This window comes from Panthera tigris, chromosome A3 (genome assembly GCF_018350195.1).
Source record: "Panthera tigris isolate Pti1 chromosome A3, P.tigris_Pti1_mat1.1, whole genome shotgun sequence".
NCBI classification, from domain to species: Eukaryota; Metazoa; Chordata; class Mammalia; order Carnivora; family Felidae; genus Panthera; species Panthera tigris.
Genome location: NC_056662.1, coordinates 15,097,893 through 15,158,133, shown reverse-complemented (window position 1 = coordinate 15,158,133; position 60,241 = coordinate 15,097,893). Strand labels below are relative to the sequence as shown.

Below are 60,241 nucleotides of genomic sequence, written 5' to 3'. Positions count from 1 at the left end.
ACCTTTGTTCTTAGTGCCTTTCCTGGTGACTTCCCATAACTGGTCTTCCCCTTCCTTTCCACATCTTTTGTCTTCAGCTGAAGCAGGTTTTGAGGAGATCATTTGGGCCACTTGGGGAAGTTACTCAGTTTTCCTGGTCTCTCCCATGTATATTGGAGGTATACATGTTAGGAAAATTCAGTTTGTTTTTCTCCTGCTAATCTGTCTTTTACTGCGGGGGGGGGGGTTCAAACAAGAACCCAGAAGGGTAGAGGAAAAATTGCTTTCCTCCCCTGTAATATCCTGGATATCCAAGAGGAAAATGCTTTCCTTCCCTGATCCTTCCTTTGAGGGTCCCTAACCTTTTGTTCTTCTCTACCTCTTTTGTCATGAAGGAATAACCACCCTCACTCAATCCAGTTCCAGTTCCAAGTCCTTCTTATCCCTAAGGGTCAAAACAAAGCCCAGCCCTGAGCCCCTGAGTCTTTGTGCTTTGGATAACTCTGAGCTCTAAGGCACTATAATTAAAGTAGAAAATAATTGTTTGCAAGGGAGGGGTTTAGTCACGTGAGAGGAGGACTTGTCTGCAGAAGCCCAAGTCCCAGAGAACAGGCCATGGTCAGGTACAGGCATAGGGGATGGGGGAAAAGGCCCCTTGAGCAGCCAGTGGAAGCAGGAAGGGCCCAGGATAACCACCCAGCTCTCCAGAGAAGCCTGTGGCAGACTGAGAACTCTCCTCTCTGGCCAGAGTCATGCCAACCCAGGCTCTGCTGCCCATCCTTCTCCTCTCTGTGCTGCTGCTACAGGCCCAGGGAGGGCACCATAAACTGAACAGGATGCAGAATAGGTGATGGACTAAGGGGGTGGGGAGGGAAGGGAGCCAGGAGGGGCTGTGTCCCTTCTGAGGGAGACCTGGGAATTGGACCCTTTCAGCACATTCTGCTTTTTTTTTTTTTTTAGCGTTTATTTATTTTTGAGACAGAGAGAGACAAAGCATGAATGGGGGAGGGTCAGAGAGAGGGAGACACAGAATCTGAAACAGGCTCCAGGCTCTGAGCTGTCAGCACAGAGCCCGACGCGGGGCTCGAACTCACGGACCGCGAGATCATGACCTGGGCGAAGCCGGCCGCTTAACCGACTGAGCCACCCAGGCGCCCCTAGCACATTCTGCTCTTGATGAGGTTTTGGGGTGATGGTGGGGTTCGTGGGGTCTGGAGCTGACAGCCAAGAAAGAATTCTTGAAGATGTCTTTGGTGCAAAAAGGTGATTTTATTAAAGCACGGGAACAGGACCAGTGGGCAGGAAGAGCTTCACTGGGGTTGTGTAGAACCATGGACTTGGGGGAGGTAAAGTCAAAAGGGAAGTTTCCAAAGAGACTTTCATAAGCTAAAGACTCACAGATTACTGGAAGCCTAGCTATTGTCAAGCTAAGGTTGTTTTTCCCTCTAGCAAAGCATTAAGGCGGTAGGGCCCTCTAGGACAAATGTTCCTGGAGAAATGTACTACTCTATATTTGCCTCAAGTACTTGTCGATGGGCTGCAGGTTATAAAGAAATTTAATTTTACCTGCCATTTCCTTCTTGCCTTTAATCCTTCCCCACATCACTATGGAGGGAAGGGTGATAGTAGGGACTCCAGGAAACTGAGTCCATAGGTTTCTAGAGACTAGGCTATTGATAAATTTGCTAAATTTTTAAAATTTATTTAAATTTTAATTTACTAAGATATTTGTAAACTGATGGAGACTCATGTCCTGTATGACTGTGATCTCTATCAGTTAGTCATTTGTTTTCTGTCCTTTCCTTTGTACTTGTGCAGTTAGGAGTGTCTGAGGAATATCTCATATCCCACCTGGGGGTGGGGGGTGATGCTAGCTTGTGCTTGGCCCTCAGCCTGCCTTATGGTCCCTCATCACTCTGACCACAGCACTATGAAGATTCTGGGTCTTCCCAAACGATAGCCCTCTGGCCCCTTTACGCAGCACCAGGAACACTGATGGGAGTGGAGGGGGAAACTATGTCTTTTGACTCTCCATCCCAAGTACCCAGACACTAAACAGTACACTCAGTAGTGAAAGGTACATCAGGGCTGAGAATCACTTGGGGAAACCAAACAACTATTCTTGGATTTCTGTACTTCTGTGACCTGTAAACATCCAGTAATATTGATGGGAATGGGTACAGAAAGAAAGGGCCCTGGGAAAGTAAGTTTTGGGGTGTCAAGTCGAAGTTCTCATCAGAGGGACCAGGATGGTGGCAGCGGAAGGGAAATAGTGCAAGTGGTATTTTCTGGGAAGGGGCAGGGGTCCTGGACACAGTGACAGGCACAGGAGAGAGGGGGACAAGTGACAGGTCATCTTCTTCTCTGGACCCTGCAAATCCTGGGGAGTGAGAGGGTCTGCGGGATGTCTCAGACTTTGCTGAGTTCTCAGAGTGTAGATTCTATGGGGGGTAGCTTCACCCAAGCCATGACTTACAAGGGATACAGGTTCCTGGCTGCAGACAATGGAGAGGGCCCAGGGAGGCCAGGCATTGAGATCTGTTGGGGCGGTGGGCTAAATGGGTAAGGGGCATTAAGGAATCTACTCCTGAAATCATTGCTTCACTATATGCTAACTAATTTGGATGTAAATTTTTAAAAATAAAAAATAAAGTTAAAAAAAAAAGTAGTGAAATGGAGTTGAAAAAGCTAAAAGCCACTGTTGATAAATGAGTTTATTTGTCAAGGATTTGCTCCTGCCCAGCCCTCAGTGAGAACAGACTGGTGTCCAGCTGGGAGATTAGGGTTTTAGACGTCTTTCAAAGATTTCCTGTAAGACAGAAAGGTTATATACTCAGAGGTTAGGGAACTCTGAGGAACAATCATTCATTCCCAAGCTTAATATTACCCATCTATGGCAGACCCTGGGACAGGAGTACTTTTTGTAACAAGAAAAAGTCCACTTCTGAGGTGGGGAGGTGGGTTTGGTTCATTGAACAGAGAAACATAGAGATTTGGGGCCTGGCTGAGCCAAAAGGGCTCATAGAAAGGTCTGACTCTAGAGACAATGGTTAGAAATTTGGACAAAAATCAGGAAAAGAGCAAACCATTGAGCAATATAATGAGAACAACATAGGCATTGATTATATAATGAACAATATGCCCCAGCCTGGTATCTTGGTTTATTTGCCGGTGAACTGCTGTCCAGGTTTAGGGTACATTGTCTTCCACTATTTTTGTGCCTAGGATTTAGGGTGCTTCGGCCTTCTGTTTATGAATAACAGCATCTGAGAATCAGTGAAGATCCATGCCCAAACACACCTCCCAACTCACTTTATTTTTCCAGCAGATGTTTCCACAATAGGTCCAGCAGCATGTGTGATTTTTGTTTATACATTTAAAGGTTCCAGAACACTTCTTGGTGCATTCAAGGACATTTGGCTGTCCCCAGCACTCCTCAAGTAACATTTCAGCCCCTGTAATTGAGATGAGATGGGAAGAGGCTCACAGGGGCTACATAGCCAAGGTGGGAAGAGAAGTCCTTCATGAGCTTAACGGCCCCTCCTAGAATCAAAGCCCCACCAAGCCCCACCTGACTATCCATCTGCCTTATGAGAAAATCCCCCTGCTGAGCTTCCTCATTGTGTCTTCACAGATCTCTGCCTTCTCTGCTCCCACAGACCTCTGGGCCCTCATCAAGCATCCTGGAGACAGGACTCCTCATACTCCCCATGTTCATGTGTCATCCTATAAAATCTACATTTCTGTAATAGGAGGGGCCCAAGGTAGCCTCTAGCCTTATTACCATACTTAATTCCTAGTGTGGGAAGCCAGACCAGGGAGAGTAGGGAACAGATTCTTTCTCTTTTTCTTCTCTTCCTTGCTGACTCCACCTTTAAGAACAGCTTCTCACCAAATTCTCTCTCTCACTCAATTTTCTTGGTACCCTCGACTGATTCCATTTTCTCATCACATGGCCCCCAACTTTGCCCCACTAGGGCCCCATCTCATGTCTCTTCTCTATCTTTTCATATTCAGAAAGATCCTGCCACTGAAACTAAGTGTATATATTAAGAAAGCCCCATATGGGACTCATTAAAGTACACACAAGCTAAGACACAGAGCTTCTGGAAGTACAAAAAGTTGTGGTAGCCTGACATGGGAAAATATTATATCCTCATAACATATGGAATGTACATAAAAGGTGACAGGTACCCATTGCCAGGTTCAAGGTTGGAGAGGAAGCATCAAAGGACCTCAACTTGGACACTTCTTGGACTCTGTGCGTAAGAAAGTCTCTGAATCTCCACTAGGTGTTCCAGGGAAGGTCCTGAGTCCTGAGTCAGATGTGCCAGACACAATACCCCTTCACTTATCCAGGAACAAGCAGAGTACCCCCCGCCCCTTTGACTCCCCAGCCCGGCCTAGTCACCTACAGTTGTGTTTTTCTTTTATCACTCCCAGCACAGACGGTAGCACCATACAGAGGAATGTCATGGGTTGAGGCGTCCAGAGCTTCATGATGCTGACCGTATGTGTCTGAATATATACTGTCAGGATGTTTTTCCCCTTTCCAGTTGCTGCTGGAGACCAAGAAGTATAAACAGAGTTGTGAAGCAAGAAGACGTGCTCATAGAATTTCTTTATTCTTTGTCTACTCATTCCTCCTTGCCTCTACCCACTCGGCAAAAGGCACACTGAACATTGGCTTTGCTAAAAGGTTTCTCTCCATCTCACATTTCATGCCTTCCTTTTGCAAAAAAAAAAAATTATTTTGAAAATGTGTTTTTAAAAATGTGCTGCCTTCCCCTGATTAGAAGATAATTTAGATCCAGCTTACAAAATTCTTAAAACATAAAAAAATGCAAAGAAGACAATGAAATATTTCTAGTAACCCCACTATATTGGTGTATGTTATTCCTTTATATGTGCACATAAAGCTGAAATCAGGCTATCTGGCTTGACTTTTTATTTATATATATATGATATATGATATATATGATATATATGTATATGTTATTTATTTATATATCTTGGTATTAAAATTAAAGTTTTGGCCAAGACCTTCAGAGAGACCCTAAAGTGAGCATGTGAGACCAATCAACTTGTACTTTCAAGAAGATGTGCTCAAAAATCACCTGCAAAAAAATATGTCAAATTCCTAGTCATTTTCTACCTTTAAAAAAGTCAGAGTTTTAAGAGTCACCAACCACTCTTGGGCCATTTTTCTCTCTCATTTTTAAAGAATGCTGTGCTCTTTTATTTTCTTTTTTAAAGTTGATTTACCTTGAGAGAAAGAGAGAGAGAGATGAGGGGGCAGAGAGAGAAAGGGAAGGAGAGAGAATCTTAAGCAGGCTTCGCACTGTCAGCACAGAGCCCAATGCAGGGCTCAAAATCAAGAACCGTGAGGGGCGCCTGGGTGGCGCAGTCGGTTAAGCGTCCGACTTCAGCCAGGTCACGATCTCGCGGTCCGTGAGTTCGAGCCCCGCGTCAGGCTCTGGGCTGATGGCTCGGAGCCTGGAGCCTGTTTCCGATTCTGTGTCTCCCTCTCTCTCTGCCCCTCCCCCGTTCATGCTCTGTCTCTCTCTGTCCCAAAAATAAATTAAAAACGTTGAAAAAAAAAATTAAAAAAAAAAAAAAAAAAAAAAAAAAAAAGAACCGTGAGATCATGACCTGATCTGAAATCAAGAGTCAGACACTTAACTGAGGGAGTCACCCAGGTGCCCCAACTGCTGTGCTGTTTTAATTCCAAGTCACCAGAAAGGCTTTGAGAATACCTCCCATAGAGCTTTTTATGCACCCCCAAGGTTTTGTGGAGACACAGTAGCAGGTGTCTGAGTCACAACAGAGAAACAAAGGGTAGGACACTGGCTGAAATGACCTATGGCCACAAGCAAGAGACTACAGCTTGTGCTATGGCATTTGATAAGGCAACATATGGAAGAAAGCCAGTGTAGGTTTGCACTAGCTTCATGTCAGGCGGGCTGCCTGGGAAGGCCAGGGGACCTCAGCATAAAGAAGTAGAAAGTGAGTAGCCAGATGCCTAGGGCCTGGGAAAGGTATCAGAAAGGAGGTAGATTCCGCCATATCAAGAGAACCACAGGTGAGAAACTTGCATCAGTTGGGGTGGGGGGAAAACTCAAAGAACCCTTGAAACCACCCACAATAGAGTAAACTTTAAGCAATACTAAGCCCAGAAAGCACAAAGCACAAAGGTACAATCCTCCCTGCCAGAAAGAACCATCCTGACCCCCTCTCCTCCTCTCCCTCCTCCCATCTCCAAAATGGCACTTAGCCAGCTGCAGGAGAAGAGGAAACTGTCCACTCTCTTCCCCAGTTGCAGGTTTCTTGGTGTGGGGGAAGCCACAATTTCAATTTTAGTATTTTGACTATTGCATGGGCTCAGACTCTTTTTATATATTCTAAAGTCTAGAAAAGTCAAGTTCTACACCCAGGGTCTCACAGGGAGGTAGGGAAAAAAAAGTAGCTTTTATAAATAAATTTAAATGAGACAAAAGACAAGCTTTTCACCATACTATCAATAACACTCTCTGTGAATATTTTCCCAATATTCTAGTTACATATAGCATTCATACTTCCCCATTGATCATAAGGTATCTGAAAATTTGTAATATCTGAAAATTTCTCTGCATTAGGAAAAAGTGTCAGTAGGAATATTGCAACTGAAATTCAGTTAAATCCAGTATTAGCTTCAGAGCACAAATGTCTAGCTCCAGAAGTCCTGAGTAAAGGGTACTGCCTATTACGAACCCTACATAGTTGTTGCCAGTTTTCTTCTCCATTAAAATTGGTTTATTCTGCAAATAGGATGCTCATCTTGTCTCACCATAAAAGGGAAATTCCCTCCCACTTGTTACCACACTGAAGACTGTCAATATCATATAAGACAGAGAACAAAACATGCGCATTGGAATCAGAGAGACCTGGGCTTGAAACCTGACCCCAACGCATTGAGCTTAATTGAAACTTTGAAATTGGCCTACCACCTAACTTCTCAGAGCCTCAGTTTCCCTACCTGTAACATGGAGGTGATATTATAATCCACACTGCAAATGTTGAGTATAGAAAGTACCACGCATAGGGTCTGGCACATGGAATGCACAAAATAAATGGCCGCTATTGTGATTATTAAGCTCAGACTCTCTTTTCTTCTCCAGAAGAGTAAACATTGATCTCATTGACTTTATTGTGGTCTTTTTTTTTTTTTAACTATTTGACCTATTTGGAATTAGTTCTGGTGAGTGATCATAGTACAATTATCAATTTCATTAAATTTAACATTGACAAAATATACTTTTATACACTTATCTAAGCTACTATCAGTATTCCATTTTACAAATTCACCCAGTAATGTCCTTTGTCTTATACAACACTGAAATTTTTGAATAACAGAGCCAAACTTTTCTTTTAGTTGAACATTCCTCATTTTGGGCTTTGTCTGAAATTTCTTATGATTAGACTCAGGTTATACATGCTCAGTGGGAATATTACATAATCAATACATAGTATCCTTGTCAGGGTAGCATGCATGAAGGGACACAGTGTCTATCCACGTCATCTTTCTCTCTCTTAGTTTCTCCATTTGAACAAAAAGGACAATAATTTCTTCCATATAGGGATAGGGTTGGCGTGATCTGGAGGCATGATTTAGACAGGGAACTCATCCAACCAAACCACAAACAAAAGTGTTTGCAAGTTCCCAATTCTAGCCCCAAGACTCTGACCTCTACCTACCTCTGAAGATGTTCGAGTTGGAAGCTGGTAGCTATTTGACTGGTGGCTCTTCCTCCTGGTCTCTGGGAATGCCAGAGCCCCTGCACAGGGCAACGATGAGCAGAATAGATTTCAAACACTCAGAATGTAATTATCGTTCTGGCTGTGACAGATCTGGGAGTTCTGCCCCAAGCCATAAGTTGGGTACATTTAGAACATTATGACTGAATTCCTATTCAAGTGGTACTTTCTTTTTTCCTTTCTTTTTGCTGCAGGTAGCATAGACAGAAGCAGATCACTGTGGAATTGCAGGAGCCTCCTGCACTCCACCAACACACACATTTCTGGAAGGCTGGGTGATTGTGGAGGTGGGAGAGGATCTATGTATCTAATTTTCTGTAGCATCTATGTGAAGATTTTTATAAAGCCCCATCCATCTTTGATATTAATTTCTCCATTGCTAGGATCAGCCTACATTACTTTATCACCAATGTCTTGTGACTTTTGTGCTGATGAGAAGAGAGAGGTCTGCCAAGAGAGCTTGCAAAAGTCCACATAACATAGAAATTTAAAACACAGACTTAAGCCCCTCTTTGGGTGAGCTCCACTTCTCTCTCTCTCTCTCTCTCTCTCTCCCTCGCTTACTTGTGCCCACTCTCATAAATACATACATTTGTACACACACACACACACACACACACACACACACAGACTTTATCTGGATCCAAATCCTAGCTTCCACTTACTTGGGCAAGTCACTAATCTTCTCTGCACACTAATTTCCTCATTTGCTAATGGGGATAATAATAGCACTTTCCAACCAATAAGGTTGTTGTGAAGGCTCCAGGAGTGATTATGTGTTAAGCACTTAGAGCCAAAGTCTGGCATAGAGTCTATGTTTGTTTGTTAAATAAACAAATGAAACACTCGCCCAATGAAGTGTTGAGAATCATTCAGTTTAAGAGCAAATTTACTATGTGTCAGATATGTAACATGTATTAATTAATACATACTTTCAATGACACTATGAGTTTAGTACTACTATTATTCTTATTTTACAGATACAGAAACTGAGGCACAGAAGAGTTAAGCAACTTGCCCAAGGCCACACAGCTAGTAAGTGCCAGGTACAAGATTTAAAAGGAAGTGAGTCTAGAGCCATGTATGCCAGATGGTCAAGTCCCCAGTTTCTCTTGAGAGAGAGAGACTGAGCACGAGTGAGGGAGGGGCAGAGAGAGAGGGAGACACAGAATCCAAAGCAGGCTCCAGGCTCTGAGCTGTCAGCACGGAGCCCAACACAGGGCTCAAATTCACGAACCTCAAGATCATGACCTGAGCCGAAGTCATATGCTCAACCGACTGAGCCACCCAGGTCCCTTACCTATAACTAATTTGAAAAACTGAATCAAAAATCTCAGCAAAAACCTCCACCAAAGAGAAGTTCTGGACCTCAACAAAATAATATCAGACTGAATTAAGCAGTGTACTAAAAGGATTATACATCACTCACGATCAAGTTAAATTTATTCCTGAAATGCAAGAATACTTTAATATATGAAAAATGATCGACATAATATACCACATTAAAAGAATGGAAGGGAAAAAAACACATGATCATCTCAACTGATGCAGAAAAATCACTCAACAAATCTCAACAGCCTTTCATAATAAAAACAAACTAGGAATAGAACACCACCTCAACATAATTAAAGCCATATATAAAAAACCTGGGAACACCATGGAAGGTTTTTTGTGTGTCTCGCATCCATGAAATACAACCAGATCAACACTAAACCATTCTGCACACCTAGAAAACTGAATTGAGGATTAACACAACAATCTGCACAACCTGAACCACAGAACTCAGCAGGTATGCGGCGCAGAGGGATGAACTGGGGGAGAGAGAAGCCGCTGAGGGCAGGGAGCTGTTTTTTGCTTGTGGAGAGAGGATGGAGATGGGGGGCGGGGAGAATGTGGGAAAGCACCCCCCCCAAAAGCAGCTGGAGAGAAAGTGGAAAAGTGGAAACAGCTGCAGGGACTGAACTAATTTTTTTTTTCAACGTTTTTTATTTATTTTTGGGACAGAGAGAGACAGAGCATGAACGGGGGAGGGGCAGAGAGAGAGAGGGAGACACAGAATCGGAAACAGGCTCCAGGCTCCGAGCCATCAGCCCAGAGCCTGACACGGGGCCCGAACTCACAGACCACGAGATCGTGACCTGGTTGAAGTCGGACGCTCAACCAACTGCGCCACCCAGGCGCCCCTGCAGGGACTGAACTAAAAAGGAAGAAAAGAGAAAGGAGAGGGTTTAAATTCCATTAAGACTATAAACGGGGGGAGCGCGGGCACAGAGTCTGAAACTCTGCAGCTCGATACCTGGCGGTGCTCTGGTGAGAAGGGTGAATCCCCAGGAGCAGAGCAAAGTCCGGGGGTCTTCGGGCCACAGGGGAGAGTCGGTTTCCCTCTCTGGAGGACATCTGGTAGAGGCTGTGTGCCCCAGTGGACCCGGGGGGAACAACCACATTCGCTGGTGCTGGAACAAGGTGGCTGGGGGTGAAGCCTGGTGCCAGACGCGTGTTGTGATTTTCCATAATCCCTGAAGCGCTGCTGCTACACGATCGCGTGAACTCTTTCTGGGGCGGGCTGGCACCCGGCCGCGGTCTCTGGGCTTCGGCAGCAGCACGGTCCCGCCAACGTTCCTGGGTGCCGCCGGCACCCGGCCACTGCTCGGTGAGACCCTTTCGCAGAGGGGCAGGATGGGTCAAAGCCGCAGCCCTTCAGAAGTAAGGGGTCGGGAAACACGGCCACATCTGAGAGAAAACTCAGGAGAGAGGTGCTGCCTGGGACTTGGTCAGGACTGTGTAAAAGCGGGGAGTGGATGGAAGCTGGAGACAAAGGACCGGTGTGCAATTGGGGGTCCGGCAGAACAGAGTTACAACACTAGAGACTGGGTAGCTGGGTGACGCCATTTTCACTGCTCCCGCGCATGCGTGTACACACCTACAGGCGCCACAACAATTCACACCAGTAAGCTGAGCAGCGCCATCTAGTGGAGAACGGAGCCATTACGCTAAGCCCCACCCACTGGGCCAACCTCGCTCTTCAGGAACACAAATCTCTCCACCTGCTTAGCTTACAGACAATAAAGCGCTTCATTGTTTGACTTCTAGGGGAAAACGAAGTAATTTCAATCGTATTTCAGTCTGCTCGCAGGTCCATCTATTCACTTTTTTTTCCCCTTTGTCGTTTCATTTCTTTTTCTTGAATACAGAAAGGGAAAAAAATTTATTTTTATTTTCAATTTCTATTAAAAATATTTTTCTTTAATTTTTTCTACACTGAAGACTATAGAAAGCTTATGAAAGAAATTGAAGAAGACACAAAAAAATGGAAAAAGATTCCATGCTTCTGGATAGGAAGAACAAATATTGTTAAAATGTCAATACTAACCAAAACAATCTACATATTCAATGCAATACCTTTCAAAATAACACCAGCATTCTTCACAGGGCTGGAACAAACGATCCTAAAATTTGTATGGAACCAGAAAAGACCCCAAATAGCCAAAGCAATCTTGAAAAAGAAAACCAAAGCAGTAGGCATCACAATCCCAGACTTCAAGCTGTATCACAAAGCTGTAATCATCAAGACAGTATGGTACTGGCACAAAAACAGACACTCAGATCAATGGAACAGAATAGAGAACCCAGAAATGGACCCACAGATGTATGGCCAACTAATCTTTGACAAAGCAGGAAAGAATATCCAATGGAATAAAGACAGTCTCTTCAGCAAGTGGTGCTGGGAAAACTGGGCAGCAACATGCAGAAAAATGAACCTGGACCACTTTTCTTACAGCATACACAAAAATAAATTCAAAATGGATGAAAGACCTAAATGTAAGACAGGAATCCATCAAAATCCTCGAGGAGAAAGCAGGCAAAAACCTCTTTGATCTTGGCCGCAGCAACATCTTACTCAACGCATCTCCAGAGGCAAGGGAAACAAAAGCAAAAATGAACTACTGAGACCTCATCAAAATAAAAAACTTCTGCACAGCAAAGGAAACAAGCAGCAAAACTAAAAGGCAACCAACGGAATGGGAAAAAATATTTGCAAATGACATATCAGATAAAGGGTTAGTATTCAAAATCTTTAAAGAAATTCTCAAACTCAACACCCAAAAAACAAATAATCCAGTGAAAAAAATGGGCAAAAGACATGAATAGACACTTCTCCAAGAAGACATCCAGATGGCCAACCGACACATGAAAAAATGCTCAACTTCACTCCTCACCAGGGAAATACAAATCAAAACCACAATGAGATACCACCTTACACCTGTCAGAATGGCTAACATTAACAACTCAGGCAATAACAGATGTTGGTGAGGATGCAGAGAAAGAGGATCTCTTTTGCATTGTTGGTGGGAATGCAAGCTGGTGCAGCCACTCTGGAAAATAGTATGGAGGTTCCCCAAAAAGTTAAAAATATAACTACCCTACAACCCAGCAATAGCACTACTAGGTATTTATCCAAGGGATACAGGTGTGCTGTTTCGAAGGGGCGCATGCACCCCAATGTTTATAGCAGCGCTATCAACAATAGCCAAAGTATGGAAAGAGCCAAAATGTCCATCAACTGATGAATGGATAAAGAAGATGTGGTATATGTATACGATGGAGTATTACTCGGCAATCAAAAAGAATGAAATCTTGCCATTTGCAACTACATGGATGGAACTAGAGGGTATTATGCTAAGTGAAATTAGTCAGAGAAAGACAAGTATCATATGACTTCACTCATATGAGGACGTTAAGACACAGAACAGATGAACACAAGGGAAGGGAAGTAAAAATAATGTAAAAACAGTGAGGGGGACAAACATAACAGACTCTTAAATATGGATAACAAACAGAGGGTTACTGGATGGGTTGTGGGAGGGGGATGGGCTAAATGGGTAAGGGGCACTAAGGAATCTACTCCTGAAATCATTGTTGCCCTATATGCTAATTTGGATGTAAATTTTAAAAAAATAAAAAAGAAAATTAAAAAAAAGAAAAATGGTTAGATTTATGTGTATTTTATCACAATAAAAGTAGAAAAATTATAGTGGAAAATCCTGTGACTATTTTAAAATTTAACATTTATAATGAATATTTTCCCATAGTCTTAAATATTTTCTACAACTTCATTGATTAAGGGATTGGTCTGCCAATTAATCACCAGTTATTGACATCTTGGTTGTTCCATTTTTTCCCTATTTTAAGCAATCATTTCACTATTATTAGTTACATTCTTATAACTAAATCCTTGAGCATTTCTTTATTCCTTGGGAAAGCCAATGTGAGAAGAAATGAAAATACACACAATTTAATCTGTGCATAAATGTTGCCAATTCTCCCTTCATAATGTTTGGGTTATACTTGCACCAACAGAATATGGGTCAACCCATTTTCCCTCATCCTGACCCTGAACCATAGATGATCCAGAATGTCATTCAGAGGAGCCAATGTATTATTGATTGGAAGTTCACAGTTGTATAGTGTCATACTCACAGACCTTAGGTTCATCAGACAGATTTGAAACTCACCTCCACCACTTGCTGACTGAAAAACTTTAGGTAAGTCGTCTCATTTCTCTGAAACTTCATTTACTCACATGTAAGAATGGGAAGAATAGAGTTCATCCCATCAGGTGTTATAAGATCTTTTTCCTAAAAACAAAACAAAACAAAAAAAAAAATACAGCTCAACAAGGAAAGCAAATAAATCAATCTATAACCCATAGCCACAGCCTAATGAGGAAATAGAGAATGCTACAAATTTCAAACAATCTGTGAGCAGAGAAATAAAACACTCATATCCAGCAGATTTGGATTAGTAGTGTTGGCATCCACATAGATGCAATGTGAAAATTAATAAAGGGAAACCTCACTGAAATGGAGTTGGGAGGCCACCAGGGGGAGTGCTCCTACCACACTACTTGTTATCAATTGCTGACCCAACAGGAAATGTTCCCAGAAAGTGGATAGTACCTTAGCTTTGTTGTCACAGCAAGACGAAAGGTTTTCCTCCTCCCCTGGCAATAGCCCACCCAATAAGAGACTATCACAACCAATGAAAAGCCATTCTAGTTGGAACTCCCTGTTAATTCCCACTTTCCTCTATAAAAGAACCTTCCTCTCCTTTCTTCTCTGGACTTTCCTATTCTTCTGTTGAAGCTTGTTAGCCCTGATTTGCAATTCTCTGCTATTCCCAAGTTAACCTATTCTTGCTGGTAAAGAATAACTGACAGTTTTATATTTTAGGTTAATGGCAAAGACATACACAGATGGTATGGAAATGAGATATGAGCAGGGGGCTTAGCCTAGAACACAAGGCTGATATCTGGTAGATCAGGTCTCTCTGGTTCCTAAGAAACCATAAGGAAGGGATTTGAAAGTACAAGGGACCCAAATAGGCAGATATTAAAAGACACCACTTCTTAGGGAATGCATGTGTGGAAAGGGGAGCCCCTGTCGGAGACTTAGTGGCAGCAGGCAAGAATGAAGCAAGAGGAGATATCAGTGGGTCTTTGGAGCCCAAATACCTGATTACATAGGTTGCTCATTTCCAGAAGAAATTATCTGATCAAGCCCAGTCTCATTTATACCATTTCTATTTGACAATGGACTGCCTCTATACACATCCCATTTTAAGACTTCATAGGTCAGATAGCTCCCAATTTGTGATGGATAATTCCAGTTTCAAAGTGACTCAATGTCCCATGGTCAGGCATTCAGTTTTTTTACTGGGGTCCACTAGCAAGTAAAGAGATGCTTCTCAAATGGAAAGCACTTGTCAACAGAAGAGGACAAGGCTTCACCTCAATACTCCAAGTATGTGTTCTGTGATTCTCCTAGTTGAGTATGCAAATGTTCTATCCAGCATCTTAATCCACCAGAGACACATTTAGTAAAATGCATAGGCTAGGTGCTAAGACCCAACTGGCAGGCAACTTTCAACATACGCTGATCATGCTGCAGAATCTTTTCTTAATCTGGGTCTTGTTCAAAACTAGCAGCCTTAAAAGGCATGAATAGACACTTTTCCAAAGAAGACATCCAGATGGCTAACGGACACACAAAAAGATGCTCAACATCACTCTTCATCAGGGAAATACAAATCAAAACCACAATGAGATACCACCTCACACCAGTCAGAATGGCAAACATTAACAACTCAGGCAACAACAGATGTTGGCGAGGATGTGGAGAAAGGGGAATCCTCTTGCACTGTTGGTGGGAATGCAAACTGGTGCGGCCACTCTGGAAAACAGTATGGAGGTTCCTCAAAAAATTAAAAATAGAATTACCCCATGACCCAGCAATTGAACTACTAGGTATTTATCCAAAGGATACAAAAATGCTGTTTCGAAGGGGCACCTGCACCCCAATGTTTACAGCAGCACTATCGACAACAGCCAAAGTATGGAAAGAGCCCAAATGCCCACCGACTGGTGAATGGATAAAGAAGATGTAACGTACATATAAATGGAATATTGCTCGCCCATCAAAAAGAATGAAATCTTGCCATTTGTAACAATGTGGATAGAACTAGAGCGTATTATGCTAAGCAAAATAAGTCAGTCAGAGAAAGACCAGTATCATATGATTTCACTCATATGTGGAATTTCAGAAACAAAACAGATGAACACAGGGGAAGGGAAGCAAAAATAAGACAAAAACAGAGAGACAAACCATAAGAGACTTTTATTTTTTTTTCAACGTTTATTTATTTTTGGGACAGAGAGAGACAGAGCATGAACGGGGGAGGGACAGAGAGAGAGGGAGACACAGAATCGGAAACAGGCTCCAGGCTCTGAGCCATCAGCCCAGAGCCTGACACGGGGCTCGAACTCACGGACCGTGAGATCATGACCTGGCTAAAGTCGGACGCTCAACCGACTGCGCCACCCAGGCGCCCCCATAAAAGACTTTTAAATACAGAGAACAAACTGAAGGTTGTTGGCGGGGTGTTGGGTGGGGGGATGGGCTAAACGGGCAATGGGCATTAAGGAGGCATTGGTTGGGATGAGCACTGGGTGTTAAATGTAAGTGATGAATCACTAAGTTCTATTCTTGAAATTACTATTATACTATATGTTGACTAACTTGGACTTAAAAAAGAAAAAAACTCTGGGGGCGCCTGGGTGGCTCAGTTGGTTAAGCGGCCGACTTCGGCTCAGGTCATGATCTCGCGGTCCGTGAGTTCGAGCCCCGCGTCGGGGTCTGTGCTGACAGCTCAGAGCCTGGAGCCTGTTTCAGATTCTGTGTCTCCCTCTCTCTGACCCTCCCCTGTGCATGCTCTGTCTCTCCCTGTCTCAAAAATAAATAAAACGTTAAAAATAAATAAATAAATAAATAAATAAATAAGAAAAAAACTCTGAAAAAATAAAAAAATTTAAAAAACTAGCAGCCTTATATTTCCCAAAGAAATAGAGAATGCCCAAAAGTGACATTTGTCATCTCCAAAATCCAGAGGCCCACCATGCATTTTCTCTTGCTTCATGGTGAACAATACAAGGTGCCGGAAGTTGTCTCCTGTCTCAAGAGAATGTCTCCATATGACCTAGACCAGTGGATCTCTGAAAATACACCAGATAGAAAGTCTTATCCTCTGGCATGCACGTAATAAAGCATGTAGGCTACCTACTATTTCCCCATGGTCAGTTAGCACAATGTAAGTGACCTGAGAGACCAGCATGATGTCCTGTGGGATATCAAGTAATCAAAGTCTCTTCAACCTCTATCATGTCACAGGGCCAAGGAGATGACTTAGTCCTGACTAAGATAGTGAAGGCATGTGGCTGAGTCCCTGCATATGAGAAAGCTACTTCTTATTACCGTGATGAGAACTTGCGAAGAAAAAATTTGCTAAAGCATGTCTGGGGCATGAGAAGAGAACGGTGCAGAAGCCAGGGCAACTGCAAGGCCATTGTTTCTCACAGACAGACCAGCCTGATCAACAATTCTCCTCAGCTGGGACTTGGCTTTCTGGAGACCCAAGCCATGGCACAATTTACATTCGCTTCCTCCTCTGCCTCCATGAGATTCAGGGTCTTGCAGGGGTCCCCACTCCTCCACTTGATCTACCACAGGGGCTCACAGTTGTCCCATACCACAGAACTTGCAGTGCTGGCCAGGCAAGCACTCCTCCCAGCCAAAGCAGTCTAGGTATGGCCTCTCGGTCCAGTGAGGCAATGTGGAGTGTCCAGAGAGCTCTGGGGAACACAGGCCAAGACACGAGTTATCACAATGGAGAAAACCAGATCCTTCCAGTAGATTTCATGGTCTGGGGTGTTCACACTGGTGGCAAGGAATAGGTCAGCTGGCAGCATGGTGAACCCACATAGTGGGGAACACTGGTCATGGACGTGGAGGTCATTCTCTATGTGGGCCCTGGCAGGTAGCTTTGCCTCTCTTAATAGTCTCTCCCAGGGTGTTCGGGGGCATGGCCAAGCACTGGGAAGATGCTTGCAGAGTCAGGTTGTCTGAGGAAGCACCCGCTAAGATCTGCTGCAGGGTATGCCCTTACCATCCACCTACATCTGATGATGTCTGTGCTGCTAATGGATCATGATCTCTTTCCTACAGTCTCCTAGTCCCAGCTCCCAGGATAGGTGGAGAAGCTCCTCCAATACCAGGAGCCCTGGGATGCTTCTGAGGTGGGCCGTAGACTCTGGCCTGAGAGATGCTGGTTTCTTCTGTGGGCAATCCTCACTGATGCCCACAGGAAGCACTGCCCTGGAGTTTAACACTGCACACCTGCCTCCAGCAAGCCCTGCCTACCTGCCTGAGTTCTTCACACTTGACTCCGAGTCCCCTTTGGGCACATGTGACCTAGTCCCTGGATTTAGTCCCAAGACAACCTCAGAGGAGCTCTGCTTGCACAGAATTCCACTGATTCACCATGAGACCATGGGCAACACTCATACTGACCCCTTAGTGGCCAATTAATCCTTAGTAGTATCACCGTGAACCACCTGTTCCCTACCACCTGGCTTCTTTCTGGGTTAAAAGAGAGAGAGAGAGAATGAGACCATAAGGAGGAGGATTGGGGAAAGGTGGGGACCATTCATTTGATGGAAGACATTGGAGTCTCAGGTCCTGGGACCCCATTCCATGCCCCATCACAAAAGGGGCCATATTGATGGAGGGTGGGGTGGGAGACGATAGTGTAGGCACTCACTTCCACACCCATGTTCTCACAATAATGGAGGAGCAGTGAGCAAACAGGGAGTCCAGACGAACATCGTCCTCTAGCCACAACATGACCTCTCACTGTCTTTTGGCCTCAAGCATGTCACTTAACTCCCTGCGATTGGTTTTCTATATTGTAAACATATGGTAATCTGAACCTCACAAGGAGAATGGGTAGAACAGGATGGAGGTGGATTAAATTTAAGAAGAAGCCTCCTTGGGGACCTCCTACTTTGTGCCCCAGAGTGTAGCCCCACCCCACCTCATGTTTAACTTGGCCCTTCTGACTCCAGGCTGAGGAGTGTTCTGGTTAGCATTGGGAGGTACCACACATGAGCAGTTTCTTCCCTGGCGTCACTGGTTCAATGAGCAGATCAACAATGAGGCTGGGCCTCGGGGCCCTGGTGGGGGAGCAGGGGCCAATGGGAGAGAAAATAAAGAAACATCACAAGGGGGGAGAGATCAGAGCCCTGGACGCAGAGAAGGGAGCGCTCTGGGGTCTGCACTGGGTCCTCAATGACTATAAGCCCTGGGAGTAAGATAGGCAGGTCTGTGGACATTTGTTCTGGTTTATTTGACAGGAACAAACAGTTCAGACAGGGTAAAGGTGTACTCCCGTTGACATCCTGGTGCCCAGGATCTGAGGTCCTTGTGCTTTGGTCTGAATAGAAGTTTGGGGGAGCAGAATGCAAAGTCCAGCGCCCTCACCCACTCACTGGAGGCTCATGCAAACGTTCCCACAGAAGGTTGAACAACATACAGTATTTGCTTTTGGACACTTTAGAAAATATGAACAGTGATTGCTGCAAAGATACACGCTGGGCTTCTTCTCACAGGCCTTTAGACCTAAAAAGAGCAGAATCAGAGTCAGTGGAACCAGATCCCTCAAGAGCACTCCTCTCAAGCTTAAATCCTCTCCCAAAAACCCTAAAACCCAAGTCCTACTCATGATGCTCTTGAACTTTTCAGGGAACGCAGTTTCTTCCCTTTACCCAAACCTGGTGATTGTAGTATCTTAAATCCTATATCCCCCCACCCACACACCTTCTGCCCCAACAGATCTCAATGCCTGGCCTCCCTGGGCCCTCTCCTTTCTCTGCAGACAGGAACCTGTCTCCCATGTTAGTCATGGCCTTGGTGAAGTCACCCCCATAGAATCTACACTCTGAGAACTCAGCAGAGTCTGAGACACCCCGCAGACCCTCTCACTCCCCAGGATTTGCAGGGTCCAGAGAGGAAGATGACCTGTCACCCTCCCCCCTCTCTCCTGTGCCTGTCACTGTGTCCAGGACCCCTGCCCTTTCCCAGAAAATACCACTTGCACTATTTCCCTTCTGCTGCCACCATCCTGGTCCTCTGATGAGAACTTCAACTTGACCCTGGACACCCCAAAGCTTATTTTCCCAGGGCCCTTTCATTCTGTACCCACTCCCAACAATATCTCCAGATCTTTAGAGATCACATACGTGCAGAAATCCAAGAATAGTGGTTGGGTGTCCCCAAGTGATTTTCAGCCCTGATGTACCTTTCACCACACTATGTACCATTTGTGTCCTGGTATTTGGAATGGAGAGTCAAAAGACATAGGTTCCCCCCGTACCCCCATTATTGTTCCCAGTGCGGGGTAAAGGGGCCAGAGGGCCTTGACTTTGGACGACCCAGAGTCTTCATAGTGCTGTAATCAGAGCAGGATGTGCTGAAAGGTTCCAGTTTCCAGGTCCTCCCCAGAAGTGACACAGCACCTCTTGCCCCCTTCCCTCCCCACCCCCTTAGTCCATCACCTACCCTGCATCCTGTTCAGTTTACGGTGCCCTCCCTGGGCCTGTAGCAGCAGCACAGAGAGGAGAAGCATGGGCAGGAGAGCCTGGGTTGGCATGACTCTGGCCAGAGAGGAGAGCTCTCAGTCTGGCACAGGCTTCCCTGGAGAGCTGGGTGGTTATCCCAGGCTCCTCCCTGCTTCCACTGGCCAAAAACATTTCCTCTCCTTTGCCTGCCTCTACCATGGCCTTTTCTCTGTGGCACTAGGGCTTCTGCAGACAACTCTCCTTTCACACGTCTAAACCCCTCTTTTGCACACAAAATTTTTTTCCCTGAAAGAAATAATATTTCTATATTCTAATTATAAAATGATTTACAGAAAAGAAGAAAACATTATTTTTGCAGGAAGATATAAAAACAACCTCAGTCCATCGATGGTTGAATAGATGAAGAAGATGTGGTATATATATATTATATATTATATTATATATAAATATATTATTATATATTATATATTTATATAATATACAATATGTTATATAGAATATATATACAGTATTTAGCCCTGAGAAGGAAGGAAATCCTGCCATTTTTGACAACGTGGATAAAACTTGAGGCATTGTGTTAAGTAAAATGTCAGACAGAAAAAGATAAATATTGTATGATAACACCTCTATATGGAATCTAAAAATGTTGAACTGTTAGAAACAGAGAGTAGAATGATTGGCTGGAGACTGGAGAATGGGTAAATGTTGGCAAAGGGTATAAACTTCTAGTTATAAGATGAATAGATCTGGGGATCTAACATACAGCATAGTGATTATAGAAAACAAGACCATATTACCTACTTGAAAGTTGCTAAGAGAGTAGATCTTATGTGTTCTCACTACAAATAAGAAATGATAAGTGAGTGATGTGATGGACTGGTAGATCATTTTACAATATATAAGCATATCAAATCCACACATTGTACACCTTAAACTTCTACAATGTTATATCAATTATATCTTAATAAGGCTGGAAAACAATATATTACATATATAATTTCATATATTACACACATGTATTTTTTCCTGCTTGAAAAAATTTTGAAATAGATCAATTATATCTTAATAAAGCTTAAAATATATATTAACACACATTTTCCAGATTTATTAATATATATTAATTCTAAGTAATTAATATAATAAAAAAATGTTATATACAGAGAGACTAGAAGAGGACATGGGAAGAATAGGAGCACACAGTAAGTATCTTAGAGCTCAGACAGAAGAGGAGATCTGTCAGCCAAGAGCCCAGGGCAGGTTCTCCAGGAGAAGGTGGTTATTGAGTGTAAATATTGTGGAGAAATATTAAATGCTCTCAGAAATAAAGAAGTTGACTTTCCCCTAAGAGGAGAAAAAGGGGAAACCTGTGGACACTGGGCTCCCAATAGGCTGGGAAGCTGGGAAGAAGCTGGATAGCAGTGAAGATTTGAACCTTGTTTTGATATTCTAAACTCCAAATACAGTCTCCTTCAGTACACAGATATAGCTTATTTTTAAAAACTATGAAACTTTTATCTATTTCAGTGATATGTAATCAAATGCATTAATATAAAGAAGGGGGGGGAAATTACATGATACTCTCAACTGAAACAGAAGAGACATTTTACAAATGCACCACATTCATGAAACTAGCAACAGAGAGAACTTCCTCAACATGATTAAGGATATCTATGAAAAATACACCACTATCATCATATTCAGTGGTGAAAGAGTGAAAGCTTTCCTCCCAAGATCAGGAATAAGACAAAAATGCAACTGTCATTATTGCTGGTTGACGTTGCACTGGAAGTTTTAGCCAAAGCGATTAAGCAAGAAAAAGCCATCTAAATTGGAAAGAAAGAAATAAAATTCTGTCTTTTTGCAAATGACATGATCCCATGTAGAGAAATTCCCCAAGAATCCACACAAAAAAATTAGTAGAGCTAATAAACAAATTCACCAAAGTTGCAAAGTATAAAAATAACACACAAAAATCAACTGTGTTTCTACACATCAACAGTTAGCAATCCAAAAGCAAAATTAAGAAAACAATTCAATTTATAATAAGATACAAAATGATAAAATATCTAGGAATAAGTGTAACCATGAAGGTGAAAAACTTGTGCACCAAAAAATACAAAACATTGCTGAAAGAGATTAAGGAAGACCTAAATAAATTAAAAGACATCCCATATGTGTGGATTGGAAGATCCAGGGTGTTAAAATGGTGATGCAATGGAATCCCACATAAAATTCCAATGGCTTTTTTTTTTTTGCAGAAATGAGGAAGCCAAACCTCAAATTCACATGGAATTTCAAGGGGCATGCCATATACACAAAAACATATTGATAAAGTACTACAAATTGGAGAACTCACATTTCTCAATTTCAAAACTTACTACAAAGCTACAATAATCAAGAGTGTGGTACTTGCATGAGGACAGACATATAGATTAACAAATAAAATTGAGGGGTGCCTGGGTGGCTCAGTTGTTGAGCGTCCAACTTCGACTCAGGTCATGATCTTATGGTCCGTGAGTCCGAGCCCCACATTAGGCTCTGTGTTGACAGCTCAGAACCAGGAACTTGCTTCAGATTCTGTGTCTCCCTTTCTCTCTGCCCCTCCCTTGCTCACACTCTGTCTCTCTCTCAAAAATAATAAACATTAAAAGCAAAAACAAATAGAATCGAGAGTCCAGAAATAAACCCACACATCTATGGCCAATGATTTTCAACAAGGGCATCAAGACCAAGAATAGTCACATCAACAAATGGTATTGAGACGATTTGCAAAAGATATCTAAATGCAAAAGAATGAAACTGGACCCCTATATCACACCATATACAAAAATTAATTCAAGGTTGATCAATGATTTAAATATAAGAGCTATAAAATTCTAAGATGAAAGTGTAGAGGTAAATCATCATGACCTCGTATTAGGCAAGAAATGGCATCAAAAGCATAGCAACAACATCAACAAAATAGGTGAGTTGGACTTCATCAAAGTTAAGAACACTTGTGCACCAAATGACTATCAAAAAGGTGAAAAGGCAACACGTAAAGCGGTAAAATATATTTGAAAAACATATGTTTGATAAAAGTCTAATATCTGGAATATAAAAATAACTCTTCCAATTCAAAGAAGATAAACAACCCAGTGACAAAGTTGCAAAGGACTTGAATAGACATTTCTCCAAGGAAGAAACAGAAATGGTCAGCAAGCACATGAAAAGATGCTCAACATCATTAGTTATTAGGGGAATGCAAGTCAAAACCACAAGTAAATACCACTTCACACTCTCAGGGATGACTATAAACAAAGGAGGAGGAGGAGGAGGAGGAGGAGGAGGAGGAGGAGGAGGAGAGGAAGAAGAAGAAGAAGAAGAAGAAGAAGAAGAAGAAGAAGAAGAAGGAGGAGGAGGAGGAGGGGGAGGAGGAGGAGGAGGAGGAGGAGGAGGAGGAGGAGGAGGAGGAAGAGGAGGAGGAAGAGAGGAAGAAGAAGAAGAAGAAGAAGAAGAAGAAGAAGAAGAAGAAGAGGGAAGAGAATAAGAGTTGGCAAAGATGTGGAGAAATTGGAACTCCTATGCATTAGTGATAAAAAATGTATGTTAAATAGTTCAACAACTGTAGAAGCAGCCTGAAATTTCCTCAAAAGTTAAACATATAACCCATCAATTCCACTGCTAGCTATTATACCCAAAAGAATATGTATATATACATATATACGTATATATGTATATCTATATATACTAAAAAGAAGTGAAAATAGGTGCTAAAAAAATTACTTGTACACAAACATTTGTGTAGTGCACTATTTGCAATCACCAAAGGATGGAAACAACCCAAATGTCCATCAACAGATGAATGGATAAGCAAGTTGTGGCATATACATGCAATGGAATATTATTCAGATATAAAATGAATAAAGTACTGATACATACTACAATGTGAATGAACCACAACAACCACAGAGATAACACTCCTCACTTATTTTGGCAAAAATTCAAAAACACCACCATACAGTCTGTTACGGGAAACACCCATGCTCACATGGTTGGTGGCAGTACAAAATAGTATAAACTTTACGGAGTAGAATTTAGTGATATCTAACAAAAGTACGTATAAATTTACCCTTTTAGGCAACAAAAATACCTACAAACACTTACCCTGATGTTACACCTTCAACAATACAGAAAATATGCATATGGTTGTTCACTGAAGCATATTTGTAATAGCAAAATCTTGGAAAATACATAAATGCCCATTTAAAGGAGATTGGCCAAATGACTAAGTTTGTGTGTACACAGTAGTGTACAACACAGCTGTAAAAAAGGAGAAATTGCTATGAGCTGCCTTAGGGTAATTTTCAGGATATATTGTTAAATGAAAACAACAAAGTGCAAATGAGTATATTTGTGCGAGGAAAAAAAAGGAAATTAAAGGTTCGAGTAACTAATTATCTTTATCTTACACAAAATTTCCCACATATTTGATAAAGTCTGCTCTTCAGCACATTCTATGAGGTTAGTGCAAACTTACTACAAAACCAAGCAAGGACGGTATGAGAAAGGAAAGTTACAGGCACAGTTCTCTTGTGAATATAGATATAAAATCCCTTAAAAATTGAAAACTGGGGGCGCCTGGGTGGCTCAGTCGGTTAAGCGGCCGACTTCAGCTCAGGTCACGATCTTGCGGTCCGTGAGTTCGAGCCCCGCGTCGGGCTCTGGGCTGACAGCTCAGAGCCTGGAGCCTGCTTCCGATTCTGTGTCTCCCTCTCTCTCTGTCCCTCCCCCGTTCATGCTCTGTCTCTCTCTGTCTCAAAAATAAATAAAACGTTAAAAAAAATTTAAAAAAAAAATTGGAAACTGAACCAAATGATATGAAAAATGATAATATAAAATGATCACATTAGATGACTGGAGAAATGCAAGAATGGTTTAATGTTAGAAAATCTGAAATGTAATTCAACACATTAACAGAAAAAAAAGCAAAAATATAACTTCACATAAATTAAGGAAAATTTTCTTGTCAGGAATGAAAGAGAACTTTCTGGACCTGATAAAGATGTTTATGAGAAACCTAAAACAGATACTACCCTAAAAGGGGAAATTCAAGAAGCTTTTATTTTTACTTACTTACTTACTTACTTACTTACTTATTTTAGAGAGAGAGAGTAAGTGCATAAGTGGGGGAGCGGGGGAGTGGGGCAGAGAGAGAGAGAGAGAGAGAGAGAGAGAGAATCTTAAGCAGGCTCCATGCACAGCATGGAGCCCCACACAGGGCTTGATCCCACAACCCTGGGATCATGACCTTAGCCAAAATCAAGAGTTGGACACTCAACTGACAGAGCCACCCAGATGCCCCAAAAAGCTTTCGTTTTAAATCAGGTGTCAGACAAGAATATGCACATCCTCACTTCTATACAATAATGTATAGAGGCCCTAGTCTGCACAAGAAGGCATTAAGAATGGCATAAAGTTTATTTTTTAAAAAAATTTTTTAATGTTTATTTATTTTTGAGAGAGACAGAGACAGAATGTGAGTGGGTTAGGGGCAGAGACAGAGGGAGACACAGAATCTGGAGCAGGCTCCAGGCTCCGAGCTGTCAGCACAGAGCCTGATGCGGGGCTCGAACTCACGAGCTGCGAGATCATGACCTGAGCTGAAGTCTGTCGCCTAACCGACTGAGCTGCACAGGCACCCCAAGAATGGCATAAAGTTTAAAGAGAAAAATACAATTGTCATCATTTGCAGATGATGACCACCCAGAACACTGCAAGGAACACACCAAGAAATTAAGATGAACAGGGGGAGAATTTAGCAAGATAGCTAGTAACAGATCAATACATGAAAGTCATTTCTCTACATTAGCAACAAACAGAAACAAATAACCAAAAAGTTGCCATACTGCTTACAATTTTATTTTAAAAGTCCAAGTCTCGGGGCGCCTGGGTGGCGCAGTCGGTTAAGCGTCCGACTTCAGCCAGGTCACGATCTCGCGGTCCGTGAGTTCGAGCCCCGCGTCGGGCTCTGGGCTGATGGCTCGGAGCCTGGAGCCTGTTTCCGATTCTGTGTCTCCCTCTCTCTCTGCCCCTCCCCCGTTCATGCTCTGTCTCTCTCTGTCCCAAAAATAAATAAAAAAAACGTTAAAAAAAAATAAAATAAAATAAAAGTCCAAGTCTCTAGGAATAAATATAACAAAGACATGCCAGAACGCTACATGGGAAGAATTGTTAAAATTTTGCGAAAGGACAGCAACAAGATGGATGAGAGACATAACAAGTCCAAGATTAGGGGATAAAATGGGTGTGAATTTGAAAACACTGCCTGTCCCTGGGGTGGGTGTGGTTGGGAGGCACTTGGATGTGTCACTGGAATACACAATGAATGACCATGCCTCTAATTTGCCCTCTCTTCCTCTCTTCTCGTTTGAGCTGTGCCTGGTCAAACCCAGCAGCCCTCAGCCAGGACTTACCAACCCATCCTGCCAGCAGCATGAAGCCTGTGCTGTTTCTTCAACTTCTGCTGTTGATTCACTTAGCACCTCAGCGGGTGCCTGGGAGTCCCAAGCAACATTTTATGAGTACGTGTTGGGTCTGGGCTCCAGGGAGGGAAGCGGCATTTGTAGAGATGAGAGGATCTGAGGGCTGAGGATACACATTGTGAAAAAAATATAGTATCATGTTCAAAGGTCCAAGTTTTATTGTCAGTAAGATCCAGGTTTGAATCCCTGCTGTGTGCTTACTGAGTGGTCTTGGACAAAAGTATCTGGGACTCAGATTTTATCTTTGCAATTGATATAATGATCTTGGGACAGTTGGGAGGAGAAACTGAGATAATGCATGCACACAGAGTGCACTCTTACTGGACCATGGTAAATGCTCAATAAGAATTAACTACCGCAAATGTTATCAGCCTCATCATCCAGGTTATTCTTGCTGCCTAAGTTCCTTCACGGATGCATGCGCCAACTTGTCAAGCATTAAAACAGAGAGGAAAATTACATTGGTAGAACTCGAGCTGTCACCTACATAATCTCTGCCTTGGAGAATGTTTTGGGAGGGAAGGAGAGAAAGCCTTACATTTTATTCCACATTTTTTTAAGTTTATTTCTTTGAGCACAGGTGGGAGAAGGGCAGAGAGAGAGAGGGAGAGAGAGAAAGAGAGAGACAGACAGAGAGAGAGAGAGAGAATCCCAAGCAGGCTCTGCTCTTGACAGCACAGAGCCCAACACAGGGCTCAAACTCATGAACGGTGAGATCATGACCTGAGCCAAAATCAAGAGTCAGACACTCAACAACTGAGCCACCCAGGTACCCCTATTCCACATTTTAAATATTCAGAGGGACCTGCACAATTGCCACTGACTGTCATCAGTGGCAAAGTACAGAGTCCATCTCAGCAGCCACCATTGCCCAGCTCAACCTAACAAGAGTGCTGACCATGTTATGTTGACTTTGACCAATGCCAAATGGGAAATGAACTATTATCCATCATACCTGCACCCTTCTATGCGGAGAGCATCCTCAGAATACTGAGGCTCAGAAGAGGGATGTGAGTACTATCTCAGGTGTACAGGGAGGGAAGATCCTGTTTTAGGGGTCTCAGAGAGGGCACGCAGATTTGTAAGACTGAGGGAGGCTAAACTAGATGCAAGAGAATGGGGGAATCCAGGGTAGAGTTAATTGGAGAATAAAGGACTAAAATTTTTTTAATTTTCTTATGTGTATTTATTTGTGAGAGTGAGAGAGACAGAGCACGAGCTGGGGAGGGGCAGAGAGAGAGGGAGACACAGAATGCGAAGTAGATTCCAGGCTCTGGGCTGTCAGCACAGAGCCCCACGCAGGGCTTGAACTCACAGGCCACAAGACCATGACCTGAGCTAAAGTTGGACGCTTAACAGACTGAGACACCCAGGGGCCCCTCAAGGACTAAAATTGGAAAGGAAATACAAAGAGGGGTCCTGAAAGACTAGTAAGTCTTTGTGAGTAAAATTGGGACCAGATACCCAGAAAAGGAGGCAAAACTTGAGAAGATCTGCCTCTCTGAGATCCCTGGCTCACAGACTCCTTCCCCACACTGTTCCATTGATTCCCCAAGCTCCCCCAAAGTGGGGGCCAGTTCCAATTTCTTGCACCGAACTAATGAGCCATGGGATGACTTGGAGACCCAGGGTGAGCTTCATACTGGTCTCTGCCAAGTTGTCAATAGCTTGGGCCTTGGCTTTTTTCTCTGGTGCCATTTGCTGTTACAATTATAGCCCCCAACTTCATCATCATTTGTTCCTTCCAGGTCGGTATGATATCCTATGGATCCCCTTCTAATTGCAAATACTTGCAAAGGAATAAGTCAACAGGGGTTTATAGAATGCTCCACCTATGACATTTGCCCCGAGAAAGGGCAAGTCACAAGGTACAAAAACTAAGGCCTGGCCTGGCTTCGATAAAGGGGTTTATGGTGTCTATTCTTAACGCCATGGAGTTCAAGAACAGAAAGAAGATTGTGAATTGGAGCCCTGCAGTAGGATCTCCTGGTGTAGGTGGTCTGGACTTTGACCCAAGAACTAAGAGATGGGAGAAATGGGATGTTAGCATGAAGATTCTTATTCTTTTCTAATAGTACAAAGTGGGGGCATCCTGGTTCTCTGGCTTCCTTATCAGAAGAGACCTGGGAGGAAAGAAAAGCCAATCTTTGCACCCCATTCTGAAATGCCCACCCTCAACTCCATGAAATAAGTCACCCTCAGAACTCATTTGTGATTTGGGTTCTAGCATTCTGATGCCAGTATCTTCAGTTTACTGTGTGGTCTTCGCCCTTTCCCAAAATCTTCCTTCCCACTCATTCTTCCTACACACAAATAATACATGTTAGGTCAACCCTGAGATAAACTATGTTGTTAATGAAAGTTCGTACAACTTGTTTGGGACTATGCAATGAGTCAGTGCAAATGCACCTACACACCCCTCTCTTGCTCACCACACACTGTTCATTCCCTTGAACCGGACCCAGCCAGGGTCTATAAGATATCTGATCTGCAAGGAGGTGAATCACCAGTGGGTGTAGGGTTCTGCCTACCTCTGTCTTCAATCAGATACCCAGAGTTCTTGGTTTTCCCTGCTGAGAACTCAGAGAAAGGCAGGAGCTACAGACAAAATCTGATTCCACTTCCCTATAACCACAGGAGAAAGATCAGGGTGGCTGATTGCCTGGAAGTTCCTTAGGCTTTTGGAGTTCTGAATGTTACTCCAGCCTACTTTAAGCCCTTCTCTTTCCTGTTCTGTGTTCCAGGGAGTATCTTGGAACCGCCACCCTGCAAATCAGACCCTGAAAACTGTACTCATTTCTGTACATTGCAGGAAGATTGCCATAAAGGATTTCAGTGCTGTTCTGCCTTCTGTGGGATAGTCTGTACTCTAAACATAAATATAAAGCATGACAGGTAAGGGGATTCTCATTCCCAGTTCTGATCCAGCTGCCATTTGGGAATTCAACAGAAGAGTCTCTTACCAGCCCCTACAGTGGAACTATTTTTTGAACATTCACCTTCTCTTTACCAACAATAATTTCCTTAAATGTCCTGGCAAAAAGAGCCTTCCTCCACTCCCAAACTTGTCTCCTCATCACCACATCTGTGAATCTCTGAATATGTCTCTCTGAACTCACCCAAACACCCATCCACAGACCCTGCTTGTCCCAGAATCCACTTTTATCCAGAAGCCTGGGACATTATATCTTCAAGTCTCACCCAAATCTCAAAGTCAATCTGTTTTTTCTGGTTTTGCTTTCCCTCTTTCATCCAACACCAACCTTTGGCTCCCAGTGTTCCTGGGCACTGCACATCCTCCAGCCTGAGCAAAACTTTGGTTATTTGCTGAGGCATTAACGCTGGCCCCAAGTCTGCTGAATGGAAGTGCTTCCAGAGCAGAGAAAGGGCATTAAAGAGCTATGAGACATCTGGTTTTCTAATTCTATCTTCCAACTATGTCTTTCTATGACCTTGAGCAAGACATGTTTGCCTTTTCTGTTTGTTTTTCTCATGCATAAGATAAGGACTCTTTAATTCAGCCTTACAAGATTGCTATAAAGACCCACAAGGCAAGAGACTCAACCAGCGACCTTCTAAACTGTCTTGTTTACTGCTGTATTCCCTGCCCTGAGCACAATACCCAACATAGGACACAAGGAACAGAGTGGTGAAGTAGGGGCCCAGAGCCAGATACCCAGACCCAAATCCTGGCTCTATCACCTCTTAGCTGAGTGATCTCAGACAACTTAATCAACCTCTCTCCGGGCATCAGCTTCCTCATCTTTAAGACTGGAACAAGACTGAGATTAAATTAGATAACCCATGCAAGCTCTAAAAACGTTACTCACGACAGATTAATTACTCAGTAAATTTTGCAATTAGGCAACCACTTCTTTCTTAAGAGGTGGGCCTTTGCAGTGAAACTTCACATGTTTCCAGGCTCTGAAGTGGAATGCAGAAGCATAAGTAAGACTTTTTGTTGTCACTTGGTTCTTTGAGGTTCTGCTTTCTCTATGGCAGGAAAATTAAGCTTTATGGTCTAGTTTTAATGATGGAAGTAATGGAAAAATTAAATAACTATATATTTTTTAATTTTTTTAAAGTTCATTTATTTATTTTGAGAGAGAGAGAGAGAAGCAGAGAGAAAAGGAGAGAGAGAATCCCAAGCTGAGTCCACTGCCAGCATGGAGCCCAACCCAGGGTTCGAACTCAGGAACCAGGAGATCATGACCTGAGCTAAAACCAAGAGTCAGACATGTAACTGGCTGAGCCACCAAGGCACCCCTAAATACCTACATTTCTAAGAACAAAACTTAACCAGAGAATATTTGAAAATATTTTTCTTCTACAGAACCAAACATAAGAAACATCATGGCTGGTAACTGAGGCATGTTTCTCAGAGCATTTTGTAAGTATGGGGGTTTGGCCTGAGATTCCCAGCATAGCCTTTTCCAGTTTTCCTCCTCTAACCTCTCCAATATTCCTGCAATGTCAGAATAGCCTTTTGTCATCCCAGTTTCACCCTTCTCCATTACTCCCCGCACACACACCGCCACCGTTTATGCTCTCATTCCCTGGAGCGGGATGTGGTCCAGGGTGAGTTCTACCTCACAGAGCAACATAAGGAGGCAGAGTCATGGCCCCAGGGGAACACAGGGCCCTCACATCTGAGCCATTGCCAAGGATCAGGTTCTGCCAGCCTGAGTGTTAATGATGTCCTAGGCAGGAAGTCAAGCTGAGCCCTTCACACTCTGTGTGGCTTAGTTTCCTCGCACCTCTGAGACCATCAGCTTCCTCGTGTGAGAGATGAGGAGAACATCCATGTGTCAGGTTTTTTGAGGATTACATGAAGCCACGTGGAATGGAAGAACTTGATCGTTGCAAAGGGCCTGCAAAGGTTAGAAGCTGCCAGCAACCCACTCTTTATGGGTTTCAGATTTTGCCTCTTAAAAAAGGGGGGATCATCTTTATTATTTTACAATGTTACAAGAAAGCTGAGCAAAATAGAGTCCTCTGTAACTCCACCACCAAAACAAAGCTACAATTTATAATTTGGTGGATTTTGTTTTAGACTGGAAAAAGAGGAGGACCTTAGGGTCTTCTAACAGTCCTTCGGAAGTCACCAGAGTTTCCAAGGGTTATTTCAGTTTATGCAGTCCTTTCATTAACCCTGTACAAAGGAGTTTGATAAATGGTGAGAAGTGGAGTCCAGTGGAGGAATTTACGTGCATGAATACCACCTTGCTCAGACCCTGGTGAGTCAGCCATGCTAACTCCTCTGCACCTTGTAGGTGATTAGGCACTCTGACCACACCCTGGCTCTCCTTCAGTGCATCCGCATTGTCACATAATCCACGGCCTGCACAGTGGGAAGATACTGAGCCTGTAATAAGAACCCAGGGGTTCTATCCAGGTGAGAGGTAACAGAAGGTGGCTGGTGCAACTATATAGAGTATTTTTATCGCAGTTTCAGGGATGTGTGGCTACAGGTATATGAGCCGTAGCAAGCCTCATCTTAAGCATTGCCCAGAGAGACAAGACTTCATCTTCGACAAGCAGAAAAACACTGCCATAGACCTGACTGTGTCTTCTATAGAAATAGACATCCCCATCCTGTCATCTTCTGGTAGGCTCAGCTAAGACTGTGCCCTTTGATGCATTGCATTAACTGTGGTATCTGTTAGATCCCCATGTCAGAATGTTTGCTCTCCCCAGTCCTGCAGCCTGTCCTCTGGAGAACCGTTCCCCTCGACTGGCCACTACTGCTCTGGAGGAGCTGGTGTTGGCTGGGAAGCTCAAGTGAGGAAGGAGATAGCAGTGCCAGTGAGGACCTGAGAAAAATGCTCATCTTATTCCCAGAAAGTGCTGTGTTCAGCTGCCTATGGTGGTAAAGTGGGTAGAACAGCCCCGGCATACCTTGCCAGTGTCTTCCATATAATCTGGGCTCTGGTGGGCGTTGCCAAGGGCTTCCAACTTTTTAAATGTGAGCTAATGTGTTAGCCATGCTTCACTTCCTTTGGTCCCCATAGCAGCCATTACACCCAGTTTACAGGCAAGGAAACTGAGGATCATAAAGTCACATGCACAGCATTAACCAACGGGTCAGTGGTGGAACTAGTATATAGGAATGTAAGTGCTTTAGGTCCTAGCTGCTCTGGGACTCAGTCCAGCTTTGTCCCTGCTGGCCTGGGGGAGCTGGGCATTTCCAACTCCTTGGGGCCTCAGTCTCTTCATTTATAAATGGAGCTGAATAACACCTACCTTCAGGAGTGTCATGAGACCAAATGAGATGAGGCAGGTAAAGCATGTACCACAGCACCTGATAGAGGGTCTGAGGAGAAGGTTACCATCATTGTTCACGTCTTCTCAATCCTTCTTTTATCCAAAAGTCTTGTTTTAGAAAAGAATCCAAGTGTATCTTCCATCTGAAACTCTATGTTTTTAAAAAATTTCTCTAGGTTCCAAATAAATTAGCTCCCAGAGAAGATAGCGGCATGTCTCTGACCTTGGAAACATCTAAGACCGAATCAACCATAGTTGTGGAAAGTACTCCATCCCTGAGAGATAATATAATTAAACCACGTGATGAAGAACCAGATAATTCAACAATGATCTTGATTCCTCTACCAAGCCTCCAGCAACTAGGGAAGATGTTTCTTCCCCTGCAAATCCCATGGGAATGTGCCAACTTGGAAATTTGTGGTCACCTAGTCCCACGATACCACTCCCGCAACCACATCCCATCCAAATGAACTTATTCCGAGATAAATTTATCACAATTCCATGTTGCACTCTTCTCTTCTATTTCCCCCTTTCTAATCCAGCTGATCTCTGGTGACCCCTGACCCTGAGCTGGAAACATTGTTCAAAAACTCTACAGGGTCCTTCACTGCCATGAGCTGACCTGATGTGGTTCAAGGTGACCTCTCACACTAAGAGTGGCCGGTTCAAACTATAGCTACCACTGTTTGAATCACCTGAGTTTGTTCTGTCCCTTACAAGAACACTGATCACAGGAGGCGATTTAAAGGTGAATTTATATTGGGGCGCCTCGGTGGCTCAGTCGGTTGAGCATCCAACTTTGGCTCAGGTCATGATCTTGAAGTTCACGAGTTCAAGCCCCACACTGGGCTTTGTGCTGACAGCTCAGAGCCTCGAACCTGCGTTAGATTCTGTGTTTTCCTCTCTCTCTGCCTCTCTCCCTCCCTCTCTCTCTCTCTCAAAAATGAATTTAAAAATTTAAAATATATATATATAAATTTATATTAATTACAACTCAGTAAAATGAAATATTCCATCAGCTCCCTAGTCTCACTAATCACATTTCAAGTGCTCAATAACCGTCCTTCGCTTGTAGCTACTGTATTGAACAATGCAAACAGAACATTTCCAACATGGTGGAAAGTTCTATTGGAAACATTGCTTTGAGTTATATGGAGCTAATGTCTAAATAATAACGGGAAAATAAAGATCATGATGTCAGAGAATTTTACAAGGGTTTACTATTATAGGAGTTTTTATTTTACATTTAATGTATTAGCATTTAGTTCCAATTATTTGTAAGGAAATAAAATTTGAGGATATGTGCTGTCGAAGCATGTATTTGAACTTTTTACTCTGCTATAGTATAACAGTGTAATATGAAAAGAACCTGAGGTAGGGACAGGCAGTGAAGGCATTGGGAAAATGAAGGTCTTCTATCTCATAGCCACCCACACTGCGGATTTTCCAACTGAAGGAATTGGGAGTGATACAGGAATGGGCCCATGTTTTTGGAGGATTAGATGAGTGTTGGACTGGAAGGCCCACATCCATCAAACCAAGTGAAACCTGTTACTCAAAGTGGTATGGATAGATAGTCATCAATATTACCTATAAATGTAAAATATTTGAATCAACTTTAATTTTCAACAATAGGAGACTAGTTATGTAGATTATGATAGATCCCTGGTGTGAAACAAATGTACTTATGACAGGCTGTGAAATGGAACTTTGTCCTTTGTCTCATAGATTTTAGCTGAGACTTTGTAGCTACAGACAATTATCGACGAGTGCCCACCCATTCTAAAGAGAAGTGTGAAATGCCTGAAGATGAAAGTATTCACAAGTGGCCACAGTGGGTCCAATGGCCACCCTTAACCTCTAGCCATCCAAGAGAAGGTTAGATCTTTAATATAGAGAGGGATCATGAACATGCTTTTGGAAGAGGTGTCATAGAACTAAGGAATGCTGTGCTCCCCTCCACCCTGCCTAATGAGAGGCTTTAGAGGAATCAACCATTCACAGGTGAGTTGAATCTTCTGCCCAAAGAGACATTGACATTCCAGCCCCAAGCTGGGTGCAGATGAACTTCAGAAAGAGGAGATCCCCTGCCCTGCTGCTGTCCAAGCAGAGCATATAAGAGTGCTTAGAAGGGATTGAGGTGTGTCCTCTGAGGTTGAAAGGCATAGAGACTATTGTCTAGATGATGAGAGGTGATGGGAGATGTCTTCCCATCCAGAGTCTGAAAAAGCTAGGAAGCCTGAGGCTTTTTGTGAGCCAAGGAAATAACAGAAGTATCCAGGCTTGGGACATCTAGGAAAAACTTCAGCAAGAAGACTACAAGCTGTGGATACCTTGAGTGTGTGTTGCCAGGGGCAGTTATAGAAGAAGTTAGCATAAAGTGCTTCACCTCATCAGGGAATGCTGCAGTCTGGAACTGAAAATGCCCCTCGGACTGAGGGGGATGGGTATGGACATGCCTTAAGAAAGGCTAGATTAGAAATCTTCCAAAGGCTCATCAACCCAAGATTCCCAGTTCCCCTTCTGTCTTACCACAGATCTTTCTTCTAAGGCTCCATGAATGTCCCCAACAATGGCAATTGTGTTCTACCAGTTTGGGGTTTTTTTGTTTTTGTTTTGTGTAGTTTTTTTGGTTTTTAGTATCCCAGGGCAGAATTCCTCTACCAAATGTCAAAAAACCATACCTGGTTTATGGAATAAGACTGCCAAGTGGCCACTTTGTGCTTCTTATCTCACTGAACAAATCAAAAGAAGTTGCCCTGTTGGCTGTAGTGATCAGTCACCATTACAAAGGAGAAATAAGACTGCTACTCAACAGTGGGACAGGAATTAGAGCTAGAACACAGAAACTTTCTAGGTCTGGCATAGTAGAAGATAACAGCAACCAATACAGACAGAGCCATGAAGAGCTCACACGCTTCAGAAATGAGGATTTGGGGGGTGCCTAAGGGGCTCAGTCGGTTAAGCGTCTGACTTTGGCTTAGGTCATGATCTCACGGTTGTTGAGTTCGAGACCCGCATCGAGCTCTGGGCTGACAGCTTGGAGCCTGTAACCCGCTTTGGATTCTGTCTGTGTCTCCCTCTGTCTGCCCCTCTGCTGCTTGCACTCTGTCTGTTGCATTGTCTCAAAAATAAATAAAAACATTTAAAAAATTGTTTTTAAAGAAATGAGGATTTGGAACATTCTACCAGGTGAGAAAAACAACAACATTAATCAGCTGATGCATTGCTGGCTGAAAGCAAGGGAATGTGGATGAATAGTGTGAGGAAGAAGTCAAAAATATCAGCCATGACTTTCTGATCAGAAAAGAGGACCATAATTTTCTCTTCCTTGCTATACTATGGATGTTTATAAATATAAATGTCATTAATATTGTATGTGTGTGTTTATTTTAGTTATTTTCCATCTCCCATGTTCTTCTACTATTTTATATTATGTGAGCAGGTAATATTTACATTAGAATTTTTTGCATGAGTGTTTTAGTCAGCATTGTTCCATAACAATCCCTCACCAGTAAATCTCAGTGACAGCAACAACAAAAGTTTATTTCTCTCTCACACATAAGCAGGAAAACAGATGTCTAACTAGTCTAAACTGGATTTGACTGAGCTTAGATCCAGGCCAAGGGTAGAGTCCACTTTTGATCCTTGTGTCTCTCATTCTTCTTGGACAATTGTTTCTCAAGAAACACTCTTCTTGTAGCAAAATGCAGAGCTCAAAAGAGGAAATCCAACCTGCAAGCATATTTCAACCCTGATATTATTCTTTGACTAAAGCATACAAAAGGATCAAGTCCAAAGTCAAAGACCTAGAAAATACAGAGGGAGTACAGTCTGTCCACCTGGAGGCCATTGGAAGAGGGTAGATCTATAATAATGGATTGGAGGGGCACCTGGGTGGCTCAGTCGGTTAAGTGCCTGATTTCGGCTCAGGTCATGATCCCACGGTTTGTGGATTTGAGCCCCACATTGGGCTCTGTGCTGACAGCTCAGAGCCTGGAGTCTGCTTCGGATTCTGTGTCTCTCTCTCCATCCCTCCCCTGCTTGTGTTCTGTGTCTCTCTTTCTCAAAAATAAATAAACATTAAAATTTTTAAAATAATAATAATAATAATGGATTTGATAAGGTTAACAAGAAAGAGGTTAACTTAATTACTATAAATGCATATGCATCCAGTGTATTCACACTTTGCATTTCAAAATAGAGAAAAGTCCCTTCTGAATGACTCTGAAATTTTTAGAAAACTATGATAGTATAAAGAGTGTGAGCATTATACTGGAAGCAATGGACAGGATGGAGGGGAGCTAGGAAGATAGAAGCAGGAGGATAAGGAATAAGGAATAAGGAATAAGGAATAAGGAATAAGGAATAAGGAATAAGGAATAAGGAATAAGGAATAAGACTGTCTGTACCTCCACCATTTAAGCAATGTGAAAGAAGCAAAGCCCTAATGAGGTATTCTCTGTAGAGATGGTGAATAAGTGAAAAAAAAATTGTAGTCCAAAAGAGCAAAAGGAAGAGTAAAGGGAAGGTGGTGAAGCCAAAAATAGGGATCAGAGATTTCGCCTTTGTTGGAATCTGGGACTCTCCTGATGGGAACTTTTACTAAGTCCTTTTGTGTCCCATCTACACATCCTTATTGGAACAAACTTTTTCAATTCAACCAGAACTAAGTGAGTGTCTGGATAAGTACAAGGAATTATTTCAGTGAAGGGTCTTAAATGGGAGTTTGACTGCAGCACAAGAATGCTACATAATAGAGGTATAAAGGAACTTGAAGGCCTTAGGAAAACTGTGTATTGATTCAAGATACAAATGATAAATATAGTAGTGTACGCGTATGGCTGAGTTGCTTAAGAAAACTTTAATGCAGCGATCAATCAGAGAAGCTGGTCCTGGAAGTTGGACACCCAAGAAGGGAGTTCAGGGCAGAAACTTTCCATTAGACAAATCCAGGGAATCTTTTGGAGCAGTGGTGGGAAGGGCTGTTTAAGCAAGTAGTATTAGGCTAATAAATAAAATATCTTGCATCGGCATTGACCAACAGAGCGGAAAGTAGTCACAGTGACATTGGGACAAAATTATTCCTGTGGAGCTATGACTTTAGATCTTTTCCCAGTTAGCCTTGAGTGCTCTGCTCCTAGTGACTTGGCATAACAGTTTCCATATGAATACAACAGAAAAAGGTTAGAAGCCCAGGGGCACAGTCCTAAGGTAGAAATACATACTGAGTGTACATACAGAGTGTATACAATATGGGTACAGTGGCAAGATACAGTAAGATCCTTGGAACATATCTACGAATGCTCCTGAGAACTAGATTTGTTCCCAACAGATCAAGTTTGTTTTTCTGGAGTTCAAATGCTAAAAACTCCCTGAGTCCAGGGGTATCTGCTTGTAATTCCCTCACTTACCATAGGCACATAACATGTGGTGGGCACAAGGGGTGAGATGGTGGGACAAACAGTAAAGGGAGGATATGAGGATGAGCTCCTAGGTTTGGAAGTCCCAAGAGTTACAAGGACAGCAACACAACAACTCAAGCAGCCTTAATAGGAAGAGATATGAAGAGAGACTTGGAATTGTAGTCATCATTCGTCCCAAATTTTGCAAACAATTGGCACTAGCTACCTCTGTTCACTTGGAAATCAAAGAAAATCCTTATTTCTAAGCCATCACTCGTGTAAATCCCCCACCAAACTCTTACCTTTTGGCTTATTCATCTATGGCTCTTAAAACCTAACAGCACGACCTCTGAACTCATGTGCTTTGTGAGGTTCCTACTTTGAGAATGCACAAGTTCTCTCACGTGCCTTTTCGGTAGGAAAGCTATAGCTATAGCCACTGCAGTCTCCCTGCGAACTTCTGGCAACTTGGATGTCAAGCTCCAAGTATGATCTGAAATACTTCAGAAAAATGCCCAATTGCCTTGGACTCAGCACAAGGAAGGAAGGAAAGGAAAGAGTGAGGGTGTTCTTTTGATGGAGGAGTAATTGGAGCCCCAAAGGTCCCTGCTCTAAAAGACTCAAGGAGAAAAAGTACACAACAAAACAAGTAAGATCCCAACAACTAGGACTTATTAAATTGCTAACTTTGGGGGGCGCCTGGGTGGCTCAGTCGGTTAAGCGGCCGACTTTGGCTCAGGTTGTGATCTCGCGGTCTGTGAGTTCGAGCCCCGTGTCGGGCTCTGTGCTGACAGCTCAGAGCCTGGAGCCTGTTTCAGATTCTGTGTCTCCCTCTCTCTGACCCTCCCCTGTTCATGCTCTGTCTCTCTCTGTCTCAAAAATAAATAAACGTTAAAAAAAATTTTTTTTTAAAAATTGCTAACTTTGGGTCAGACACTGTATACTTGCTATCAGCCAACTCCATGACTCCTGGGCCCTGAGATTTGTCAAAGAAAAGGAGAGGCATGTACCAGGGTCTGGGAAGGAAATCAGGGCCATAATAACCCAACCCCAGAGGCTGGCCCCAACTCCTTGACTGCAAGGGGTTTCATAGCTCCACCTAATATCAAATTTTCACCCCCATTTTTGCCCATGAAACCAACAAACAGGCATCAAGATTTTCATGGCCAGGTTCTACCATGTCTGGGCCCACAGCTCCATCATGGCGGTGCCAAGCAGCTGAAATACTTCTCTTCACCTGTTGCTTAACCATATATTGCTTTTATTACCTACCACCTCAGATCTATTTCCTTTTTTACCCTCAAACTCCTGGTTGGACAGACACAATTCACATTCCTTCTTCCTACAACCTTAGAACCAGAAGGATCTGTGCAATTATTTGGTCTAATCTCTGCATTTTAAAGTTAGGGGCACCTGGGTGGCTCAGTCGATTAAGCGTCCGACTTCGGCTCAGGTCATGATCTCAGGGTTTGTGGGTTTGAGCCCCACATTGGGCTCTGTGCTAACTGCTCAGAGCCTGGAGCCTGCTTCAGATTCTGTATCTCCCACTCTCTCTGCCCCTCCCCTATTCATGCTCTGTCTCCCTCTCTCTCAAAAATAAGCAAACATTAAAAAAAAAATTAAAGTTAGAATAACTGATAGAGAAAGGGAGGATATGTTCGAGGCCACATAAAAAGAAAGTGGCATTGGTAGAGTCAAAGCACAGTATCTTGGGTCTTGCTTTGTCCCCATGGGTTTAATGGGCTGTACTGATGCAGAAGCATGCGGTACACTTCTCTTGCTTTCAGACCCCTTGTAACATAGTGTCCATACTCAAGTATGCAGAACTCCTTCACCGGCAGCATGTACTCATGCAACCAAGTTTTAGAGTCCCACCTCTTCTCTCATAGCCAAGCTTTCAAGACTTAACCCGGGAACTCGGAAGTATCAGGAGCAGTGGCCCGGGAAGCAGTTGGGATTCCATGAAGCTCTGATAGCATTAGCTTCATGGTGGTCCCCGTGCCAGGCACACACTTCCTGACTCGGGGGGATTTGCCTGCACTATTGGTATGTCCACTCTCACCATCAGTTGGAGTCAGTTTTATTAAACTTTTCATACACAAAGTACCTAGTTACTTACTCCCTTGGGCCGCTTTCCAGAAAACCATCCACTCAGAGAAGTCAGAGATAGATCCTACATTCCATCAGCCTTTTGTCATTAGGCATTCCTTCCTAAACTGAGAGCGAAACTGTGGGTTCTGATTACAGGAAAGAATACCTCCCTAGTGCATTGGGAATTCCTGACCTAGAGTCTAGCCTCGCAATATTCTAACACTCCTTCATGGTAAAGGCTAGGGCAAGAATGTAGCCCCTCCAGGGGTCTCAGTCCTGCTCTACTATGCCATTCAGTCTAATCATCTGGAGCAGTGAGTAAAGCACCCAGAAGGGTTCAGATGAACCTCCTACTTGATTTTATCAGGACAACACGGAAGAAATTTCATCTGAGATAAGATTATCCTTTTAGGTTGGGACGTAGATTTTTGGTGGTTCCTCTTGCATTTAGTTCCCATCTTCCCCACTTCACTACCTCTCAGCCCTTGGGGCAGGACAGGATGTAGCTAATGAACAAAGGGGAATCTTATGTCCCCAGAGTCCCATCCCCTCCTATCCACCTTCAAAGCAGCATGATGTCCTAGAAAAAATAATTTAGGTTAATGTGAAGACCTGGGTTCAAATCAATTTACGGTTTTATTTATTGACATTCAACCTTGTTTTGAAGGATTTAAGGCAGCTTACCAGGATTCTAATACATAGTATTCAAATAAATAAATAAATAAATAAATAAATAAATAAATAAATTTAGCCTATCTAAGTAAGACAGAGGAAAGACGATATAGAAATAATAAAGTATGGTAAAACTATGCAGAAGATTAGCACAGCAAATACATGCTACAAGGATCACAGACACTTGCTATGAAATATCATAACTAGGGCACCTAGGTAGTTCAGTTGGTTGAGCATCCAACTCTTGATTTCAGCTCAGGTCATGATCCCAGGGTCGTGGGATGCCCCAACACAGGGCTCCACACTGAGAATAAAGCCTGCTTAAGATTCTCTACCTTTGCTCCTCTCCTTAACCCATGCTCGCTCTCTCTCGCTCTCTCTCTCTCAAATAAAAAATAAATAAAATAAACATTATAAAATTAGCTCTAAGCTTTCATAATAACAGCACAACAAGGGCAGCACAATCAGTTACAACTTTTAGAGTAAGCATAAGTTTAGCCCAAAAAGATACTCAGGAACAGTGGAAATAATCATGGTAGTAAACAGCAAAAGAGACAAGCTCTTCCACATGTTCTCAAAGAGGAAAGACTGTGCAGTAAGATGGACAACACTCTCCATGATGACGTCATGTTAGATTCCAGGAAGTTTTCTGGGGCTACTTCTTTAAGGGTTTGTAAGCATAAGCCAACAATACACAATTCAATGACAACAGCTCTTTGGAGGCCCTACATGGTATAATCCATGGATGTGTTTCAAGAACCCAGAAGAAAAAATGCACTAATTATCCTCTTTTTCCCCCACAGACCTCCACAATATTGTTTTTCTTAGTCCACTTTGAGGAAAGCATTGAGAAGCAATAAATTTGAGGTCATTCTCCCCAACGAAATCTGACTTGCAAACAGATTTTGAGTTTGGCAGAAAAGACTAATTTACCATGAAACTCATGTAGTTTAAGCTCCAGATCCGTCACTTGCTTCTCTCAGGATGAGGAAAGGAAAGAACAACACCGTCCAAGCCCAGAAACAGCCATCACTGTCCCAACCCAAGATGGGGGATGGAAGGGTGGTGGGCTGGGGGGGTATATCCTAATAGCGATCTTAAGTTACTTCTGTGTTCATGTCTGGACAACCTTCACTGACAATCTGCCCCTGGTTGCACCCATCGGCCAAAATGCTCCCACGTTTGACCTCAGGGAGAAGTAGCAATAAGATGTTGCACCACAACGTGCTCGGAGCCAGAGTTCAAGGTTTCATGGCCATATCACGAACCCAAGACAGGCACAGTGAGGGTGGTGAGGACTTGGCGGAGCGGGATCGGTGGCTATTAGGCTGCAATGAGAGTCCGTTAGATCCAGATCAAAGAGCTAGAATTCTCCAAGGGCTTGCCCCAGGCATGTAGCACCACCTGAACCAGAAACTATGAAGAAAGTTACAGATGTGGCTTTGCCAGTGTTATCAATCTGGAAAGGATTTTTCCCAAATAATCAGTAACTTATTTTTTTATTGAGATATAATTGAGATGTGACATTGTGTACATTTAAGGTATACAACCTGTTGATTTGATAAATTTATATATTACAATATAATTACCACTGTAGCATTAGCTAACACCTCTATCAAGTCACATAATTGTTATTTCTTTTTTGTGGTGAGAATGATTACAATCTAGTCTCTTAGCAACTTTGAAGATTATAATACAGTATTGTTTGACTATAACCACTATGCTGTGTATTAGCTCTCCAGGACTATAACTTTAAATTTTTGATCAACCATGCTAGAGAAAAGACTGAATTATCTTTCTGTTCTCCCTATAGAAATAAGATATTACAGAATCACTGTCATAATAAAAGGTGATCAAAGAATAATCAGCCACAAAATATAGGAAAAGGGTATTATAAAGATGTTTTAAATAATGGTAATGAAATGTTATTTTTCTAGGATTCATGATGTTTGATATATTTATAAGCTTTTGGAAACATGTGATTTTTTGTAATTTCTTTTTTCATTCCAAATGCATATTCTCACTTACCTACCTAATTTTTTATCTGTAGTTTTGTATTGTTCCGTTGCATTATCTTTCTTTTTTTAATTTTTTTAACATTTTATTTTATTTTTTGAGAGACAGAGAGAGACAGAGCACAAGCAGGGGAGGGGCAGACAGAGAGAGGAAGACACAGAATCAGAAGCAGGCTCCAAGCTCTGAGCTGTCAGCACAGAGCCAACACAGGGCTCGAACTCACGAATCGCGAGATCATGACCTGAGCCAAAGTTGGAAGCTCAACTGACTGAACCACCCAGGCGCCCCCATTGCATTATTTTTCTAAAATAAGGTCCCAAAATTATACAGGTTTCACGCTCCACAAAACCTGTTGTAGCCTTTTATAATAAATCAGTAACACGATAAGTAAACTATTTTCCCTGAATTTTGAGAACTGCTCTAGCAAATTGCTCAAACCCAAGGAGGGGATCATGGGAACGTCCAATTTATAACTGGTTGGTCAGAAGTACCCTTAACAACCTGGACTTGCCATTGGTATCTGATGTGAGTAGAGGGGTGTGGTCTTGTCAGACTGAGCCCCCTTATCTGTGGGATCTGATGATATTTCCAGGTAAACAGTGTGAGAATTTAGTTAAATTGTAGGGCACCCAGCTGGTGTTACAGAATTGCTTGATGTGTGGAAACACACACACACACACACACACACACACACACATACACACACACACACACACACACACACACACACTCACACCTGGTCTCAGAAGTGAGGCAGTGTTACTGTACAGTCAGGAGAGTAAAGGACACACAGGAGGAGTGTATTTTTCCCTTATATTAACCAAAGGGATTTATAGATTCCATGCAATCCCTATCAAAATTCCAAAGGCATAATAGAAAAAACAATCCTAAAATTTGTATGGACCACAAAAGACCCCAAATAGCCAAAGTAACTTGAGAAAGATAAACAAAGCTGGAGGCACCACATTTCCTGACTTCAAACTACATTTAAAAGCTACAATAATCCAGGGTGCCAGGGTGGCTCAGTTGGTTAAGTGTCTGTTGATTTCAGCTCAGGTCATGATCTCACAGTCCCTGAGATCAAGCCCCATGTTGGGCTCTGTGCACTGACAGCACGGAACCTGCTTGGAATTCTCTCTATCTCTGCTTCTCCACTGCTTGCTCACTCGCTCTCTCTCTCTCTCTCTCTCTCAAAATAAATAAATTAACTTTTTTTAAAAAGCTATAGTAATCAGGGGTTCCTGAGTGGCTCAGTCAGTTAAGTGTCCAACTTTTTCTCAGGTCATGATCTCGGGTTCATGGGTTTCGGCCCCCTGTAGGGCTCTGTGCTGAGAGCTCAGAGCCTGTAGCCTGCCTCGGATTCTGTGTCTCCCGGTCTCTCTGCCCCTCCCCTGCTCACGCTCTGTCTCTCTCTCTCTCTCCCAAAAATAAATAAACATTTAAAAAAAATTTTTTAAGCTACAGTAATCAAAACATTATTGTATTTGCATAAAAACAGACCCACAGGGTGCCTGGCTCAGTCAGTTAAGCGTTTGACTTAAGCTCAGGTCATGATCTCCCAGTTCATAAGTTCAGGCCCCACATCAGGCTCTCTGCTGTCAGCGCAGAACCCACTTCGGATCCTCTGTCTCCCTCTCTCTCTGCCCCTCCCCTGCTTGCTCTCTATCTCTCTCAAAAATAAAATAAACATTTAAAAAGAAACAGACCCATAGACGAATGAAACAGAACCAAAAGCCCAAAAATATACCCACGCATATATGGTTAGCCAATATTTCACGAGGGAACCAAGAATACACAATGGGAAAAGGATAGTCACTTTAATAAATGATGCTGGGAAAACTACATGTTCACGTACAAAACAATGAAACTGGACCCCTATCTTACACCACTCATGAAACTTAATTTGAAATGGATAAAGAAGAGTATAGATGTGAAAGTCAAAATTTCAAAAGTCTTACAAGAAAACAAAACTAAGAAAAAATAAATTTGTCCCATATTCCTAGGTATAGTGAGTTCAAATTTTGATTCCACTTACATAATCGATGGGTGACCTTACACATATAACTTAACCTCGGCCTCAATTTCTTCATCTATGATGGTAATAATTGCATGAAACTCACAGGGTGCCTGTGATTCTTTTGAAATTTAATGATTTTGTGTAGATAGATAGATAGATAGATAGATAGATAGATAGATAGAGCCTAGCATATAGGAAGTACCATAGAGGTTGGTTACTATCATTACTATTATTGTTTTTATTACATTCTTCCTGTTTCACCAGGATCAGTCTCTTCCTTATTGTGGAAGGCTGAAGAGAAGAAAGGAAGCAAGCCTTTTTAAATTTTTGCCCTAATTATTCTATTCTCCATGATTAAACTTATGTTAGCAGCTCTGAAGCTTTAGTTTCTATAGTTTCTAGATGAACATGGGACTCACTATCAGGGGTCTAATCAGCTTGGGGCCTTCAGCTTCATGGCTGGGTACCCAAGCATTCACTGTTCAACTCAACACCTAGTAATGCCCAGTCCTGGCCCTTGGGGTAAGCGGGTTCAGCCCTCTCAAGTACCAAGGCCAAAATATAACAAGAGTTGACACTAAGACTCTCCTACTTGCTGTCTGCTGCATCATGAAGACTGCTGAGTTGGGATTTCTTCTAGGTCTCTTCATCTTCTTCTTGCTGACTACCCCATTAATGGGTGGTGTTGCTAGACTTGCTGAAATGATATGTGGAGACCTCAAAGGTATGAGCCTGAAGCAGAAAATAAATCCAAAGACCAATTATGAATGAGGGAGAAAGTGGTAAAAAAAGAAAATGTTATATACAGCTGGTCCATGAAGGTTCTCCTTTTGTGTTATTACCCATAGATTCTTAGTCCTTTGACTCTGGGAATTGCTTAATCTAGGGGTCTTGTGGATGTCTGGTGAGAAAAAAAAAAAAACTATGATGCAAATAACACCCTTCCAGATAGGGCCGTCTTTTGAAGGGTGTCCAAAGGACCAAAAGTATTTTGAATTAGGGGTTTTATGACAAATTTCAAAGATCTCAGACCATTCAAGAGTACATGTTGAGATGAGAATAAAGGGGGGTTGGATACTGAGAAAACAGGCATTTTCAATATCTTGGCTCCCAGTGCATAGAGAACACTTGAACACATGGCCCCTGTTTTAATAAGCTCACAATGTAGATGTGAAAGATAATGAAGCTTTCTTCCACAGATCATGAGTACAGGCTTGGTGCTTCTGGAGCATGGGAAGGTGGCAGAGTCTATCCTGCAAGTCAGACACCCCAAACTCTGGCCCAGCCACTTAGCAAATGTGGGCTCTTGGTCAAGTCACTCAATCACTTACCACCCATTTCCAAACTAACATGAGGAATTTTTAAGGGCCCTGGAAGGCAAGATCTCCTGCTGAGTCCTAACTAATTCCCCCTAACTCAATGGGAACCTCTCATGCAGATCCCTGCAAAATGGATATGAATCCTGGCAGCTGTTTTGAAATTCACTTTAGATTTTTCTACAACCAAACCTCCAAAAGATGTGAAAGTTTTATCTTCACTGGCTGTAATGGCAACCTTAACAACTACAAGCTTAAATTAGAATGTGACATAGCCTGTGTTGAAGAATACAGAATAAAGTAAGGAGTCCCATCTTGCCCTTGGTCCTTGGGGGAGAGGAAAAGGAGAGGCTCTGAGATCCTAGGATCCCTGGTTGGGATGGGAAGAGGGAGGATTGTCCTAACCAAAAAGTTTAATAGTTGGGTTGGATCTCAGGATCATTTGTCATTTTTCAGTTAGGAAATCAAAAGTCCAGAGGAAAAATAGTAGTCACCAGTTATCAGATAATTACCGTGTGCCAGGCGCTGCCCTAAGCAATTTACATGTATCGATACAATTTAAAATTAAAATCACCCTAAGGTAGATTTGTATTATTAAAGTGGCAGATTAAGAAACCAACTCCAGTAGAGGTAACTAACTGGCCCAAGTTCACATTAAATGACATACCAAGTTTTCTAACCAGATTTGATGGTCTCCTACAGCTTGACCATTTTACGTGCAAAAGTTCACCCAAACCCAATCTTTGTGATCCTAGACCTGTGATCTCTCCATAGCGATATCCTGTTTTATACAACTAAGCTCTCAGCCCAAATTTGACCATTCCCCAGTCATTGGAACTAGAAGAAGGTCTATGGAGGCTAACAAGGCTATGGTATGGCTGATTTCTAGGAGAGTGAGTTGGAAAGTAACCTTGGGTGTAACTCAAAAACGGAAATTTTGTTTTATTTATTTAATATTCCTAGTGAATTTTTTCAATGCCTGGCACATAGTAGACAATGACTAAGTTTTAAGGGAATGAAAGAGTAAGAGATCAATCAATGGAACAGGGGGGACATTGAAAGATATGGCATCCTCAGGACTTCCCCTGGGATAAAAATGACTTAAATTAATCGAGGGAGACTTTTCAAAACCTATAACACAGATTTTTGTTGTTTTTGTTGTTTGTTTGTTTGTTTGTTTGTTTGTTTTTGCTTCAACAGGGAAACCAAGTTAAAAAAAGTCAAGAGTTGATACATCATTCTGAAACATAGCTGTAAGAAAATTCAAACCAATTTTAAGATCTTTGTAATATTTCCATAATCCTGGAAACTTCCATCTGTTTGCTATTTTCCTGACTTTAGTTTTATCTTTCTTGAGAAATAACTGTATGACCATTAAAATGAAAGCAACTTTGTGTCAGTTTTCCCTGCTCTCTGAAATGTCTCTCCCCCACCTTACCCAGAGTTGAATGTCAGCTGGTTCCATCCTTAGCTGCCCTCTCCCCATTGAACCATTTCTTATACATGCACACAATGTTTCAGGTGTGACAAACCAGATCTGTAGAGGTTTATATCACCTCCTTTCTCAGGTTGAACTAGTTAGTAGAACCAAAGTACCTAACTTGTGCTCCTTTTTGCCCATGAAACCAAAATGAGCACAATGAGCCCTGAGCCTCACATTCACATGAAATACATGTCCTTGCACTCATGACAAATGTTTCTTTGTGACACTTCCTGATTCATGCACACCAAGTCAGGAGCCGCAGTTAGCTTAACTAGCCTCCTGACTTGATCCCTATCAATAAGTAGTTATTTAGACACTGTTTAGTATCTCAGTCATTGAAATTTCACTTGGCTGTTCTTAGTCATTCTGGCAAAATAACTCAATTTCAATCAATGACTGTGTTTTACTACCAAGAAAATAATCACCCAGACACTAGCTGCCAAGTGCCTGAATATAATGCTACAAGGTTCGACATGGCCATGATCTTCCCAGCTGTAGGACACTCAGCTTGACCATCTTATCTCTGAATTTATCCAAACATCCCTGTCCTGCATACCTTCCCTGTCCATCTTATTGACCAAGTCCAATCCCTTACCTGAGAATGCATCCTGGACTATTAGTAGCTAGGGCCAACATCAGAGACATTATAAACCAGTGAGATCCTGTCACCAGACATGCAAGCCTGGTCTTTTCTCAGTCTTAAAAATAAGAAAATTAATCCCCCAAATTGAGACCATTTTCTGCAAGAGCTCTGATTACTGCAAAATTAGGCCTTCATCCAAAGAGAGTTTACTCTGAACAGGTGAAGCCCAAATTCTGGCATGTTTCAATTTTGGTGAAGACCTGGGAATTACAAATTATTCTTAAGCCAAATAAGCTGTTGGAGACATGCTGTGCACTCTGAAATAATAGGAACTAGGCTAACCTGACTGGTTCACATAAGTGGAAGTTCTGAGATTTTCCTTTTGCAAGTCACGAAGCTGGGTGTCCCAGAAATAGACAGTCTTTCAGACAAAATAACATATTCCCCCAGCCTGTTTGCTTCTTCTGCTAACCAAATCCTGGAAATGCTGGACAAGTAAAAAGAAGGTATATGGATATGAATAACTAAAGTCAAGACTAAGAATTTTTTAAGTTTATTTATTTGTTTTGAGAGAGAGACAGAGAGATAGACCAAGAGAGAGAGAATCCCAAGCAAACCCCGCATTGTCAGTGTGGAGCCTGGCATGGGGCCCAGATCTACAAACTGCATGTTCATGACCTGAGCCTAAATCAAGAGTTGGTTGCTTAAGTAACTGCGCCACCCAGGTGCCCCAAGACTAAGAATTTTTTGAGGAAAGAGGGCAGTGTTACCTTGGTGAGAAAAGAAATAGATGCCCAAGACAGATTGCTGGGCACCAATGGTAAAAGAAGGAGTTGGATGAAAGCTTTTGAGTTAAATTATTCTCCCCACCACAAAAATCTGGATCTATCACCATCCACATCCACAAGATACCACAAGTGCAACGGATATAACAAAGTGGCGGTTCCAGAGCATGGCTATAGTAAGAAGTATATAAAAACAGGTGCAATTGGACGAGGCAGACACAGAGTTTATTGTTTATCCTTCTTCCTATACACACTGAGGGATAACGGCTAAACCAAAGAGAAAAAAAAATTGCCATAGAAAACACATCTAGGGCAGAAACATAGAAATGTTCCCTAAGCAGGGAGGGAGACAGAGGGAAAGTGTTATTTAGGAAGTAGCAAATGAGTGTAAGTAAGACCAGATTGTATCATTGTGGAGTTTTGACTGGAATTCTCCACCACCTACTTTGAATCAACCAAGAGAAGTGCAAGTTACCCCACCAACCACCCATCCACCACATACATATGAAAATTATAACAGGAAGCCTCGATAAAATGGAGTTGGGAGGTGTCAGCAGGGGGAGCTCTACCTCTCCTAGTCAATTGTAGACCAAGCAGGAAGAGACAGACTTGACCTTGCATGTGGATACTACTCTACTCTTCCTGCCTCAGGAAGAAATACTCCCCTCATCCCTTTGGGCAAGAGCTCAGCCAATGAGAAGCCACCATACTTTGAACTCCCACTATACTCCAATGCACTTTTAGTTTATAACAGCCCTCCCAACGTACTCCTTTTCTCATTAAAAAAGCGTACCTCTCCTTTGTTCCCCAAACTTGCCTACAGTTTGGCCACAGCTTGTTTGTCCAGGTTACAATTCTCTTTTGTTCCCCCCAATAAACCCATATTTTGCTGGTAAAATAATTGGTAGTTTTTAGTTTTAAGGTTAACACACACAATGAAAGCAAAACCGGCTCGTATTTCCACAAATGATCACAAACAAAATTTGTCACAAACATGTAAACAAAGAGAAACAACAAGCTAAATAACCAATATTAAATAACCCAGAATTAATTGAAGGGATAAATGAAATAGACATAATTAATATTCTCAACTAGGTAAGAGTTGAAATGGGTAGGTTAAAGCAGGAACATATATTATCAAAGAAGAACCAATAAAAAATAATAGGATTTGGAAAATAGAAAAGGTGACCTAAATGACACAGTAACTCGAGATAAAAATAAAGGATACAGCCAAAGTACGAATTAGTGATGGTAGAAGATTAGGTCAAGGAGCCCTCTGAAATACCAGAAAAGAATAAAGAAATTTTAAAATATGAAAATTAAGGCAGAGCGATATGGCCGAACAGGAAACGCCAGGAATCTGTCTCTCTGCCTAGACAACAATGGCACTTACAAAATATGTCTGATGGAACTATATTCAGAACTGGAGTCTACTGAGGTTTGCAACTTCCACAGGAAGGCTTAGATGGTAATTGCAACTAATTTTAATCAATTTCAGTTCTTAGCATACTAGTAGCTACACATTCTCCACCCTCATCCTGCCTTATGGCAGGCAGCTGTGCACATGTTCCTGAAGCAACTTAAACACAGCTTACAGCAGCCAGGGTAGGCAAAAAAGGATCCCCTCTTCCAAATGTCAGGGATCCACGGTCTGATCACTGATTGCTGCCTCTGATCAGAGTGCACAAAAAGAAGCACCTCCCCTCATTGTTGCAAGCCCCTCCCTCTCATGCTAAAGTGACTTCCAGGTGTTTAAAGGGCCAGTGCCTTTTTTCCCCTCCCTTTATTTTCCTCTTTTTCCTTTTGGGAGCCAGACATTAAAGACTAGGACATTCGAAACAACTGTATGTATAGGGAAAATTAGAAAGTGACCATACACACCTAGGAAAAGATATGAGAACACCTTAAGTGTACATTTAAGACTGTTCCTCAGCACAGAGACAACCTAACCAATCCAAAAAGCAAATAAAACCTCACAAAAACAAGAGCAAAATAAAACAACATACCCTGGGAAAGCAAGAGAATCTGATTTCCAGAGTTAACCACATTATTAGGTTCAAATGTCCAGTCTCCACCAAAAAGAAATCACAAAGCATGCAAAGAAACACAAAAGTATGGCCCATTCAAGTCAAAATAAATAAATCAGGGGCACCTGGGTGGCTCAGTCAGTTAATCGTCCGACTCTAGATTTCAGCTCGGGTCATAACCTCACACTTCCTGGGATTGAGTCCCACGCCAGGCTCTGCACTGACTGGGACTCTTCTCTCTCCCTCTCTCTCTGCCCCTCCCCATCTCAAAATAAGTAAACTTTAAGTAAATAAATAAACACACAAACAAACAGAAACTGCCTCCCCCCCGAAAGATCTGATGGCAGATCTGCTAGACAAATATTTTAAAACAACTGTCTTAAAGATGCTCAAAGAAATAACATGGAGAAAATCAAGAAAATAATGTATAAACAAAACAGAAATATTAATAAGGAGATTTTTTTTATCTTTTTTTAAACTGTTTATTTATTTTTGAGAAAGAGAGGCACAAGCAGGGGAGGGGCAGAGAGAGAGGGAGACACAGACTCTGAAGCAGGCTCCAGACTCGAGCTGTCAGCACAGAGCGCAATGTGAGGCTTGAACCCATGAACTGTGAGATCATGACCTGAGCCAAAGTTGGACGCTCAACCAACTGAGCCACCCAGGCATCCCTATATTTTTTTAAATCTTTAAAAAAAACTTAAAAGAAATGCTGAAGCTGAAAAGTACAATAACTGAAATGAAATTTTCAGTAGAGGGATTCAAAGGCAGATTGAAGAAGACAGAAGAAAAAAAGAAATAAACATGAAGATAGAACCATGGAAATTATCAAGTCTAAAGAGGAGAAAGAAAAAAGGTTGATAAAAGCGAACAAAACCTTAGAGATGTTTGGACACCATTAAACAAACCAAGATATGCATCGTGGGAGAAGAAGAAGAAGAAGAAGAAGAAGAAGAAGAAGAAGAAGAAGGAGGAGGAGGAGGAGGAGGAGGAGGAGGAGGAGGAGGAGGAGGAGGAGGAGGAGGAGGAGAAAGAAGAAGAAGAAAAAGAAGAAGAAGAAGGGAGAAGACCAGAGATACTGTTTGAAGAAATAATGACTGAAAACTTCCCAAATTTGATGAAAGATAGGATTATAAATATCCAAGAAGTTCAACAAACTACAAATAAGATGAACTCAAAGAAATGCACACTGAGACACATTATAATCCAACTTTCAAAAGCTAAAGACAAAGAGAGAATCTTTAAAGCAGCAAGAGAAAAGTGACACATCACATACAAGGGATCTTCATTAAGATAACAACAGATTTCTCATCAGAAACTTTAGAAGCCAGTAGGCAGTGGGCTAATACAGTAAAAATGCCAGAAGAAAAAACCATCAACCAAGAATCCTATATCCAGCAATAGTGTCCTTTTAAAGAGGAGGAGATAGGGGATCAACCAAGATGGCAATACAGGATTCTCCTGAACTCCCCTCCCACCTTGAACATTGAATGTACAGCTACACATGGAACAATTACTTCTGAAAAAAAAAAAAAGCCAGAAACTAGCTGAGTGATTCCTATACACTGGGCAAATGAGAACATACTCATATTGAAACAGGTAGAAAAGCCTGAGACACTCTCATCATAAATGCCACCGCTAAAATAATAAATAAATAATAAATAAATAAACAAATAAATAAATAAATCCCACCCCTAGCACAGTGCCATACAATCAGGAAGGAACTCCCACCTCCCAGCCTTTTGAGAAGCAAAGTGTTTCAAGCCCAAATTTAGTGCCCCACCTAAAGAATGGGCCCCCAGAACACTAATTCTGAAAGACAGTGAGATTTGCATCAACAAGACCTACAAGATTATAGCAAACAGCAAAAGAAGCAGTTAATGGGTGTATGAGCATGGCAAGACCCTCCCCTGAAGATCAGCACCAAGTTCATGCTGTGCCAGGTCCCCAAAATTTGGAGTTTTGATACAAGCTCCCCAAAATGTGGAGCCTGCTTTGGATTTTCTGTCTCCCTCTCTCTTTCTACCCCTCCTCTGTGCATTCTATCTCAAAAATAAATAAATAAACATTAAAAAACAAAGAAAGTAATAGAGAAAATCTCCAGAAACAACAACTTTACAGGTAATACAGTGGCATTAAATTCATATCTATCGATAATCACTGAATGTAAATGGACTAAATGCTCCAATCAAAAGACATAGGGTATCAGAATGGATTAATAATAAAAAAAAAAAGACCCATCTATATGCTGCCTACAAAAGACTCATTTTAGACCTAAAGACATCCCCAGATTGAAAGTGAGGGGATAGAGAACCATCTATCATGTTAATTGACTTCAAAAGAAAGCCAGAGTAGTCATACTTACATCAGGCAAACTAGATTTTAAACCAAATACTGTAATATGAAATGAAGAAGGGTAATATATCATAACTAAGGGGTCTATCCAACAAGAAAAATGTAACAATTGTAAATATTTATGCCCCCAACTTGGAACACCCAAATAGATAAATCAATTAACCACAAACATAAAGAAATTTATTGATATGATAAATTAATAGTAGGGAACTTTAACATCTCACTAACAACAATGGACAGATCATCTAAGCAGAAAATAAACAAGGAAACAATGGCTTTGAATGACACACTGGACCAGATGGACTTAAGATACATATTCAGAACACTTCATCCTAAAACAGCAGAAAACACACTCTTTTTCAATGTACATGGAACATTCTCCAGAATACAGCACATACTGGGTCACAAATCAAGCCTCAACATGTATGAAAGGTTGAGATCAAAACATGTGTATTTTCAGACCATAACACTATGAAACTTGAAGTCAACCACAAGAAAAAAATTTTGGAAGTAAACCAAAAGAGACTTTTTTTCAATTTTTTTTCAATTTTTTATTTAAATTCTAGTTTATTAACATATAGTGTAGCATTGGTTTTGGAAGTATAATTTAGTGATTCATCACTTACATATAACACCCTGTGCTCAACACAAGTGCCCTCCTTAGTACCCATCAGCCATTCAACCCATCCCCTGCCCACCTCCCCTCCATCAACCCTCAGTTTGTTCTCTTATGGTTTGCTTCCCTCTCTTTTTTTTCTTTCCTCTATGTTCATCTGATTTGTTGTTTAAATTCCACGTATGAGTGAAATAATATGGTATTTGTCTTTCCTGACTGACTTATTTCTCTGACATAATACACTCTAGCTCCATCCATGTCATTGCAAATGGCAAGATTTCATTCTTTTTGATAGCTGAGTAATATTCCATTGTATATATATGCCATATCTTCTTTATCAAGAGACTCTTAATCACTAAATTCTACTCTTGAAACCAATATTACACTATTATATTAACTAACTAGAATTTAAGTAAAAATTTGAAAAAATAAATAAAATAAAATAAAATAAAATAAAATACTCCATTATACACATATATAATGGACTATCATTCAGCCATGAAAAAGAAGGAAATCTCCTCACTTGCAATAACATGGATAGATTTTGAGGGCATTATGCTAAGTGAAATAAATCAGACAGACAGAGGTAAACAAATGCTATATAATATCACCTATACGTAGAATCTTAAAAAGCCAAACTCTTAAATACAAAGAGTATAATGGTGGTTTCCAGGGCTGGGGACTGGGAAAATTAGGGAGATTTTTATTTAATGATACAAACACTCAAATAATAGATAAGTAAGTCCTGGAGATCTAATGCACAGCGTAGTGATTATAGTCAACAATAACCATATTGCAATATGTGAACGCATCAGATCATCATGTTGTATGTCTTAAACTCATACAGTGTTAAATGTCAATTATATCTGAAAGAAAGAAAGAAAGAAAGAAAGAAAGAAAGAAAGAAAGAAAGAAAGAAAGAAAGAAAGAAAATAGTGCCAAGAGCTCCTAAAGGAAAGGATTTGATAGGGCCAGGATCACGGAACGCTGCATAAAATCTAGTTGTTAAGAGTTACGTTCATGACATCAACACCCCACATCTGAATACAGGCCAAAAGATGACAGATGAGGGAATCACCGTCACAAGTGCAATGAGCAATTTAATTTTTGCATGATCTTCAAAGATCCCCTCACAAAATATCTAATAACAAAGGCAAAAGAACAGTTTTACAATAAAGAAACGGGGCAGACACCATCTTAGTCAAGTGACTACAATCACCACTGCCAATAATGGGACAAATAGACATTGTGAACCACTCAGTACGATGCAATGGCAAAAACACAGTATCTGAAATATTCTGGTCAAAATTCATGACCTACACCTAATCATGAGGAAACACTGGTATAATTCAAATTGAGGGACATTATACAAGATCCCTGGCCTATACGAAACTTCATAAAAGTCAAGAAATACCAAGAAACTGTTTCGGACTGGAGAAGACCAGAGTGGCATGACAATTAGATGTCACACATGCTCCTAGAGTGATCCTTTCTATTAAAAAGGAGGACACTGGAACAATTGGCAGAATTTGAGTAGGATATCTAAACAAAGAGTGTAAGACACTTCTCCATACTATTCTTACGATGCTGTATGAACCTATTTTATTTTGTTGTTGTTGCTGCTGTTTATTTTTGAGAGAGAGAGAGAGACAGAAAGTGCACATGAGAGGATCAGAGAAAGAGAGACACAGAATCCGAAGCAGGCTCCAGACTCTGAGCCGTCAGCACAGAGCCCAATACGGGGCTCAAACCCATGAACCGTGAGATCATGATCTGAGCCGAAATCAGAGGCTCAACCGACTGAGCCACTCAGGCGCCCTGAGTATGAACCTATTTTAAAATATTTTCTTTTTTTTAACTCACTCTGATTTCTGGGGCACCTGGGTGGCTCAGTCAGTGAAGCATCCGACTTCAGCTCAGGTCATGATCTCACAGTTCTTGAGTTTGAGCCCCATATCGGACTCTCTGCTGTTATCTCAGAATCCATTTGGGATCCTCTGTTCCCCCCTCTCTCTCTGCCTCTCTCTCTCTCTCTCTCTCTCTCTCTCTCAAAAACAAATAAAAATTTTTTAAAAAATACTCACTCTGATTTCTATAGAGAGTAAACTAAATCAGACCACAGGCAGAGTGAGGGGGACCAGTTGAGAGCTCTGGCAGACACCCAAGTGCAGAATGACCATAGCATGGGCTGGAGAGGGGTGGTAGAAAAGAGAGAAGTGGACACAGTAGGGACATCTTTTGAGATAAAATTAAAAGGATTTGTAAATAGACAGGACGATGGGGATATGCATTAGAAGGAGGTATGGATGCCTCCCAGGTGAGCTTGGTTAAGTAGGTGGATGTGTCATTCACTAATACATGTAAGAATGAGAAGGAAAGACCTGGCTTGTCCAAAACATGTGAGTGGGTATGTTCAATAGATAGTTCAACATGTGGGCATGGCACTCAGATGAGAGGTTGTATTATCTTCCAATCCAAGTGGCTTTAGAATGACCAACATTATCTATTTTTGGATACATGTATATATGTAAAATAAAATATCCATATACATGGATACATGTATGTATGTATATGTTTAGAGTTTTTGTCTTTTTGATCTCTTAGTTTCTCATAAAGGTATATTAAAAATCTTACATTATGGGGCACCTGGGTGGCTCAGTAGGCCTGCTTCGGATTCTGTGTCTCCCTCTCTCTCTCTCTCTCTGCCCCTCCCCTGCTCATGCTCTCTCTCTGTCTCTCAAAAATAAATAAAGGTTAAAAAAAAACCTTTAAAAAAATCTTACATTATAATTCGGATTGCCAATTGGTCCAATCCTGTCAATATTCTGTTTGTTTCTCTGTAATCAAATCTAAACTCTTACTGCTCTCAACGGGATAGGCTCAAATGTCAACAGGCAAGATACCAGGGGCAGGGGAGCAGGAAAATGACTTTATTCAGAAAGCCAGCAAACCAAGGAGATGGTGGACAACTGTCCTAAAGACTCATCTCCCCTCAGCATGAAATTTGAGCTTCTTTTATGTTAGCAGAAGGGGAAGTGGGAAGGGCTTGGAGTCAAAAGGTGACAGACATCTATAACACAAGAGGAAGGTCATGTAAATTATGTGTCCTTAGTCAGTTGACCTCTGCATACAGGAATCTGATCTTGTCGTTCTAGCAAATAAACATAGTATAGTCATTTCTGTATGTCCTTCTTTATCTCCTTGGGTGAGGTAGGTTTTGGAAAAAGAGCAGTTTTTACCACTCAGCTGTAACAAGCTTATGTGCAGAGCTAAGCAAAGGTTTCCTAGCTATACAGTTTCACAGCAGCAAGAGAAATAAAAGCAATATGGAGTCAGACATGCTAAGTTACTCCCTGTTACATATCTTAGACCTCTGTGGTTGGGAACATATACATTCACAAGCTAGAGTGTATTATGCTAAGCAAAATAAGTCAGAGAAAGACGAGTACCATATGATTTCACTCATATGTGGAATTTAAGAAGCAAAATTAACAAAAGAGGGGGAAAAAAGAGACAAACCAAAAAACAGAAGGTTAACCTCTTAACCATAGAGAACAGAGGGTTACAGAGGGGAGGTAGGTGGAAGGATGAGTAAAATAGATGATGGGGATTAAGAGCACACTTATTGTCCAACTCTTGGTTTCAGTTCAGGTCATGATCTCACAGTTTGTGAGATTGAGCCCCACGTTGTCAGCACAGAACCTATTAAGGTTCTCTCTCTCCCTCTCCCTGTGCCTTTCCTCCACTTGCGCTCTCTCTCACACTCTCTCAAAACAAGTAAACTTAAAAAAAAAAAATAGTACACTTACCATTATGAGGACTCAGTTACTATATTGTACCCCTGAAACTAATACAACATTGTATGTTAACTACACTAGAATTAAAATAATAATAATTCTTTTAACTTAGTAAAATTGTTGGCAAGAATATAAAGAAATTGGAGCCTTCATGCATTGCTGGTATGAGTTGGAAATGGAGAGGCTGTTTTGCAGAGCAGCTTGGCAGTTCTTCAAAACGTTAAGCACACAGTTGCATGGGGCGCCTGGCTGGCTCAGTCAGTTGAGCGTCTGACTCTTGATGTTGGCTCAGGTCATGATCCCAGAGTCATGGGATCAAGCACTGCATCGGGCTCCACATGTGGAGCCTGCTTAAGATCCTCTCTCTCTCTCTCTCTCTCCTTCTCTCTCTCTCTCTCTCCCTCTGCCCCTCTCCCCAGCTAGTGCGCTCTCTTTCTCTTTAAAATTTAAAAAAAGAGGGGGGTGGGGGACCAAGATGGCAGAACAGCATGGAAGCTTTTTTTGCATCTCTTGTCCAAGAGATACAGCCAGATCAACACTAAACCATCCTGCACACCTGGAAAACTGATTTGAGGATTAATTAACACAACAATCTGCACAACCTGAACCACAGAACTCAGCAGGTACGCGGCGCAGAGAGGTGAACTGGGGGAGAGAGAAGCTGCTGGGGGTAGGGAGTTGTTTTTGCTTGTGGAGAGAGGACGGAGATCGGGGGAGAATACAGGAAAGCATCCCCCCAAAAGCAGCTGGAGAGAACGTGGAAAAGTGGAAACAGCTGCAGGGACTGAACCAAAAAGGGAGAAAGGAGAGGATTTAAATTCCATTAAGACTATAAACAGGGGGAGCACAGAGTCTGAAACTCTGCAGCTCGATACCTGGCGGTGCTCTGGTGAGAAGGGTGAATCCCCAGGAGCAGAGAGGAGTCCGGGGGGTCTTCGGGCCACAGGGGAGAGGCGGTTTCCCTCTCTGGAGGACATCTGGTAGAGGCTGTGTGCCCCAGTGGACCCAGGAGAACAACCACATTCGCTGGTGCTGGAACAAGGTCGCTGGGGGTGAAGCCTGGTGCCAGACGCGTGTTGTGATTTTCCATAATCCCTGAAGCGCTGCTGCTACACGATCGCGTGAACTCTTTCTGGGGCGGGCTGGCACCCGGCCGCGGTCTCTGGGCTTCGGCAGCAGCACGATCCCGCGAACATTCCTGGGTGCAGCCGGCACCCGGCCACTGCTCAGTGAGACTCTCCTGCAGAGGGGCAGAAGGGGTCAAAGCCGCAGTCCCTCAGAAGTGAGGGGTTGGGAAACACAGCCGCATCTGAGATAAAACTAAAGAGGGAGGTGTTGCCTGGGGCTTGGTCACTGACAGTGTAAAAGCATGGAGTGGACAAAAGCCAGAGATAAAGAACAGGTGCACGATTGCTGATCGGGGAGAACTGAGTCCCGATACTACCCAGAGACTGAGTAGCTGGGTGACGCCATTTTCACTGCTACCGCGCATGCGCATACACACCTACGAGCGCCACACCAACCCACCCAGTAGCTAAGCAGTGCCATCTAGTGGAGAGCAGAGCCCTTACACTAAGCCCCGTCCAACTGGGCCAACCTTCGTCTTCAGGAACACAAATCTCTCCAGCTGCTTAGTTTACGGACTATAAAGTGCTTCAAAGTTTGACTTCTAGGTGAAAATGAAGTAATTTCAATCGTATCTCAGTCTGTTCACTGGTCCAACTATTCAATTATTTTCTCTTTTGCATTTCCTTTCTTTTTCTTAAATGCAGAAAAAGAAAAAAATTATTTTTATTTTCAATTTCTATTAAAAGTATTTTTAATTTTTTTCTATTATGTTTTTACTTTTGTGTAAATTTTTTCAACTTCTATTTTACTTACATAATTTCATTTTATTCTATTTCAGTGTACTCGTTTTTTTCAAATTTTCAAATGATTTCCTTTTTTTTCCTTTCTCCATTTCTCTATCAAGACCCTGCCAACAACCAGACAAAAACACACTTAGGATCTGGGGCGCCTGGGTGGCTCAGTGGATTGAGCATCCGACTTCAGCTCAGGTCATGATCTCGCAGTCCATGAGTTCGAGCCCCGCGTCAGGCCCTGTGCTGACAGTTCAGAGCCTTGAGCCTGGTTCTGATTCCGTGTCTTCCTCTCTCTCTGCCCCTCCCCTGCTCATGCTCTGCCTCTATCACTCTCAAAAATGAATAAATGTTAAAAAAAAATTTTTTTAAACACACCTAGGATCTGACATCATTTATTTGATTTGTGTGTGTGTGTGTGTGTTGTTTTTAATTTTTTATTTCAATCTTCCTTTTTTAATTTAATTATTTTAATTTTTTTACCTCATTAATTCCTTGTCTCCCTTCAAAATGATGAAATGAAGGAATTCACCCCAAAAGAAAGAACAGGAAGAAACAACAGCCAGAGACTTAACCAACATAAATACAAGCAAGATGTCTGAACCAGAATTTAGAATCACGATAATAAGAATACTAGCTGGAGTGGAAAATAGATTAGAATCCCTCTCTGCAGAGATAAAAGTAGTAAAA

The 60,241-nt window shown here is 42.1% G+C and overlaps 4 protein-coding genes across 6 annotated transcripts; 2 read left to right on the top strand and 2 right to left on the bottom strand.

Moving 5' to 3' along the window:
• Positions 1–2,675: 2,675 nt before the first annotated feature.
• Positions 2,676–10,225, bottom strand: WFDC11 (WAP four-disulfide core domain 11). 3 transcript variants are annotated; one of them, XM_042980294.1, is made up of 4 exons: positions 10,070–10,225; positions 4,395–4,541; positions 3,280–3,434; positions 2,676–2,788 (listed from the first exon to the last, which is right to left on the bottom strand). In XM_042980294.1, the coding sequence occupies exons 1-4, from the start codon at positions 10,215–10,217 to the stop codon at positions 2,759–2,761; spliced, it is 480 nt and encodes a 159-aa protein (XP_042836228.1). In that variant the 5' UTR covers positions 10,218–10,225; the 3' UTR covers positions 2,676–2,758. The 3 variants fall into 3 exon arrangements, with proteins under 3 accessions (XP_042836228.1, XP_007077884.2, XP_042836229.1); XM_007077822.3 differs by having other exon boundaries at positions 3,292–3,434; XM_042980295.1 differs by having other exon boundaries at positions 4,395–4,538.
• An 8,262-nt stretch (positions 10,226–18,487) lies between these two features.
• On the bottom strand, positions 18,488–45,386 carry WFDC10B (WAP four-disulfide core domain 10B). Its single transcript, XM_007077768.2, has 3 exons — positions 45,323–45,386; positions 19,722–20,026; positions 18,488–18,782 (listed from the first exon to the last, which is right to left on the bottom strand). The coding sequence occupies exons 2-3, from the start codon at positions 19,810–19,812 to the stop codon at positions 18,649–18,651; spliced, it is 225 nt and encodes a 74-aa protein (XP_007077830.1). The 5' UTR covers positions 19,813–20,026; positions 45,323–45,386; the 3' UTR covers positions 18,488–18,648.
• On the top strand, positions 26,208–32,050 carry WFDC13 (WAP four-disulfide core domain 13). Its single transcript, XM_007077823.2, has 3 exons — positions 26,208–26,304; positions 29,010–29,160; positions 31,963–32,050. The coding sequence occupies exons 1-3, from the start codon at positions 26,217–26,219 to the stop codon at positions 32,048–32,050; spliced, it is 327 nt and encodes a 108-aa protein (XP_007077885.1). The 5' UTR covers positions 26,208–26,216.
• Positions 45,340–46,350, top strand: SPINT4 (serine peptidase inhibitor, Kunitz type 4). The gene is made up of 2 exons (XM_042979662.1): positions 45,340–45,454; positions 46,169–46,350. Exons 1-2 carry the CDS (start codon positions 45,340–45,342, stop codon positions 46,348–46,350), a joined length of 297 nt encoding a protein of 98 aa, XP_042835596.1.
• The last annotated feature ends 13,891 nt before the right edge of the window (positions 46,351–60,241 follow it).

What these genes read in the sequence shown, in the direction of transcription:
- WFDC11 (XM_042980294.1), bottom strand. Translation starts at nt 10,217, where the DNA reads ATGTGGTTGTTCCCCCCGGGTCCACTGGGGCACACAGCCTCTACCAGA. An exon ending in TCTCACCAGAGCACCGCCAG is followed by an intron (nt 4,542 to 10,069) that starts GTATCGAGCTGC and finishes CTTGGTCTCCAG; the next exon opens with CAGCAACTGGAAAGGGGAAA. An exon ending in GATAAAAGAAAAACACAACT is followed by an intron (nt 3,435 to 4,394) that starts GTAGGTGACTAG and finishes TCTCAATTACAG; the next exon opens with GGGCTGAAATGTTACTTGAG.
- WFDC10B (XM_007077768.2), bottom strand. Translation starts at nt 19,812, where the DNA reads ATGCCAACCCAGGCTCTCCTGCCCATGCTTCTCCTCTCTGTGCTGCTG. An exon ending in TAAACTGAACAGGATGCAGG is followed by an intron (nt 18,783 to 19,721) that starts GTAGGTGATGGA and finishes TGCTCTTTTTAG; the next exon opens with GTCTAAAGGCCTGTGAGAAG.
- WFDC13 (XM_007077823.2), top strand. Translation starts at nt 26,217, where the DNA reads ATGAAGCCTGTGCTGTTTCTTCAACTTCTGCTGTTGATTCACTTAGCA. An exon ending in TCCCAAGCAACATTTTATGA is followed by an intron (nt 26,305 to 29,009) that starts GTACGTGTTGGG and finishes TCTGTGTTCCAG; the next exon opens with GGAGTATCTTGGAACCGCCA. An exon ending in ATAAATATAAAGCATGACAG is followed by an intron (nt 29,161 to 31,962) that starts GTAAGGGGATTC and finishes TGCTCTCCCCAG; the next exon opens with TCCTGCAGCCTGTCCTCTGG.
- SPINT4 (XM_042979662.1), top strand. Translation starts at nt 45,340, where the DNA reads ATGAAGACTGCTGAGTTGGGATTTCTTCTAGGTCTCTTCATCTTCTTC. An exon ending in GATATGTGGAGACCTCAAAG is followed by an intron (nt 45,455 to 46,168) that starts GTATGAGCCTGA and finishes CCTCTCATGCAG; the next exon opens with ATCCCTGCAAAATGGATATG.